At 31.1% G+C, this 72,089-nt stretch overlaps 5 protein-coding genes and 1 non-coding gene across 10 annotated transcripts in view; 5 read left to right on the plus strand and 1 right to left on the minus strand.

Moving 5' to 3' along the window:
- Positions 1-4,486: 4,486 nt before the first annotated feature.
- On the minus strand, positions 4,487-6,387 carry LOC118062668 (rac-like GTP-binding protein RAC13). 2 transcript variants are annotated; one of them, XM_035076507.2, is made up of 8 exons: positions 6,241-6,387; positions 6,002-6,151; positions 5,815-5,902; positions 5,540-5,649; positions 5,355-5,418; positions 5,073-5,137; positions 4,935-5,000; positions 4,487-4,780 (listed from the first exon to the last, which is right to left on the minus strand). In XM_035076507.2, the coding sequence occupies exons 2-8, from the start codon at positions 6,098-6,100 to the stop codon at positions 4,682-4,684; spliced, it is 591 nt and encodes a 196-aa protein (XP_034932398.1). In that variant the 5' UTR covers positions 6,101-6,151; positions 6,241-6,387; the 3' UTR covers positions 4,487-4,681. The 2 variants fall into 2 exon arrangements, with proteins under 2 accessions (XP_034932398.1, XP_034932397.1); XM_035076506.2 differs by having other exon boundaries at positions 6,002-6,327.
- Positions 6,388-22,981: 16,594 nt separating this feature from the next.
- LOC118062667 (pathogenesis-related genes transcriptional activator PTI5-like) lies at positions 22,982-24,061 on the plus strand. Its single transcript, XM_035076505.2, has one exon. It carries the CDS (start codon positions 23,096-23,098, stop codon positions 23,645-23,647), a length of 552 nt encoding a protein of 183 aa, XP_034932396.1. The 5' UTR covers positions 22,982-23,095; the 3' UTR covers positions 23,648-24,061.
- A 19,228-nt stretch (positions 24,062-43,289) lies between these two features.
- On the plus strand, positions 43,290-45,623 carry LOC118062662 (GDSL esterase/lipase At5g45960-like). 2 transcript variants are annotated; one of them, XM_035076499.2, is made up of 5 exons: positions 43,290-43,662; positions 43,767-43,897; positions 43,987-44,220; positions 44,825-45,095; positions 45,225-45,623. In XM_035076499.2, the coding sequence occupies exons 1-5, from the start codon at positions 43,377-43,379 to the stop codon at positions 45,416-45,418; spliced, it is 1,116 nt and encodes a 371-aa protein (XP_034932390.1). In that variant the 5' UTR covers positions 43,290-43,376; the 3' UTR covers positions 45,419-45,623. The 2 variants fall into 2 exon arrangements, with proteins under 2 accessions (XP_034932390.1, XP_034932391.1); XM_035076500.2 differs by having other exon boundaries at positions 44,825-45,090; positions 45,225-45,359.
- An 18,383-nt stretch (positions 45,624-64,006) lies between these two features.
- On the plus strand, positions 64,007-67,517 carry LOC118062658 (GDSL esterase/lipase At5g45960-like). The gene is made up of 5 exons (XM_035076492.2): positions 64,007-64,372; positions 64,456-64,586; positions 65,670-65,903; positions 66,780-67,050; positions 67,148-67,517. The coding sequence occupies exons 1-5, from the start codon at positions 64,087-64,089 to the stop codon at positions 67,339-67,341; spliced, it is 1,116 nt and encodes a 371-aa protein (XP_034932383.1). The 5' UTR covers positions 64,007-64,086; the 3' UTR covers positions 67,342-67,517.
- A 2,770-nt stretch (positions 67,518-70,287) lies between these two features.
- The window catches only part of LOC118062659 (negative regulator of systemic acquired resistance SNI1), a 5,141-nt gene continuing 3,339 nt past the window's right edge, over positions 70,288-72,089 (plus strand). Inside the window, exons 1-6 of one of the 3 annotated variants that reach the window (XR_012171266.1) lie at positions 70,288-70,939; positions 71,016-71,076; positions 71,175-71,268; positions 71,402-71,470; positions 71,579-71,668; positions 71,873-71,944. Coding sequence is in view for 2 of the 3 variants with exons in the window: in XM_073412710.1 (XP_073268811.1) it covers positions 70,852-70,939; positions 71,016-71,076; positions 71,175-71,268; positions 71,402-71,470; positions 71,579-71,668; positions 71,873-71,944 (474 nt within the window). In the remaining variant the exon portion in view is untranslated. The remainder of the gene's footprint in view (positions 70,940-71,015; positions 71,077-71,174; positions 71,269-71,401; positions 71,471-71,578; positions 71,669-71,872; positions 71,945-72,089) is intronic. The other 2 variants (XM_073412710.1, XM_035076493.2) reach the window with 2 other exon arrangements.
- Positions 70,596-70,668, plus strand: TRNAE-CUC (transfer RNA glutamic acid (anticodon CUC)). The gene has a single exon. It is a non-coding gene; the product is annotated as a tRNA-Glu (tRNA).

Genomic DNA, 72,089 nt, shown 5'->3' on the forward strand with positions numbered 1-72,089 from the left:
TGTCTTCACCTCTAAAATGATGAGGATTAGATTAGATTAATCCTGAGGTTTATGTACTACCAAGATATCCTAGGTCTAGACCCTTTTGTTTTCCTTGTAAATAGGTAGGTAAGCTATAGGTTTTGAAAAAAAAAAAAAGTAAAAGAAAAGGATGTAATAAAAAAAAAAGTGAGAGAAAAGATATAAAAACTGAAATATTAGAAAGCTATATTAGTTTTCATTTTTTATTAGCTCAAAAGTAAGTAAGAGAAAGTGGATTTTCAGAAAATCTAGGAGCTCAACCAGCTACCCAACAAACTTAAGTTCTTGCCTTTTTAATGTAGGCATACCTTTCCATTTTATTTTTTAATTTTTTTAATTATATTTAATTACTGTTCATTTATAGGTATAGCATAATGGTGTTGTGGTGTATGTTTCCTATTATTTTTCAGGTTTATTGGTTATGTTTATGCATATGGTTATTGTAGTATGCAATTGAAATCTTTTATTGTGATGCACATTTCTTCCTATGATATACTTTTACCTCGCATTGTTTCTGTTCATAAATGAGATATTTTATGGTGTATGTGATTTTGAATTAGTTCTGCAATGCTAAAGTTGTTACTCCTCGTCCTTGATAAAGATACTTGATTCATAGAAGTCTATGTTAACATTCATATTTGTGAACAATACTAAAAATTTTATGGCTTTTATTCATTGAAGACTTGAAACTAAATCTTTATTGTTAATATGTAAGTGCCATGAGATATCTTGTTTAAACTTGTCATCTTTGAATTATGTCTCCTCTTGGTTGTTGCATTATAATATCCTTGTAGTTATTTGTTCTATATTATTCATGAGCTTGTCAATGTCTCTAATATTTTTTTTTTGTGCTTGTTGGATTTGTGTGGGGGACTATTAAAGAAAAAATTATAATGTATCTTTTAGGTTTTTTCAAGTCATCCAAGTCTAAACTCCAACCAAAGCATCTTGTTTGAGACAAATTTATGTTCATGTCACACTATTAAACGATATTTGACATATTAGGACTTTTTGCCAATTAAAGATATGAGCTTTGGACCTCCAAAATCTTTTTATTTAGGGATTGCAAAACAAATAGTCTAAGCATGCTATCCTTGATTATTTTTCCCTCATTGATGCTATATTACAATACTTGTGCTATTGTCTTTTTTATAATGTTGTAACTTTTTTTCCTTGTTATGATTGTTGTGTTTTGCTTCCAGGAATTGCATTACAACTTAGGCTAAATTTAGTTTTATTTTGGGTTGGTTGAGTTAGAAAATCCAACCAAAGTAGGTCTTTCAAAGCATCAAAGTTGGTTTATGAAATTGTTATCTTTGAAATTGTAACTTTAAAAGCCTCAAAGTTGGTTTATGAATTTATTGTTAGATGATTAATATAAAATTAATTTTAATTTTATTTAATAAATCTAGTTGTTTTTAATTTATTTTTATTCAATTATTTTCTATGTATTTAATGGCCAAGACCTTTGTCACAATGTGGTATTGACCAGGACTTTCCAAAATTAAGGGGGAAAGGTATGTTATCAATGAAAATTAGAAGTTGCCACCTAGTAATTTAAGAAAACTAGGGATCCTAAAATTTGTGTCAGATCCAAAGATTCAGGTAAAGAGTTAGTTATGTGTAAAGAAAGAACAATGTCACCCTTTACAACATCTTTTTTTTTTTTTTTTTATGAAAAGTTACCTTTGCTATGTGTTTTTCTTTTAAATTCATCTTTTTTATTGCCTTTAATTATGTTAATTGTTTTAGCTTATCTTTTTTTAATTAATTTCTAATTATTTTATGAAAAAATTGATGTCATTCCGAAAAACAAGAGACTAGTTCGATTTGGTTATTTGAAATTTTTTTGGCATCGATCCCTTTTAGAAGGAGATTTAGCTTGTTGAAAAAAACCTTCGATGGTGGTCCTAAACAAAAAGACTTATAAAATAGGTTAAATTAAAGTTCTAGTTTTTTATTTTAAATTAATGCCTAAAACTTCTCAAATTTTATTTATAAGATTTGCTTAAAACATTGAAAGTAAATAACAAAATGTATTTTTTTTTGTATTTTGAGAAACAATCAGGGTTAAGTTTTTTACTTTCTTTGGTATGTCAGTCTGATAGGCATTTAGATTTTGATTAAGTTTTAATGGGTTTAATAAACTTGTTATTAAAATCAAATATGCATGCAACAAATAACTTTTTTTTTAGAAAAAAGAATATTTTTTAAGATGCCAAGACAAAATAAAAACTTTTTTTTCAATTTTCATGCTAAGATAAGTATTTTTTAATTGGATACCAAAAATATGAAAATATTTTTGGTTTCTTTTCTTTTCTTTTTTCTTGTAAACAAACACACTTAATAGAAATTTATTTTTATGAAAATATGGAATATACAAGAATTGGTTCTTTTGAAAGTCTGACCGTAATGCACATGAAGGATACACTCACATAAATTTGATGTTATTTTTTTGTATTTCTTTTTAATTGGATACCAAAAATATGAAAATATTTTTGGTTTCTTTTCCTTTCTTTTTTCTTGTAAACAAACACACTTATTAGAAATTTATTTTTATGAAAATATGGAATATACAAGAATTGGTTATTTTGAAAGTCTGACCGTAATGCACACGAAAAGTACACTCACATAAATTTGATGTTATTTTTTTGTATTTCTTTATCTTTTTTATTAAACTTAATCCAAACCCATGCATATAACCCAACAGATGGATTTTTTTTTATTGTTTCACTTCTTTTTTTTTCAACTAGAAAACTTCTTGAATTATCTTTTAAAAATGGATTGTTCTTCTTTAGTTTTATTTTAAGCTTGTTTGCTTTTGTGTTTAAAAATTTTTTTTTTTATTTTTTTATTTGCTTCAAATTTTAATTTTTTTTTTATTTTCATATTGTTTTGATATATTGATGATAAAAATAGATTTTGAAAAATAAAAAAATAATAATTTTAATGCATTTTCAAACAAAAAATATTTTAAAAAGTAATCTTTACTATAATACTAAACGAATTTTATTTTATTTTCAAAATCTATTTTTATTTTATTTCATTTTTTATAGTTGGTTTTTATATTTTTTAAAATCTTTTCTCATTAAACTCAATGGGATCATTTTTTTATGTGTCATTAAAATAATGGTCACATTAGAGTATGATAGATCAAAGTAACTAATTAAGCGCAACATTTATCACTTAAATATTTAAAACTGAAGGTTGTGCATTGAAATATAAAATTAATAGAAGGTTGGACATTAAAATTGCTTCTTATGACCTAATTTACCTGAGAAAATCTGGTAAAAATTAATTAAAAAAAATCATCCCTATGTTTCATTTAGTATGATTTATACTTCTAAAATAGATAATGCATCAAGCACTTAAGTTGGCATTGGCCTCTATAATTATGAAACATTTTTGTTATTTCTTGGAAAGCATTAGGGACGAGATTCGTCAGCAAACTTCACTTAATATTCATACCTATTATGAGTTGAACAAACTGCTTGAAAGCAATCGATTTTCAATTTAATTCATACCTAATGGAGAGTATTATGGCATTTTGAGTGTGATGTTACCAAGTCAGAGGCATTGGATTTAAGAATTTTTGCAACTACTCCTCGCATTGATTATAGAAGCAAATACAGCAAACCCCAGGCACTGTACTTACTATCCTTTTATCTTCTTTGGCAATTCAATTTAGAGGAGTTGAGACTCTTTTGTTGTCGTAGATCAATAAACCAATTTATTGCATTGAACTTCGAGGATGGTTTATTATGTTCAGACCAGTGTTGTGTGCTTTATTTCAAGGTTAGTGTTCCAATGAGAAGAACTCAAATTTGATTCCTTCTATACCCAAATTTTGAGAGACGCCGAGTCTAGCTATGAGACACTTGGATAAAACATGGCTAGAATTCAAAAGTGTTTTGGAAGTATGGTAATAATTGTTTTTCAAAGTATTTTTTTATTTAAAAATACATCAAAGTCAAAGTCAATTAGCTAGATCAATAAGCCAGAACTCAGAACCCCACATTGGCTTTTCTTTTTAATTGTTATTAAATATAAGCATTGGATTCAGGTAATTGACTGTATATTTACCCTCTTAAAGGAAAATGCCAAAGGTACTCGAGAGGTAATAATCTCTAACATCCCCTGAGCCTGGAGACTTGGCACCGTTGCCCAAGCAGGCCGACTCAGGATATGAGCTGCTATCTCGTTAGAACACGGATGCCGTTTGACTTGGGTTTAAAATTCTTTGGGTATTGTCGCTTTATTGCCACCAAAACCAGAACCTTTGGTTGAGGGCCAACTCCAAAACTACGGGAACAAGCAGCCTTGCTGGTTTCACTAATTGTTCTTATATCATCGTTTATACCTGATGCTCTCATATGAATCATATCAACCCTTTCTCATGACAAGGCATGAGCAATGGATTTATAGCTTAATGCAGAAGAATCTAGCCAATGGTTACAGGGAAAAAAAAAAAAAAAGGGAACAAAATTGAACTGATGTACAAAACTCATATTACAACTTTAGGCATCGAAGTCCTCCCTGTGGATGTTACATAGCTCCAAAGGGAACTCGCTTATAAAATAAGTAATTCAATAAAAATGGACTGTATTCCTTGCTTTGAAAAATTTAGTAAAGCAAATTCATGGCAAGAAATTGAAAGGGACTAGAGGAAAGCACATGTTCTTTGCTTGCGGGGTTTCTTTTTTGGTTTTGGTGGCCGCAAAGCAACCTTTATTGCAGCATCAAACACGGTCTTCACATTCTGAAAAGCAAGGATCAAGAAAGAATTACAATCTTGAACACTTTAAGAGGGTTTTTTTTTTTTTTTTTTTTTCCTTTAATGATAGGCTGTAGATGATTTAAGATAATGCTCGCCTCTTGAATTGAGTTTTAATATATCAAGTATATCTATTTACCTGTTGTGTTTTGGAACTGCATTCTATGTAAATTACAGCACCGATCATTTTCTTCAATTCTTCACCCTGCACATCAATCTCATATTTAGGAAGTCAACAGTTAAAGGAATTTCATAACTCTTAAGTTGGATGACATGCCTGAGCTGTTGTTATTGGTGCTGCTCCAGGATGATCAATTAAGTATTGCTTGTCTTCTCGCAAATCTGCAAGTGGATGGAAAACTATAAGATCAGACGTGACAGAAACATTGGTGAAAGATCAGTTATAAACAAGAAGTGACCGAGGAAACAACAAATACAGACGCAGATGCAAGACAAATTTACATTCTCTTCTGTCTTTTGAACATATATGCAGATGAATTGTCATTTACAAGAAGGTTTTCCAACCAAGATTGTTCAGGTTTATGATGATATTGCTTACCAAGCTTGGTTCCTACAAGCACAATTGGCACATTTGGAGCATAATGCCTTAGCTCAGGTATCCACTGTTAGTGATGAATACAATGATATCAGTCAAATTTCTATTTAGATGAAGGTGTTAAACTGAGAAAAGTTTTTAAAACAATTATGAGAACAAAAAAGATTTTAGACCAGAAAGGAAATAACCTTTTTATAGATGTTCTCATAACTGGCCTTGCTAATGAGAGAGAAGGCCAGTAAAAACACATCAGCTCCTCTGTAACTCAGTGGCCTTAGCCTGTTATAGTCTTCTTGCCCTGCAAAATGGCACAATTCATCACCCAAAGAATTCAAAAGGTACAACTTAAGAAAACTTCCATGGCATTCTTAACACAATTGAAGTCAAATCTATCCAGAAACTACTCCAGATTGGCTATATGGATCCAATTCGCATCTCAATCAAGAAAATACAAGGAACTTACCTGCGGTATCCCACAATCCAATATTCACTGTACTACCATCTACCACCACGTTAGCACTGAAGTTGTCAAACACTGTAGGAACGTAGTCCTACACAGAAAAAAAGAAAAAGAGCACAATATAACTTTGGAATTAATTCCATGCCTTCATATTGAAATAATCCATCACAGGGAAGAGTAAAAAATGTACCGTTGGAAAGGTGTTGCTAGTATAGGAAATGAGCATGCATGTCTTTCCTACAGCCCCATCTCCCACAGTCACACACTTGATAAATCTTGCTGTACTCATTTTCTTGATCCCTAAGCCAAGCTGCTGCTACTCTTCATATGTTCTATTTCTCTGCTCTTACACATATATAACAAAATGTATAATAAGAAAAGAAGTAGCTTAAATACGAATATTTAAAGTGAGAGGATGGCTTGTACAACCTCTGAGCCTAACATCACCCACTAGAGCAGTAACTCATCCAATTTAAAATGATTGTTGCAAAGCTTTTCTTTTCTTTAAGTGCAAGGCCAGAGCTAAGAAGATGTGGGTAACAAATTAAGTAGGTTTGGTGCTGGTTGTTGGTTAAGTGTAAGAGAAGGGAAGCAACAAATGATAACGACAAGGAAAGAATTGCTTGATTAACTAATGCAACAATGATGGAAATTAACAGGAAATAAAAAAGAGTTAGCCAAAAGAGGTCAAAAAGTTGTAACCTATAAGTGTTTTATGGCTGTCGCCATCATTATTGGTGGTCTGTGCATATCTGAGCATAGAGCTTAGATCAGATTAGCTTGCCTGATCCCACTGATGTCTTCTGCTTAGGTCCAAAGTAGAAAAAACAGAGTTTAGGTTACCTGTCCGGTGTCTACTGTAATCTTTGTTATAGAGTCTATTAAACTGAAAACAACAATTGATGGGCCAAAACCTCCAGACATAAAGGGCTCTGGAGTTTACTATGTAGGCTACTACAGTGCAGAAATAGGCATTTGAAGGCCAACGTCCCTAGGTTAAACCTCACAACCACCTATCTAGCACGTGCATATATTGCCTGAAACTAGCACTTCCAGTTGATTTTTTTTTTACTTAAAATAACTTTTTATATATTTTTCAGATTGTTTTGATTTATTAATATTAGAAATGATTTTTTTAAATAAATAAAAACTTTATTTTAATATATTTATAAGTAAAAAATATTTTAAATTGCAATCACTATCACAATTCCAAACAGGCTATTAATCTTTCTTGATAAATGGAAAGCTTCTTTTCATAATCATCGCCTCTGTTAACCATAAAACTCAATGCTTCAAGCATTCACTGTATTTCTTGCTTGAAAAAGTGGGCGAGGTGTTAATGACTAAAGGAAAATGCCATGAGTTAATTCCATTGAGAAAGGTAGTATTGCATTAATTCACAAAGGGCTAAAGCCAGTAGCAATTCCAGCAAGCATCGCTCAAAAACAGGGGACCTCAAACTTAATTCATTCCTGGTCCAGTTGGCCCAGCGAAGAATCACACACCAAAGACACACTACTCCGAATAAAGTAGCTTACTCAAATTCAAAGCTAGATTTATGTTTCCCTGTCGCCCCTGAATACGACGCATCCGGTAACGAAAAATAATGGAGTTCATTTTAATTTATAAGTGAAAACCCTTAAATATTAAGAAATTTTAAAAGTACTTAATTTTATATTATATTGTCTCCAATTTTATATAGAAAAAACTAGAAACTCCTAATTGTGCTGAATAAGAAAAATAAAAAAAAAAAAAAAACTAAAATCAAATCAAATCAAATTAACTAAAAAATATATTTATTTTTCAAAAATAACTCATGCATTAATCCTCCTGGATTAGAAGAAACTTGTCCTCGAGTTTAGAAATCAGTTAAAAACAATCCTTACCTTTGCTTAGGCTACCTCGTCATTGGTTGTACTAACATGATTTTGCAATAACAATATTTAACGTAGTAAAAATAACATACTAGTTTTTGGATGTCTTTTTTTTTAGAGAGAATTTTCTCATTTTCACCTATATAAGTATGTTTTGTTCTACAAACTCTTTCATTCATGATTATTCAATAACATAAAACAATTAACAATAAGGAATCATTGAGCTTTGATATATGTCTTCTAACCATGGTGATTTGAATACATATAACAACAATAATCAAGAATCGTTGGGCTTTGTTATCAACTAATCTAGTTAAGAACAAAATATAATGAGGTTTTTATAATTCAAAACCCTCAAAAGATCAAAAACACTATCTATAAGGAGACTCCTCAACAACTACCTTACAATTTCTCACATATATTTTCAAAAATCCTTCACTTGATTTTTTATTTAAAATAGATCACTATTTATATAACTAACTTTAGCATAATCATGTTTATAAAACCTTTTATCAAATAATCCCATAATAATCACTTTGGCCAACCTTCATGCAGCTAACTAAGGACAATCCATAACCTTAGTCTTGATCTTATAACAACTAAGTAAAAATCTATGACTCGAGTTTTGATCTCTCGATGACTAAGTAAAATTCATAACTTTAATCCTAATCTCCCAACAACTAGGTAAAGTTCTCATTCCAACGGTTAAATATTTATTTTTTTAATTCAATCTTATAATGTATCACTTTATCTAACCTTAATCTCTCTCAAATCTTATTTAAAGTGTTTATCCCCTAACAATTATTCTTATGACAACATAAAACCCTTATTTTGGGGAAAACAAGAAAATGAGAAGAAGAAAGCTTCATTTTCCCTCCCATAGCAACCAACCAACTAGAAATTTATAGTTTTTCCACTAGGCAAAGCTTTCTTGGTTCTTTTAAATAAACCTCTTAGCTACTAATACAATTTACACTAAATTTCATTGATTTTATCTATATTCTCTCATAGTAAAATTTCAATATAATTTTTTTTATTTTTTTCTCTCCTAAAAAAGGGTTTACATATATTATATTTTTTTTTTTTTCTTACATCATGATGTACCACTTTTTGATTGAGGTAAAACCCATCGGAAAATACTTTCCCGGAATTCACTTTATTTACTTTCCCCGGAATTCATTTTCCAAAAGGAATTCACTTTCCTGCAAACAAACGGGGCCTTAATAGCTATTTAAATTCCTTGAATATTTTTCATATTTTTTATGAAATTTTAGTGTACTCCCGACATCCCTTGAAATTTTAAAGGTTAGGGTGTCTTTTATGTCGGTCATACTTATAACCGCATCAAGTCTCAAAGATGAGCAGCCTCTAATAGATGGACCAATGTAGACATAAAAGGTTGGCAAAATGTGTTTGTAACCCTGGTATAAGAAATAGCTCAGAGGGCTGGGGCTCAAAGGTTTTGGTCTTGAACCTGTCAACTGTTGGTGAACTACTGAAACTACCTTTACAATGAGAGCGGGTTGTTACATACCGGTCAATAAATGGACTAGGAATGATCTCTTCAGGGACCTTCTGCATATACATCGAACAATCAACTCAAAACTAGTACAAGCAACACCAAGACTTGTAGCCCAGCGGTAGCAAGGAGTTTCTTTGCCTCTGCATCCTGGGTTCAAGTCTCAGCGTGTATGTCTGTCACCCCCGCGATGCTTTACATGCTCACTGGGTTTGTAGGATGTCCAGTGAGCCGTGGGATTAGTCGTGATGCGCGCAAGCTGGCCCGAACACCCACGTAAATAAAAAAAAAAAAAAAACTAGTACAAGCAAAGGGAATCTAATTGTTAAATTAAGTTGTGAGATCTTTTGGACAACTATGGAGATGTTGGACAAGGATTACAACAAAATTTCTTTTGATTACAACAAAATGTTTTTTTAATTGAATCTTTGAATTAAATAAATGGAATAACAGTATTCAATCATGAAAAAAAAGAATAAATTCAAAAAACATATTACCGATAGAAACTAAAATAGAATTGATATTCAACCAATCCTAAGTGATATTCCATGAAAATCCAGTGGTTTAAAAAAATTTTGTTTAAAAAAAATTATCCGTGACCATTTGTGCTCATGTTATCATGTAATAAAAGATCAAAACTGGAACATATAAAGAAAAATGAAATGATAAAGAGGAAGAAGCTAAGCTTTTAAAAAATTATACCGTGACTAATTCTAAGGTCCTATTTGTTTTTATGTTTTAAAAACGCTTTTAAAAAATTATAATTTTTTTTCTTTACTTTAAATTAATATTTTTTTATTTTTTTAGATTATTTTGATACACTAATATCAAAAATAATTTTTTAAAAAATATATATTATTTTAATATATTTATAAATATAAACATTTTGAAAAAAAAAAACACAACCATATTTTCAGATTAGACTACACGTATCATAATTCCACCATAACTACACCACATTGGCATAAGATATGACGAAAATTATTCACATTTATACAGATTACTTAAACCATATTAAAGATTTCTTAACATTAAGCACTAATGAATCACTTAATTATTATGACTATCACTCTTTCATGTGGAACTACAAATTCTCATCCAATGATCTTAACGTGTAAGCCGTCAAATTAATTTCTTTGGTTCATTTGAAATAATTTAATATATTTTTTGTATGGTAATCTCAAAGTTTAAATTCAAAAGGCTCAAAAAAAAAAAAAAAAGGAGGCAAAAATCTTTGAATCAACCCTTTATAGTTAATAATATATAATGGCTTTAAAGCAAATTAGGAATCTTAAACTAACTAATATTTTAACACCAGACTTAAAATTGGACTAGAAATCCCACATGGATTGGGATTTGGACACCAACAAGGCTAATAGAATTAATTTGAACCGCCACAAGGAAACCTTGTGCTAAAACATTGGTTTTACTTTAAACTTGAACTCCAAACCCTCTTAAAGCAAAATCTAAGAATACAAGATTTGACTTACAAGACTCTATCGGCATAAAATCGCTCTTCATCGAATTCCTGTAAATCTTCCTGAAGATTAATGGAGTCTTACTTCTCAATTTTGTTTTAATTCACATGCGATTAACATAAGGGCTCCTGTATATCCTTCTTCTAGCTAGCTCTTTACCATGTATTACACTCTTATCTATCAATCTCAAATAGGGGTTTTCAAATTGCGTTTTGCTTGTTTTTTTTTTTTCCCCCGAAAAATATCTGCTCAACAATGTCCGCTGGAGGCATTATCGAAGGCAACAGTAGTGATAGTGCAAGCAAGTGTGCATCATGCAGGCATCAAAGAAGACGTTGCCCCAATGATTGTATTTTGCGTCCATACTTCCCATTAAGGAAACAGGAAGAATTTGAATCTGCTAGAAGGGTTTTTGGGGTAAGCAACATGGAAAGGATGTCTTCAAGAGGCGTAGCGTGGTGACAAAAGAACTTGAAATCTACAACAGATCTCAAATTCGAGTAGAACGTGCACCTCTTGTAAAAACCTAAGACATTGAGGTTTTATTTACTCACTTAGGACTCATAAAAAATGTGTTTTTAAAAGTGGAGTTTTTCTCGAATAAAAAAAAAAAAAAAAACATGGAAAGGATGTTCAAAAGCCTTGAAGTTCAAGACATAGCAAAGGCAGCTGAGTCCATGATATGGGAAGCATCATGTTGGAGCAAAGACAGCATTAATGGGCCTCTTGGGTGTCTGAAGAGACTAGTTGATTCAGAAAGACAGGAGAATCAGCTACTGTTGTTCATGCACAACAAATGTTAGGCGAGGGAGTGGATTCTCATAGATCAGCGAATGTTGCACCAGATCCAAGTAGGGTCAGAGGGACAAATGTTCTTCAGGCACCTTATCATGTAGATAATCAAAATAATGTAAAATGATCTTCGAGATCAGGCTTCTTAATTAGAGGATATTTTTAATTTTCAACAACTACAAAGCCCAACCCAAAGCACTCAGGTACATAAAACAATTACCTTTTTTTTCATATTTAATTGCTTATAAAATATTCTACACGATTTTTTGATAAGTCCTATAAATTAGTGTGCGCGCTTGTGAAGCCAGAAATTTTTCCTGCTACCCTAGATTATTAAATAAATATATAATTTTTTTAAAAAATAAATTATTAATTCATGTACTTGAATTTTTAAATTAACAGTAAAGTTTTAATTCAAATACACTACCCAAAATATTAAAAAATAAATTTGAAAGTATATAAAATTAAAGTGAAAGTAAAAATAAATTCAATATTAAAGTTATATTCTTCGATATTTTATGAAATATAATTCATTTATAATCGAATCTGAATCGATATTATAACAACCCCTTCAATCGGGATAAAATAACAATCTCATGTCAACTAAAAAATAAAGTAATTAATTTTTTTCCCTCTCTCAATTCTTCCTTCCTTCACTTGATTCTTCCTTAGATTAATATTTTATAAGTTGAACTTTGTAAGTTTACAAGGTTATTTTCTCTCTTTTTTTTCCTTGGATTTTTTTATGTTTTTCCCTTACTTTTCTCTCTTTCTCTCTCTCTTTTTCTTTTTTTTTTTTCTATTCTGCTTCTGCCCAGTCAACAACATATAAAAGGAAGAAAGAACTAATTTGTTTTATTTTTTAATGGACAAATAATCATTTTACCCTTAATGAAGTCGTTTTGCTTTTATTTGACGTTTTTTTTTTTTTAGCATTACCAAACTCTATTCATCCTAAAAATTTTAACGAGATTTTATTCAATATATTTTAAGATTCCTTGTAAAATTTCAGCTCAATCTAATGGTCGGATTAAAAATTACACTCAATAACGTAAAACTGGTCAAATTGTGATTTTTTATTAAATTTTTGAATTTCTCCAAAAATTCTGAAATTTTAACCTAAGCTAAAATATCATATTAAAAGGCTCCATGTAAATTTTCAGAATTTTTTGATATCTTAATTAAGAATTACAAATTTTTTATATATAAAACTAGTAAAAATATATTGACTTAGACTAGAACCCATCTTAGCACATGCATGCCTCCGTCCTTGTGTGTGTGTATTAAGAACATTACAAGCATGCTTTGAAATTTTTTTACTTTTCATCTCAGTACGGTTTCTGCAATCTAGAAACAAATACTAGTAGAAATTTTTATTCTTTAGCTTATCAAAAAGAAGAAAAAAAGTCGATTGCTTTCTTTTGCATGGCTTATTAAATACTAGAAACCAAGTTTCATGAAAAACTAAAAGAGTAAATTAAAGAATCATGAAAGTCTAAAAGATTTTAATAGATATTTAATATATATAATTATAAATTTTATAAGACTAAGTTGCTTTTTAAGATAATTTCAGGTGATTAATTCGATGTGAATGTTATTTTTTGTCCGTTGTTGTATTTTTAATTTTTAAAATAGAAAATATAAAATAACAATAATTATAAACTTATAGAGGAGCTAACAATGTGGGAGAGTGAAAAAACATGACAAGCAATATCGAAGGAAAAATATCAAAGCAAAAACCCTTGCAGTAGCTCCTGTGTTTTATCAATTTAACAAATTAACTCTTTTAAAAAAGATTTATGAAATATCAATGAAATAAAAATAATCAAGCTTTTTCAAGAAAAAAAAATTGAAAACGTTTTCTTGAAAAAAAAAATATTTTAAAAAAAACTAATTGCAAAAATTTTAGTAAATAAAAAAATTGAAGACACTTAATCATAAACCTTTTAAATATATAATGTTTAATAAAAAAACATTAAAAAGGAAAAAAATTATTTTTTATAATATTCTTGAAATTAAATATTTTTATTTTTCAAAATAAATTTTAAAAAAATTGCAAAATGCTCAACCATTAAAATATTTGAGAATGCCTGGGAATGTTTTTTTCAAAAGTATCATGTAATCACTGACAAGGAAATTTTTTTAATATTATCAAATATAACAGTTTTATCTGATATTCGTTATATTAATTTTATCTGTGCATTTCAAATGTTTTTATTCCTTAGTATTTTATTTCTTCAACATTTTAAAATATTTAATTATTGAGTATTATTTATAATTGTTTTTTAAAATGTTTATTCAAAAAAATATATTAATGTTCTTACTCCTCAAACATTTCCTAAACTTTTTTAAAAAAAATAATTTTTTTTATTTCTTAATAATTTTCCAAATGTTAATTGACATAATTGGTCTTGTAATTAAATGCAATGCAATCCAAATAGATTGAATTAGCTACATTTCTCAAATATAGGACAAAGTTTAATCAAAATTCCGAGTCCTAAGAACTAATTGAATCCCTGCGTCCTTTTTTATTTAATATTTTTTATTTATTTTCTATCAATATCCAACATGTTTGCCCCATGAGGAGACCATTCAACCTTGCTGTCGGTAGTTAATTAGGCAATAAAGGAATTAGTGTTGGTGGTTCGTAACCAGTAATGGGGTTTGAATGGAGAATCTTGAAAATTAATTTAAAATTGGGCCTTTGCACAATTCACATGCCGAAGTCATTAGTTTGAAAAATAAAATCAACTGGGGGATTAATGGATTTTCCTTTCTATGGTCGTATATATATATATATGTAGGTCCAAAACATAATGGGAAAATGAAGAGCCGGCCCGACGGGCGACCATGCCTCAAAAACCAAACAATAAATAGCTCTCTCATTTGCAATGTTAGCTCCTAGCCTTCATTTGTTGTAGAATTCTTCAATATCATCTTTGATTTGTTATTATCAATTTCTTGGATCTCTTCGAAATGAAAAGGAGATTATGGTTAGTGTTTCCTTCTCCCTGAACCCAATGAGTTAGCATATTCTTTTCTTCAATATGTGTGCGTGTGTGTCTATAGTGCATGTTGTTGTTGTTATTTATCTTTCATAATTTCTTCTACTTTTTGTTTTTCTTTTCTTTTCTTTTGGTTTGGTTAGGTTAGGTTTTTTGCATCTATACTTGTATAGGATTATGTCCAATCAGTTTAAAATTAGAATATTATATATGAGAAGGGATCGAGGTGAACCTCCCAACATTATTAATTTGTTTTCTTTTGAAAATTATAGAGCTTTTTTGGAAATTTTATTTTTAAAAAATATTTATTTATTCATTAAAGATTTTCGAGATTTTCTTCTGAAAAAATAATTTATTAAACATTTCCAAAAACTTTAATTGATAGTCATCTTACTCAATAAGTTTAATCTTATTGGATAAATCTTGCAAACATAATATAAAAGTTGACACTATTTTTATTCTTTTTTACAGACCTTTATTTGCCAAATCGACAGAAACACAAGGGCTAGTTTGGTGGGATCAAAACGTTCTGTAGGGTAGCAAGCAAGAGGCAAGAGGCAAGAGGCAAGAGGCAAGAGGCAATTAACAACTTCCTTTTGTTTTCTTTTCTACAGTTTTTTGAAAATATATTTTGTATATTTACAAAATAGTCCTTATCATGGCCTTTCTTGAAAATCAATTCTTGAATAATTAATAATTATAAGAGAAGGGATCGAGTTGAACCTCCCAAAATCAGCCTCCACTAGAGATGGATTACCCCTCAAAAATCACCCGAAGGAGGATTGGTGAATCGGTGAGTGAAGGCTGGATACGAATAATAATAATGTTAGCTTTTAAAATCTTGAATTCTTTTTCAATTTATTTTGTTTTTCGTTTTGTGAAATAAGAAAAAGAAAAGAATTGCAGGTGAGATGAGAAGAATTAAATAGGAAACAAGGTATTTCTGGAATGAAAGCTACTTAACGAAGGAAGGTTAATAACTTGATGCTAGGCCTAGCCATGGGGTCTTCCGATTATTTTTCATACTACAAGTACTAATTAACCAACTTCAATTAAGTACAGGGACTAAGTTATAATTAACCTTTCATAATTTCCATCTTACCTTTGTCTCTTAATTAATATATAAAAGCTCTTGTCATTTGCTGTGAAAATAAACAGTAAAATACTAAGGTTTTCTTATTTTAGTCCTCAAAAGTTTTAAAGATTTTTTATTTAATTTTATCTTTCAATATTAGGTTTATTAGGCATTGTAATTTATAATTTATTTTGATTTATTTTTTATATAATTATCTTGATCTTATAACCCGGGTCACTAGTTTTATAGGTTAGCGTGTTGACTCGAGTCATTTTCTTGTCATCTTTTAAATTAATGTTTTTCTTAACTTTATCCTTCAATATTGAATTAATTGGGAATTGAGTATCATAATTTTTTTTTAATTTGTTTTTTATAAGATTATCATGATCTCATGACTTAGGTAGCGCGTTTTGTGGCTTAACCTGGTTAACTCAGGTTTTTTTATCCTTTATATGTGTGTGTGTATTTTTCTTTAATTTTATTTTTCAATATTTGGTTAGTTGAGAACTAGAATTTATAATTTTTTTACTTGTTTTTTATGGAGTTATCTCAGCCTCTTGATCTATGTTTGATAAATGAACCCGGATTGACCTGGGTTATTTTTTTTCTTTTAATTTTATCCTTCAACATTAAGTTTATTGGTAATTATGCTTCACAATTTATTTTGGTTTGTGTTTTATAAGGTTATCCCGATCTCATGACCTAAATTGTATATTTGGTTGTATTCAGGTTGACTCGGGTGATTTTTTGTATTTTTTTTAATTTCATTCTTTAATATTGAATTGAATAAGAATTAAGTTTCATAATTTATTTTGATTTACTTTATATGGGATTATCTTAGTTTTATAATCTAGGTTTGACAGGTTAATTTGAGTTGACTCAACTTATTTTTTTAGTTAAATATATTTTTATTTTCATTCTTCAACATTACATTAATCGAGAATTAAGATTAATATTTTTTATATATAATTATCAGAGTTTCATGATTTGAATAACGGATTTAGCAAATTAACTTAAATTGATTTAAATTAATCTAATATACTGTTATTTTAATATTTAAAAAAATATATTGTTTTGATTTTTTCTTAGTCAAATTATTTTTTTTATCAATTATTCAAATTCTTTTTTAATCTTTTACCAAATTATATAAAATCAATTCTTATATTATTTTAAAAAAAAATATTAAAAAAACACATTAACACCATCTATTTATTTTTACTTAAAAGCAAAATATAGGCAATGATGTACATGTACCTGCTGGTGGATAGATAGTCAGGTGTCATATGCTACTTTTATTCTAACCACGTGCACGTTTGGTCTTTGATTAAAGCCATCTTTTCTTTCGTCAAATAATTTGTCTTGTGTTTCTTCCATGAATTATCTTTATTTATTTATTATTTTCTTCTCTTAAAATCCACGTGATTCATCCAAGGGACCCATAGTATTTACGATTGCGATGAGCTCACAAGGATTGTCAAGTCATCATCTAGAAGGGTCCCTCGTGATCCCTTTCACTGGTCATCCTGATGATGTCACCGATGATGCAACCACTGGAATCTAAGCTTAATTACGATTTACAAGCCAGCTAAGAGAACCATCATGCATTCAATAGTTTCTTTTTGGCTTTTAGCACAGTAAACTAAATAGTAAAATATTACACTTCAGAAAATATTAAAAAATAATAATATAAATTGATAAGTCACAAGTTTCACACGTGGCTTGTGAGTCTCATGCTAAGCATTTTTCATAGGCCACTCTTGTTGTGACCTACCGTGCACCACTGCTATCTCTCTCTTCTTTCATTGCGAACACCCATCTATAAAGCACAACACCATCTCATCTCACCAACGTCTCTCTACTGAATTTTGGATATCACAACTACCACCCATGTTCAACACTTGAGATATATTGCACACTTTCCCTCTATTAATTTTATAAAATTTGTGCTAATTGTTGATTTTGATATTAAGGTTTAGAATTATGGGTTTTTTTTTTTGGGAAAATAAGGTTTTTTTTTTAATTAGATTAATTAGCTATAAAATATGTTGACTTAAGATGTTATTTTTGTTATTTTTAAAGAAAATCAATGATTTTAGGTTGTTGTTGATTATGAATTAGGATTATGGTAAGGGTTTTTTAGGTTAAATTAGAGATTTTGTTAAATTATGTATGAAATATGTTAATTAGTTATGAAATACATCAATTGGATTTATAATCTTGTTATTTATGGCAAAAATTAAAGAATTTCATTTTTTTTTTCCAATTATGTTATCATTAGGATTTTATTGGTAAATTATGTACCTTAATTAGCCTCATAGTATTTATAAATTAGACTTAGATTTTGTTGTGCTGTTTGACATAATATCTCATAGTATTGGAATACTATGCTTTTATGATGTTATTATTATCAATACCGACAATAATGCAAGTCACAATGAAGGAAGTAATGAGTTCATAATTTTTACATTAGATATGTCTCTTAACAAGCTATTCAAAATGTTATATGATTGACTTGACTAGAATAAATTTGAAATTAAAGTTGAAATTACTTAGAAGATTATGCAAACTAGGGTTAGTGTTGCTCATTATTTCAATGTATCCATTTTTAGTGACAAAAGTGTTCATTCAGTGATTGGTTTTTCAACATTAATATGATGAATATTCAAGAGCTCTACTTGAATAGTAAACCTGTACAAGGAAGCTCTTCTAGTATGGAGTTTACTTGGATGTCAAATAACACTTAAAGGACCACACGAGTATCACGAATAGGTAGTTCATCTAGTTTAGGTGGTAATGTAAGGAACCAGATTTTGGTATAAGAAGTTATTAACATAAAAGCTCGATTGGGTATGTTTGCTTAGTTTGTGTAAGGAATATTTAGAAAAATAATTCAACTAAAATAGTGATACTAACACTACTGAGTGTTGGAGTGACTGAATTTATAAGGATGAGAGCTAGATTTGTGATAAAATATGAGATGGGGTTGTTATTTTTTTTAGTGAAAGAAAAAAATGAAAAAATAAAAGTTGTTGTTGGTTATAACACTTTTAAATTTACCAACAAAACTTTTGTTAGAAACTAATGACGAAATACTTCCCTCGGTAGTTACATAAAAAAATAATGATGTGTTATTTTACTAGTTGAATCATCGACAAATATTTATTGATTTTTTAATTATTTTTATTTTTTAGAAGTTCCATTGTTAATTAGCGATGAAAAATTTTCATCAATAATTATATAATTGATATTTTTCATTGCTATTGTTATTAGAAATGACAAACGATAAACTTTTTATCTTTAATTTTGTTGCTACTCAATCATTTTCAGGGTAGTGTCTTAAATAAGATTAGAATTTTTGTGATACTAATTGTCATTTTTTAATGCTCATGTATGAAAGTATATTAACAATTTCTAGAAAAAAAAAGCATATATAAATGCATGAACACAAAGAAAAATAATTTTAACTGAAAAAATGTAATTTTTTTATCAAGAATTTAAATTATTTAAACTCTTAGAAATATTTATTCTTATTACTATAAAATAAAATAAAATCTAGACTTTAAGTTAATCAATAACAAGATTCACCAAAAATTTATAGCTTAATTATACTAAAGAAATAAAAAGATTATTTAAATCCATTATCAATTCCATTATATTCCTTTTAGAATGGCCTATATACTTTGTACCATGCCTAAAACAAAATAGAATAAAGTAAAATAAATGTCATTCTGCTTAAAATTTTGAATCATTCCGGATTTTTCACTCAAATTCCAGCAAAATGTTGAGGGTTTCCTCCATTAATTTTGTTTTGGACTTAAAATAATCATGCAATGATCCAAAGGTACAAGACTCATACGACTTTGTGTGGAGAAGGCATAAAAAACAAGGAAACAATAGCATATCCAGTGTGTATAATAAAACAAGTGCTACGATGAATACATAAATATCATCATGATACAAAAATAAAATATAGGCCATAGTATTAAATTAAGCATCTAGTGCACCAGCCATGACAGACATTTGGTTAATAATATTATACTCATTGATAAAGGTGTCAATGACACAAATCTATGATCCTAGTGTTGGGAAATTTAAATTATTTAAATAACATGGTTAGTTGATATATTATTTTTGTTGTAATTAGGTAGATTGAGGGGGGAAATGATATTTTTTATAAATAATAAATATTGATAAAACAAGTGGCAGGCACCTGTGTGGCACATGTTTACACGTGGGTGTTGGCTATGTTGTTTGGATAGCACGTGAGACGTTTATTGATGCTTAAATGGTGGTTTCTAGAACTATGTATGAATCATTTTAGTAGATTTCTAGCTGGTGTGTGGTGAATATAACTCAAATTTTGCAACGATAAATTCATCTTGAAGAATCACTTGAATTTAGATTATGATCTTTTTATATAAAATTATTTATAGAATTGATTTTTTTTAATTTTATCTTTATTTAATTTTTTATATATTAAATTGAATTTATTTTTAAATTTCACCCCTTATCATCTAATTTTATTTTATTTTTTCAATTAAATATGGTCTTTATTCTTTTTATTTCTATTTGTTTTACTTTGAAAAAAAATTAGATTTAAATATTATTTTTTCAATATAATCCTTCAACATTAGATTAATTTTTTTTTTTCAATTTTAGCTTTCAGCATTTGAATTATTAAAAACTTAAATATTGATAAGTAAGAACGTAGTTTGACTTAAAATAATTTCAAGATAACATGTTTTTTTAAATATTAAAATAATAACATATTAGATCAATTCAAGTCGACTCACTAATAAAAAAAAATGAACTTATTAAATCCACATTGGTCATGGATCGATGTAGATTTAATAATTTTTTTAAAATAATTTTTTTTTTATTTACATGATAAAAAAAAATAGATGTTAGTAGTAAACAACCAAATTAAATTTAAAAAATGATTACAATGGATTGTAAAAAACACTTGCTAATATTACAACAAACATTTCTATTGTTTTATTCAAGAACAAAGTAAAAATGAAATGAAATTTTATAAAATAATATAAAAAATATATTAATTAACTTAATGTTTTTTTTAAGAAAATATATAATATATTTTATATAAATTAATTTTAACAAATTAATTCTATTTATTTGAAGAAAAATAAAACAAAATAGGCTAAGCACGAGGGCTTGCCAAACCAGGCTATCACTTGGGCTTTTTTTTTTCTTCTCTAAACAAGACAGATAATACATCATTTACGGAGAAGAATGATGTGTCATCTGTAAAGGTAGATAACTTGTCATATGCAAATCTAATTTCTAACCTCTAAAAAATGCTGTGAAATTTAGTTGGGTATTAGCTGACCCAAAAACTTAATTTTAGCCTATTTTGATTTAAAGACACCTAGAAAAAACCCTTATAAACTCAAAAAACTAATTCATCAACAAAAAAAAAAACAAATACAAAATGGATTAAAAATATAAAATCAATTTGGAAAAAAAAATCTTTCTCCAACTAGATCTAAACTTTCTAGCAATATGAATACTCGAAAACACGTTGATAACACTTTTATCGTCAAGAAAAACATATTAATGCTAAACTGAACCATTATTTTCAATAAAATTCTACCAATCAATCTCTTTTTCATCCTTCATTTGTTTTTTATGATTCTCTCTCTCTTTCTCAAACTCCCACTATGAAATGCAAATAAAATTATATGATATGCTAGAAAGGAAATTTGAAAAAATCTAAAGGAAAAATTAACTTAAAAGGTGCTGACATTTTTTATTTAAAAAAAATCACTTTTTTTTTCTTTAATTTTGACATTCATTCTTTTTTTTTTCAAATAATAAAATTAGATTTGTTTCATAAAATTTAATGAACTTTTAGGCAATAATGATGTACAAAGTCAATAATGACGTGCTACAATCGTATGCCACGACAAAAGGACGACATGAACACCATCCAATGGTATTCATGTGGCTTTTATCCTTGTAAAATAACAGTAGAAAGATATAATTAGTACATTAAAAATATAAAAACATTAAAAATAAATATTAATTTAATAATTTTTCAACCAAATAAACTATTAAAACACTGTAAAAACCTATCCAAGTACATTTAATATTTTTTTAAAATATTTTTTTTATTGAATTACATGATAAAATATACACAATCGTAATTAAACAACCAAATTAAATTTAAAAAATAATTACAATGGATTGTAAAAAACACTTGCTAATATTACAACATATATTTCTATTATTTTATTCAAAAACAAAGTAAAAATGAAATGAAATTTGATAAAATAATATCAAAAATATATTACTCAACTTAATACTTTTTAAGAAAATATATAATATATTTAATATTCATTAATTTTAACAAATTAATTATATTTATTTTTTTTAAAAAAAAAATAGACCAAACACGAGGGTTTGCCAACCCAGACTAGCACTTAAGCTATTTTTTTCTTCTCTAAACAAGAAAGCTAATGCATCATCTACGAAGGAGAATGATGTTTTATCTATAGAGATAAATAACTTGTCATATGCAAACTTAATTTCTGACATCTAAAGAGTATTGGAAGACTTTTCAGATATTATTTGATTTAAAAACTTAATTTTAACATATTTTTATTTAAAAACACTTAGAGAAAATCCTTATGATCTCAAAAAACTAATTCATCAACTTCAAAAAAAAAAAAAAAAATACAAAATGGATTAAAAACATAAAATTAATTTTTAAAAAAAAATCTCTTTTTATCTAAACTTTTCATTAATATAAATGCTCGAAAACACTTTGATAATCAAAAACATTTTAATAACACTTTTATCATCAAGAAAAACATATTGATGCTAAACCTAACCATTATTTTCAATAAAATTCAACCAACCAATCTCTCTTTCATCCTTCATTTGTTTTTTATGATTCTCTCTCTTTCTCAAACTCCCACTATAAAATGCAAATAAAATTATATGATGTGCTAGAAAGGAAATTTGAAAAAATCTAATGGACAAATTAACTTAAAAGGTGCTGACATTTTTTATTAAAAAAATCACTTTTTTTTTCTTTAATTTTAACTTTCATTCTATTTTTTTTTCAAATAATAAAATTAGATTTGTTTTCATAAAATTTAATGAACTGTAAGGCAATAATGTTGTACAAAGTCAATAACGACGTGCTACAATCGTATGTCACGATGAAAGGACGACATGAACACCATCCAATGGTAATCATGTGCCTGTTCTCATTGTAAAATAACAGTAGAAAGATATAATTAGTACATTAAAAATATAAAAACATTAAAAATAAATATTAATTTAATAATTTTTCAACCAAATAAACTATTAAAACACTGTAAAAACCTATCCAAGAACTGTTCGGGTGGTTCCGTGAACTTTCCTGAGTAATAAAAGTTCGGAAGACCCCACACAACCTATCGAAGTTTAAATACAAGTCTAGAGCCCCGTTTTCCACTCTTCAAGCTTCTTCCCGAAACCCCAAAATCCCACGAAATCAACTGCAGCCAAATCCCCTTCCGAGCAATAAGCGAACCATGGTATTAAGCTCCCAGAGCCATGAGCTCCCCCTTAATGAGAATGACTCACAAGACATGGTCATATATCAGATGATCAACGAGGCCGGTGCCCCGAACAGCAGTACATATAATATACTTCCGAGAAGCCAAATCAACGCCTCAGGCATGCTCCAACCAGCGAGGACAGTCATAGCAAAGAAGCATTACCGGGGCGTGAGGCGTCGGCCATGGGGCAAATATGCCGCAGAAATTCGTGACTCCACAAGACACGGGGCTCGTATATGGCTAGGCACATTCGAAACGGCGGAGGCGGCTGCCCTGGCTTATGATAGGGCTGCTTTTAACATGCGTGGCTCTAAGGCCCTCCTTAATTTTCCGGCTGAAGTGGTGGCTGCTATATCAACTCAAAACTGTCAGCCAATTTTTAGTTCAACAAGGACGTCAGGTAAAAAAGCTATGGATTCATGTGGTAGCTCTAGCACAATAACTATTGCAACATCACAATCTGAATCGGAGAGCAGCACGAGTGGGGAGTCACGCCGTCAGGGGTCGGATAACCTCGAGAATTAATTACTCGCTTTTGCTTAATTTTGTTGAGATAGCGAGGGAAATCTCTACCTGGAACGTTTTGAATCGTTCTTCTTTCTTTCTTTCTTTTTTGTCTTGTTTTTTTTTTTTTTTTTTATTGTTTTTTGGGTTTGTATATAAGAAGATGCCAGTTTGTATGGTTTTAGAGTGCATCAATGCACAAATATAATTGCATCTTTAGAGTGTTATTTCGTAATAAGAAAAGTGCCAGAAAGGCCAGGAGCAAATAAGAGTTATAGGGAACTAAATTAATTCAACCTGTCCTAAGATTTAAAGCTGTGATTAAAAATTGAAGTTCATACGCAGTGTATAAAAATCCTAAAATCCTGTGGTTCAAATGTTAATTAACGTGGATGACCGCCGAAAATGTCATTGGATCCAAGAATTATTAATTAATGTCATTTGTGTTTAGCAAGTCTAATATAAAATCCCTTACGTCATGTATTATTTTATATAATTTTTATTTAAAAACATATCGAAATAATATTTTTAAAATTTTATTTTTAATATTAACATATTAAAATATTTAAAAACATTAAAAAAATTAATTTTTTCATAAAAAACCTTTCATAAAATTTTTTTCTAATGGCAAAAACAAACACAAACAATAACAATAACGTAATCTATCTATTCTCCCTCACATAACTGTGCAGGACTTTGATACATAAAATCACCGAAACAAATTATCGAATTGATATTGGATTTGTCAAAAAAGCATGCATTTCTTATGTAATTGGGATATGGGATGTGGTGACTGAGGTGGGCACATGATTTGGTGGCGTAAATGGAGGTGCTGAGGGTGGTCCAAGAGACCAGCGTTGGTGGCAAAAGTCTTGCTGGTGCAAGAATTTGTTTGTTTTTTTCCCTTTCTTTTATCATATTCATACAGGGGCATGCCATTGACTGGTTCAATTCAATATTCCAATATCATGTGCATGGTATATATATAGTATATTGGGACATTGAACTTTTAAGGTTTTGAATAGTCATCTATAAAACATCCCGATTTCTTAAATTCCATGCTTGCAAATTTATTAGGTTCACGTCAAAATGGTTCAAGAATTGGTCGGCTAATTGTAGAGATCAAATTTGACCAAAATTGCTATAATCAATTATCGAAATCGAATTTGAATCTTCCCTCAATACTATTTCCCACCAGCCCTCCAATTTAGATTAAAGATCAGAATCAAGACGTCACCGTCAGCGTATGAGTGTTTCATTTTGTTTCCCTTATTTGACTTCTTTTGGCCTGTAAGCCTTCCAGCTGCCACCCGCACCCAATAAGCCTTGAAGAGGTCACGTGTAATTAATGGGGATATAATATTTTTTTTGTCTCCACAATTACCATGGCATTATACTTTAGTTCCCGAGCTTTAAGAACCAATCCTCCAGTCCTTAAAGTTTACCTCGAGGGATGGAATATTGACGAGTAACTTGTCTGTGTTTGGTACTGCAGTTGAATCTGTTTTTCAAAAAATTTCAATTTTTATTTTTGTTAAAATTAAGTGTGATTTGTATTTTTGGATCGTTTTGATGTGCTGATATCAAAAATGATTTTAAAAAACTAAAAAAAAATAATTAGCATATTTTTCGACACAAAAAACTATTTAAAAAACAATCGTTACCACACTTCCAAACACCCTCGCTAGGAGCTAACATTTTGAAATGGGACGCTAGCTAGAGAGTTTAGGGAGCAGATCGATAGACGAAACTTCGAGGAGACAACTTCGAAGTGCAAACTTAAACTGTTGCTTTATCGATAACTTTAGATCCAAAGTATCTGGTCTGTGAAAATCTTATCAATTTAAAAAGCTGATTCAGTGGCCTAAAGTGTGGCAATGACTATAAAGCCATCATAGGCCTTATCGAAGTTAGGATCCATTTCGAAGTTCTACTTCCAGACCTTTTAGTGATCCAAACCCCTAGATCGAGACCGTATTGCTCTTAATTGGAAATTATAGCTTTGCATCTATATATCCTTTTTTATTTTAGTATTAATTCCAAAATTTATGCTATTTATATTTCATGTTAGGCCCCTGGTCATCGAGAACAAATTTTATATCTCAGATTTCAAACCTGTAAGTTATCTTCAACAATTTTAACTATTTTTTTTAGGGTTTTGAGGGCAATATACCCTGTTCTATTTTTATATGTCGTGTCACATCTGATTTCACTCAAAATCAATTCTCCAAGAAAGTGTACAAAAGTTTTTATCTTAAATTTGACAGAGGAGGCCTTCAGCTTAATTTGTTGTTGGTGTACGACTCTACAACTTCTAGTCTCTGCTAGATGCCATGCTTGGGCACTGTTATAGATTTGTGACATACTTATATGTTATTATGGATTTATAAAAAAACTTAAATAACAAAAAACATATGGAAAAAGATTATTGGAATTTATAATGTTTTCAAGAAAAAATTAAACTATAAAATTAAGTTCTCAATCAACTTAATACTAAAAAAATAAAATCGACAAAAATATTTTTGAAAAAAATCATAAAAAAAGGAAGAAAAATTATTTAGAAAAATACTGTAGCAATCTATAATGTTTTGTGAGGAAATATACAGTTGTAATTCTCAACCAACTCAATATTTAAAAAATAAAATCAACAAAGATAATTTTAAAAAATATCACAACAAAAAAAAAACAAAAGAAAAAAAACATATAGGGAAACACTATAGCAATCTATAGTGTTTCATGAAAAAATCTACAGTTGTAATTTTCAACCAGCTCAATATCAAAAACAATAAAATCAATAAAGATAATTTAAAAAAAATCACGTGAGGAAATATTATAGCAATCAACAGTGTTTTAAAGAAAAAAATTGCAAAACTAAATTTTCAACCAGCTCAGTATGAAAAAAAAAATTCAACAAAAAAAATTTGAAAAAAATTCGATAAAAAAAAATATATAGGGAAACATTGTAGTGAGGCAAAAATCATATGAGGAAACACTGTAGCAATTCATAGTGTTTTAAAGAACTACAAAGCTAAATTCTTAATCGGTTCAATATGAAAAAAAAAATCGACAAAGACAATTCTGAAAAAAAAAATCATTAAAAAAAATCATGTGGAGAAACATTATAGTAATCTACAATGTTTTAAAGAAAAGAACTATAAAAATAAATGTTCAACCAGTTCAATATTAAAAAAATAAAATTGACAAAAAAAAATTCTAAAAAAACACAAAAAAAGAAGAAAATTTTGGAAAAAAAAAAACATGTGGAGAAATGCTGCAACAAAGCAAAAACCATATGGGGGAAAATACTATAGAAATCAACAGTGTTATATATATATATATAAACTATGAAGCTAAATTCTTAACCAGTTTAATATGAAAAAAAATAAAATCGACAATGATAACTTTGAAAAGAAAAAAAAGAAAAAAAAATCATGTAGGGAAATATTGTAGCAATCCTGAATCCACAATGTTTTAAAGAAAAAAACTATATATATAAATTCTCAACCAGTTTAATATTAAAAAAAAATTAGTAAAGATAATTTTGAAAACAAAACATACAAAAAAAGAAGTAATTTTGGGGAAAAAAAAAAAAAATAAACATGTAAAATGAAAAAAAAAGAAACAAAAATGAAATAAAAAAAAAACATGTAAAGAAAATTACATTATTTTCTCCACACGTTTTAGAGTATTGATAAATACAAAACTTGTTGGCCCTCTTTTCCTCATCGACAAAATGTTATATTCCTTGCTTCATATACATCCATTAGTCATTTCTTTTATCTTATTCAATCTTTTCATAATCCTCAAATATGGTATATCATTACATTGTCACAACTAGTTTTTTACCCTCATTTTCCAAAACCTTTTCAAAAAATAAAATAAACTAATAGAAATAATAAATCTAAATTTTTCAAAAATAATATATATCTTTTTGGTGTAATTTCGTCAATCTACTACTATTTTATGATGCCTTCATGTATTTTATTTTTAGTGAAAAATTTTTAGAAAAGAGAAAATAAAGTACTAAAATTTTTAAAAAAGAAATTAAAATAATAAAAATGAAATGAAACGAAAAGATTGGTGAGTAAAATAAAAAATAAAAAAAAGGGAACAAAATGACCTTAAAATTATAACCCTCTCCCCAAGTAACTGAAAATAAGATATAAGAAAGGAGAATATTATAAGAGAAGAAAGGAAAGGATAAAAACAAATATAAATAAAAGAGAAAGGAAAGAAAGAAAAACCAGTCATTCTCTCTAAAAAGAAATGACTGGTTCAGAATACAAAAAACTAAAAAGACAAAACAAAGAGGAAAAATCACAATAGTTATCTCTGCTTTCACCTTGACAAAGTCCGGCAGCCATCATTCTCTCTTTGTTTTCTCTTTTTTTCTAGCCACTCCATTACTGACCGCCGTATCCTCCAACCAAAACAAAGCACGTACGCTAATCCGAAACATCTACAAATCAAATATACTTTCCCTTCTCTCATCAAGCGACCACCACCATCACTAATCATCCACTGTTCATCCTTTTCATTGCCATTTTCCAAACCCTCACGCTGTTAAAACACTCAACACAACCCAAATCGTTGTCCTCTCTCTAACCGAGCCAGTTCAACCCACCCTTGAACCTTTCTTGAACCGACCTCCACCTGAATCACACCACCAAATCATTGAGCAACACCAAACAGACCTGAACCACATCACCAACGATAGTAGTAAAAACCTAACACATAAAAAACTTGTTTGAAATGGAAGTAGAAAAAAGGCTTAAACCTCTGATCATATGAGGAAAAGTGTGAATCACTGTTAGTGGTAACCAGTGGAAAGGGATTGAAAGCTTAAATTTCTAGCATTTGTATGCAGGTTTGATGCCCGCGTATGAAGTACATTCACCGCCATCCCACATGCGGCAAACATGCCAGCGCGTCCAGCACATGTGCCACCACTATGTACCAGTTCCTGTTGTTCCAGCAGTGTTCCAGGTAAAACAGCTTTCCCTCCTGTAACTCATTTTTATCTTTTCTTAGTTTACTCTTATCCATTTCCAAGTCCACAGTTTATCGAAATGTCCCATGCCACACACATTATAGGAAGATTAAAAAAGATAAAACGTATATATGACTAATGAACCTATAAGCAACAAGCTGTTCATTTGTGCATCAAGCTCCTTCCTCAGGTATAGGGCATTATAAATGGTATCAAAACCATCCCTAGTTTACTGTGGCAACTAAGAGCTATGCGAGACAAAGTGCTACATCTTTGTACAGAGTGGAAGACACCTCTTGAACCCATAGGAGCCGCCTCTAGAATCCTACAGTGTTCAAGGCTCGATCATGGACTATGATTGTAGTGCGATGGGGACACGACAAACTCAAGAAGGTAGAATGTCATGTCCTTCATCTCACATCTAAGGATTATTGGGAGATTGAGTAGATAAAAGGTATGGTTAAATATGTTCAACAAGGAATATTTTTTTTTTTGGGTTATGAGGATAGGAGGCCTTATTAGTGCTATACTTGTAGACATAGAAGCTATTCATTTAAGCACCAAACCTCTCCCTCGAGTTTGGGTGCATTATAAATGATATTAAAGCTGAGCCTAGCCATGTGTGGGAACCATGTCCCTTACGGAACAAAATGCTCTACCTTTGTAAAGGATGAGAGCTACCTCTTGAATTACCCGTAGGAGCCGCCTCTAAATATTCCTACACTTTCTGGGGATCAATCCAAGACTATGGTTGTGGTATAACGGGGACATTAATTACACACTTAAGAGGGAAAGAATGCGATGCCACATATTCCATATCTAAGAATTCTGTCGAGATTTAATAAAACAAAAGAAATGGCTATGTTATACATCTAGAAAGAGGAAAACAAACTGTCCAGGTAGTCACTCCCCAGGTCCTGAAATTCTACCACGTCGAAATCATCCACAGACAATTCTTCTACGCAAGCCATTCTATGAAGTCCAGGTTGTTCCATAATGATTAAATCATTGTTCACTTCCCAATCTCTTGATACCCTTCTTCCAGGGATCACTGAAACTTTGTCACCGCTTCCCAGAATTGTGCAAGACGTGTCATACCCTTGTGAAGTTGTGGTAGATGAAACACTGTAGTCATTTTTGGAGCAGTCAATGACCATTGCCTTGGCTACTGCTTCAAGTGGGAAGTTGAGGTATGTCTTGGGGCCTCTAATTCTCAAAGCAGCCTTATCATAAGCCAAAGCTGCTTCCTCAGCTGTTTTAAAAGTTCCGAGCCAAACTCGAGCTCCTTTTCTCGAAGAGTCCCTTATCTCTGCTGCATACTTGCCCCAAGGCCGCCTCCTTACTCCCCGGTAGTGTCTGGTGGTCACTTTCTCTGTTTTCACAGTATTCTCTTCGGAGCTTAGGCTGCTGGGGCCTTTGTTTTCTGCTCTATCATTGGAAGTAAGTTCTTTATAGTTAATTTCAGGAATGATTCCATCAAGAAGTCCCTCCCAGGACTCAGTACCCATCGATATCCATCTGCCTAGACTTGGTAGCCTTTCTAGAACCTCCATTGACCCATCTCTACTATCAAGACTAGGCAATTCCTGCGATGATTTAAACTCTTCTTGGTCGTCATTGCTTTCTACTTTGTCTCCTTTATGTTCTCCAATGTAGCTTGCCCAAACATTCTCTAGGATTCCTTCAGATGTTGCCCGATGATCACTTTGTATAGCCATGTTGTCATTTACATAACAAAAAAAAGCTAGCTAATTTAACACAAACAAAAGAAAGGGAGGATGATTGGAAAATGTTAAGAAATATATAAAAAAAGGTCACGCATAATCTGTTAATTAACAGCTAACGTATCCTAATCCCATTACATTGATGTGATTCTAATCCACTGGGAAACTTGTGCTTTAATCCACTGAACAGCTAAAGTTTTGGAGGATAATAGAATTTGAACACTAAGAAAGATGTGGATTTGTGTATTTTAAGGCTTCTCTGTTGACTTGTGTGCATGCATGTCCTAATCATTTGCTAGGATTTATCTGTGTACGCCTTGTGTGCCCTACATATTTTATTGGAAAGCCTTCCAGTAGTTCATGATCAATTACATGAGAGACGGAATTAAGGGATTTGAAAGCTGGCAGGAGAATCTGCTGAGTTTTATATTGCTCTCGCTTTGCTGCATCTTATATATGGAATACAAGGAACAAAAAAAAATTAAATAAGGAAATTTGTAAATAAAAATAAAATATCGGGACAATAATCATCTCATTACATTACACATTTGATTACATTACATTACAAGTTACCAAACATAAAAGTTTGTCTTAGATCTAAAAATTGTTGAAACACCTATACTGGCCATTTCTTATCCCCAGATGCGGACTGAATCATTTCTTACATTACATTACACATTTGTTTTTGTTCAAGCATTATTTGGAGATAGTTGCTATATTATTACACCAACTTTGCACCGCTTTTGTCCTTCTATTAATTTTTCTATTATCTAATGACGTGTTATTTTCCCTTAAAATGCTCCAACTTTCATTTTATTTCATTCAATTACTTTAAAAAATCATGTTCCCGTTGAGATTCCTAGTTTGAAGGTCCTTTCCAGGCATTCCTTTTCGTCTCAAATCTTACCACTCGGAGGCCACATTAAAGCATTCTTTATCTCTTGATTATTTACCAGCACTATTGAATACACAAAGAAGTAACTCCACGAGCCAGATGCTAGCTTTTTAATTATTGAACTGAAGGCTTCTGTATAGAGAGCGTTCTGCTGCAAACTTTTCGAACTGTTATAAAGTTTCTGTATAGAAAGGTTCCTCCAAACTAATTGTGAGAGGAAACTGCATATCATATGCTCATATGCTTGCAACAGTATGGATCTTGAATACAGTGATTGTCAAATAGCCTAAGCTATTAGGTTATGGGGCCATCCTTATTTAGAAACACTGAAGCTTTTTTTTTTTTTAATCTTTAATTCAGAGTAAATATTAAAGTTCTATGTGCTGGTCTACTCATTGGCTTTGAAAAACAGGCCTCCCATCTAAATTACACTACAGGACCAACAGTTTCAGAATTCTGGTGATCATTTCTTGGCTGGTGATCAAGAATGTCACCTCGATTAAGATAGAGAGAGAGCAATTGCTGGGCATAAAAGAAAGAAAGAAGAATAGAATCACACGCTCGGGACATCAACATTCGAACCCAGAAAGAAGGTATGTACATGCTTGTAACCGAAGCAGCAGTAGATTTTACACGGATTCAATGCATTGGAGTGAGAAAACTTATAATATTAACTGCAATGCCAAAGGGGTACGTCATAATCAGCCGCCCCAGGAATATTTTAGTGCCTAGTATGCTTAATCAATTTATCAACTCTTTTGCTTTTTTCATACGTTATGAAATGATCTCATATCCTTGCAAATGAGGCGCTTTTATAAGAGAGGGGGGTTTTAGTGTGGTTGTAATTATATTTTAAAATATATTTTTATTTAAAAATATATTAAAATAATACTATTTTAATTTTAAAAATTTATTTTTGATATAATATATCAAAATAAATATGAAAAGATTAAACAAATATTAATTTTAAACAAAGACAAAAAAAAATTAAAATACTTTTAAAACATAAAAATAAATAATATCACCATCTTAGCTAGTAGGTACACATGTTTATTGGATTCCATTTTTAGTATATATCTTAATTTAGGACCTGGTTCAAAAAAAATAAAGTAAAAAGGAAAAGGAAAATGAAAATAAAAAGTCATCAAAAAAATTAAATATGGATTTTTCTCGTGAGAAAAGATAAAAATAAAAACAAGAATATGAATTAGTTTATTTTTTAAAATGATATATTTTTATTTATTTATTACATATTAACTATTTTTACCATTATTACCCCCTTACTACACTACCATCACCATGATGGTTAAAACATTAATTTTTTTTTTATATATAAATATTATTATTATTATTATTATTATTATATCATATTCTACCATCATTTTCCCACCACCTCCTATAATGGTGACATAACTTTTAAAATATATTATTATTATTACTGTAATATTATCACTATCTCACAATCTACATCTCCTTCTCAACCATATAATATTATTGTATCAAATTTTACCATCATTTTCCCACCACCTTCTATAATGATTACATATATTTTAAAATATATTATTGTTATTACTGTAATATTATCACTATCTCACAATCTACTTCTCCTTCTCAACCATATAATATTATTGTATCAAATTCTACCATCATTTTCCCACCACCTTCTATAATGATGACATATATTTTAAAATATATTATCGTTATTACTGTAATATTATCACTATCTTACAATCTACTTTTCCTTCTCAACCATCTTTACTAATATTACAACAATCACCTTTATTATTTGTATTGCCATCAATATTTCTAAGATTATTTATTAATCTTTAATTATTTTATTTTAACCTGATAACACTTTCCTCCTTACATTTAAAAAATTACTTTGATTAAAAGATAAAAATATTGCCCCTATATATTCACAACCTATATCTCAAAAATATAATTCTTATTTTCTCTCTCTTCAATTAAAATCTCATCTCCTCCTCTCTCTCAAAATCTATCAAAATTTACATAAAATCTCCACGTTATAATTAAATTTATCGTCAATTTCGTACTAGAAATAGGAAATAAAAATCAAACACTATAATTATCTATTAGCATACAAATCCGTGTTTTATTACACACAATCACAGCAAAATGAACCCATCAATAAATAAATAAAAACCGTAAATAATTAACAAATTTCTATATAAAAAAAAAGGAGCCTAGGGAAAAAGTAAATCCCTAATTAAATATGCTATAAATAAAATCAGGCGTTGTGGTTGTATGTGCACATCTGGTTGGTGGCGAGGAGATGGACTAGCTAGTTCGGGTTTGGATAGTGGCTATTGATGGCTGAAGAATGGTGGTTATTGTGAAGGGTTACTAGTGGTTTGAGTTTGTTGATTTTTCTGCTATGGTGGTGGAAACGAAGGCCTATATGCTATACTAGATTTGATGGTTGGGTTGTGTTAGTCTCAGTTTTGTCACAGCTTAGATGGTGATTTTGACGGTGGAGAAAATGGCTAGGTTTGGTGGTGGGGAAGAAGATGCGGCTGAGCTGGTTCTATTGGTACTCTTATGACGCCTTTTATAGTCACTAGACATTCTTTGTTGAATCATAGATCGATAATATATGTATAAAAGAAATATGGGATTAAGGTTGAATTATATCCTATTCTATTGTGTTTTTTTATATTTTCTGAGCTAATTTGAATTTGTTTTTCTATTTTCTTCTTCCACTTATAAAGGCACTTTGGGTAAATATTCTTGCAAATAAAACTAATTTCATTCTTTATGAAATTCTATTTGAAAGAAAATTTAGGAATTGCAGGTTCAAATTTATAAGACTTGGATCTTGATTAAAAGGACAAAAAATATATATATACAGTAAGAGGATCAGATACATATATGATAAGGGCACTTTGAATAATAAATCAATTATATGGAAAACATATAATAATTCAGAAAATTTTCGTTAATTGAGTGTTATCAATTTTATAAATAGTAGTATGTAAAAAATTAATATTTTTTTTTAAATATAGAAGGAAAAATATTACTTAAACCTTAGGAGGTTTACATTAATTTTTCCTAAATTTTATTTTGATTCTTTATTATTATTACAAAAATAGTATTGGAATTAAAATGTCGATTCCTTCACCATGGGCCGGCTTGTAATAAGTTCACCTTCGTGATGGACATGCTGAGCCTTATTCGTCCAACATTTTATATTTTCATGATATATTCTTCTTTGCGGAGAAATCATTCTCTTTAGCAAAACAAAATCACCTTTAGTCATGTTTGTTTTTTGAAAAAGTAGTTTTTGAAAAATTATTTTTTAAATTTTTTTATATTTGTTTGTCATTAGAAAAGTTGGTTAACGAAAAATATTTTTTAATTAACGGAAAACACTTTCTAATCAATGAAAAATATTTTTTGGTTAATGAAAAACACTTTCTAGCCAGTTTTAGTTAAAGAAAAATTTGGTTTAGTTTTCAGGAAAGTGTTTTCCCTTTAACCGTGTTTGTTTTCTGGAAAGTGGTTTCCGGAAAATCACTTTTCAAACTTTCTTGTGTTTGTTTGCCATTAGAAAAGTTGGTCAATGGAAAAACACTTTCCAGTAAAAGAAAAATTTGGCTTGGTTTTCAGGAAAGTGTTTTCCTGAAAAATTTGGGGGAAAAACACTTTCCAGGAGTTGTGAAAAATTTAGAAATGTCATTGTTTGCTGATTATATCAAATTTGATCTTCAAACTTTTGATTACTATATATATTTTGTTTTGAATATTTATTTTTTAATTTCATCTCTTAAAATTTTATTTTTATATTAACTCTGATCCTTATTTTTATAATTGCTATTTTCTTTTTCTTTATCATTTTTTTATTGAAATTTTTTATCTATCAAATTTGGTCCCCATTCTTTTGATTGTTACTTATTTTATTTGAAATAATTTATGAAATGTTAATTATTATTATTTTAATTTCTTCGTCTTTCATTTTTTTTTTAATTTTTTAGATTTGATCTCTATTACTTCGATTATTATTTATTTTATTTGAGATAATTTATGAAATTATATTTTTTTTCAATTTCATTCTCATTCAACTTTTTTATTTATAAGATTTGTTCTTTATTATTTTAATAAACTTGAGAAAAATAAAATATTAATAAGTTATTTTCCAACTCATTTTCCATTACATAACCAAACACTGGAAAATATTTTCCAATTTATTTTTCATTGCACTATCAAACATCAAAAAATACTTTTTCGGAATTTCATTTTCCCGAAATTCACTTTTTCCGGAATTCACTTTAAAAAAAAAAACTACTTTTCAGCAAACAAACGGGGGCTTATTATAAAAATTCTTTGTGAGTTGGACTAAAATGAAAAAAAAAACTTGAACAAACTCTCGAGTCGAATCTAAAAATAAAAAATCAAATACAGCAAATTGAATTAGACTAACCTCGACTTAAAATTAGATGAGATGACCAATATCCTTATCTTGAAATTAAAATTAATTGACCAACTTCATCAGGTCAAATAAAAAACAACAAACCTCAACTTGAAATTAAAATTAAGTTAAATTAGAGGTGACCAAGGTCAAATCAAATAAAAGCAATTTCAATTTAAAATTAAAACCAAGTCAAATCTAAAATCACCAACCTTATCAAGTCAAATCATCAAAAGCGACCAACTAACTTCATTGTGGAATTTTGAAATTTTAAAAGGATTCAAATTTGTATGAGAAATGTTTTTGTTTTTTCTTAGAAAACTTGTTGGAGTTTTCTGAGAGTCAAAAGTACAAAACAACATTTGTAAGAGTCTTTTGAGAAGGAAAATATATTTACGCACAAGTTTTTCAAGATTCAAGTGCGGAGAATTTTGCAAGAGTGGTGTGTAACAATAATATACAATAGATATTAGATAGCGAGTCGGATGCTCACTTGATAGAAATATGAATATTTCTTTCGAGGTTTAACTTCCCTATTGACAATTATATAAAATCTACTACTTTCATCTTAATATGTCTTCACACCACTAAGCTCACTCGCCTGCCCAAGTGCGCATATATATAATAAAAAAAAATCTAAAAATAATGCCTTTTCTATAAATTTATTTATTTATTTTTATTTAATTTTTGTGTGCAAGAAATCTTGAAAATATAAAAAATACAAAAAATGGGTGTAGCTGGGGTTGCAATTAGACCAATATTTGAATACCACGAGTAAAAATAAAGTTTGAAAATTTTTAAGTCATAATTGACATCTGAATTGAAGAGAAATGGGCTTGAATTGGTTTTATTTGACTAAAATTGAGAGAAATTAAGGTTCAAGATGAGTCTGGAACAATTAGCTCAGTTATAATATTAATTAAGGGCTTGATTGAAAGAGAAATTTGAAATTTGAAGTCAATTTAACTTAAAAATGAAATATTGGAGGACCGATCAAAATAAGTAAAGCAGAGAATTCAGAGGTAGATTTTATTTCGGTCAAGGGCTGAATTGAAAGAAATTAGGAAAAAAGATGGAAATTGACCAAAAATAAGATATTGAAAGACCAGGAATCAAGGAGCAAAATGCGCCGAAATGGAGGGACTATGATGGAGTTTGGCGAAATTAAATCAGAGATGAAACCTAATTCTGTTGGGGAAAACATGACGTCGTTTCACTCTTAGTGAAATAGTGAGTTTTACTTGAATTAGAGAAGAACAGACTGTTGAAGTTTTGAAGGAAACCACGCTGTTTTGTTCATGATCTTTGCAGAGTTCAAGGAAAAATGGTAGAAACGGTTACTTCTCAAGCCAATTAAAGACTTGATATTGTTCCAAATTGAATCTATTGGTTGCATAAAAATGAAAGAAACGTGTTTTCTAACGTGTTAGCTACAATCTTGGTGCAAGAAATCAGAGTTTGACTTCTGGGCAAAAAGGTAGAAACAACTACTTCTCACACCAATTAAGGACTTGATGTTGGTCCAAATTGAATCTATTGGTGGCATAAAAAAGAAAGAGACGTGTTTTCTAACATGTTAGCTACAATCTTGGTGTAAGAAATCAGAGTTGAACTTCCAAGATTCACTCCAGATTCTGAGCCAAACATGCCCACTCAATCAGCCTCCCTCCAAGACCAGAAACCATCCTTTCCCTTTTGATGTAAGATTTAGCTTTTAAAATCTGATCCTATCTCTATGAATCAAGCAAAGAGCATGTTCTTTTATATGTTGGCTACAACAATGATACAAGAAATCAGGTTTTAATTCTCAGAATCAGCTACATATTTCATGTCAAAACATACCCCCTCAATCAGCCTCCCTGCAGACCAGCTTAGCCTTCCATTTTGATTCAAGATTCAAATTTCAATCTCAGATTTTCTCTTCATAAATCAAGAAAAGAAGGATTGATGGTCAACGTATAAACAAATTTCCAATGTAGAATCCTAATTAGAGCAGGGATTTGTTTTCTTTCATAAAAGGATTAATATGCACCTATAAAAAGGGAATCCAACAGCTCACAAAGGAAGAAAAGAAAACTGGAGAAGACACTGGAGAGAAGAAACTCGTGAGAAGAAAGCAAAAAAGACAGGTTGGAACAAAATATGCTAGTGACAAGAAGAGGAGAAAAAAGGACAAAGCAGCATCAGTTTCTTTTACTGCTACAGTTTCTCAGCTATGTGTTTGAAAGTAATTATAATTTATGCTAAAATATATTAAAATTATGTTTTTTTTTTTAATTTTTACAAATTATTTTTTAAAAATAACGATTCAAAACATAAAAAAAAATTTAGTAAAATAAAAATTTTAATTTTTAAAAAATATAAATCCAATTATGTTTTTAAACACTCTTATTCATTGTTTTTTTTTTTTTTTTTTGGTTTTTGTTAGCAACTTGTAAAAATCATGACAAATTACTTTGTATTCTTCTTTATATTTGTTAGATGAATAGGGAAGTGAGATGGTAGTCCCATATCATCACCATCATGAATGTTTTGAGTATATTGTAGGCCTTGTTTGTTTCCCGGAAAGTAGTTTCCGGGAAACCATTTTCCAAACTTTCCTGTGTTTGTTTGTCATTAGAAAAGTTGGTCAACGGAAAACAATTTCCGGTCAACGGAAAACACTTTACAGTCAACGGAAAACACTTTCCAGTCAATTTTAGTCAAACAAAAAAAATTGACTTGGTTTTCAGGAAAGTGTTTTCCTTTTCTGTGTTTGTTTTCCGGAAAGTGATTTCCGGGAAAGCACTTTCCAAACTTTCTTGTGTTTGTTTGCCAGTAGGAAAGTTGGTCAATGGAAAACACTTTCCAATAAAAGGAAAATTTGGCTTGGTTTTCAGGAAAGTGTTTTCCTGAAAAATTTGAGGGGAAAACACTTTCCGGAAGTTGTGAAAAATTTAGAAATGTCATTATTTGCTGATTATATTAAATTTGATCCTCAAACTTTTGATTGCTATATATATTTTGTTTTGAATATTTATTTTTCAATTTCATCTCTTAAAATTTTATTTTTATATTAATTTTGGTCCTTATTTTTATAATTGCTATTTGCTTTTTTCTTATCATTTTTTTATTGAAATTTTTTATTTATCAAATTTGATCCTCATTCTTTTGATTGTTACTTATTTTATTTGAAATAATTTATGAAATGTTGATTATTATTATTTTAATTTCTTCATTTTTCATTTTTTTTTCATTTTTTAGATTTGATCCCTATTATTTTGATTATTATTTGTTTTATTTGAGATAATTTATGAAATTATTTTTTTTTCAATTTCATTCTCATTCAACTTTTAAATTTGTAAGATTTGTTCCTCATTATTTTAATAAACTTGAGAAAAATAAAATATTAATAAGTTATTTTCCAGCTCATTTTCCATGACATAACCAAACACTAGAAAGTGTTTTCCAGTTTATTTTCCATAACACTACCAAACATCGAAAAATACTTTCCCGGAATTCACTTTCCAGGAATTCACTTTCCCCGGAATTCACTTTCCAAAAGGAATTCACTTTCCTGCAAACAAACGGAGCCGTAATCTTTCAAATCAATGCAAGAACATGATACACGGGTTTTGCTCACTCATTGAAGTTTTTTTTTTTTTTTTTTTTTTTTACTGTTGATTGCCACATAACTTGTAAGGAGTACTTTGAAAATTTAAGATTGTAAGAACCCCTCACTTGCGGTATGCTAAAGTAATTTGAACTTTTGTCACCTTTTATTTCTTTCCTCTTAAATCTAATGCTGACATCTGCAACATTCAAAAGTAAAAAAGAAAGCAGTTCTCGTACTTTGGTCATAATATATTTTGGATGGAAAGGACTAGTTAAAGATTTCTAGGATAATAATTTTCTAGAAAGGACTAGGCGGCACCTAAGGAGGATTTGTTGGATATATATATATATATATATATCCGCAGTTTTACCTTTACAAAAAAATATTTTTGCGACAAGCTTCATTTCAAATAATAATTTTTTTTTAAAAAAGAACTTCTAAATAAAATAAAAAAAGAATATTTTGTCTGTTTTTTAAAGTTTTTGGTTTTTATAACCTGTCATGTCATTTTATTTTGTATTTAAATAATATGAAAAAAATAAAGGGTCTAGGATAGAAGAAAAAACACATTTGAAAAAAAATATTTTTTCCAAATTTTTACCGGATCGCCTGAGTTTTGAGTTAACTCCATAGGTTGACTAATTTACTCTAGATAAATTACAAGCTCAGATTTTGAATAAAATAGGCCCACTCAACACTGCCTATCCTGACCTTCTAACAGGACCCAAAGTGTTGGGTGCTGCTTTGTGCATGGCCCTAGTTGTTGGGTCCTGGTTAGAAAAAGGGTCCAAAGATGTTAGGTCCAACAACCCCTTGGGTTTAGTACCGACAAGATCTAATGTTATGTTTGGTCATGTATACGTCAGGATTTAAAGCAATTTTAAATCCTATGTCAATAGGACCTAGAGTTATTTAGGGTCATATACTCGACATGACCCAAAACCCAACTGAGTCCTGGATCAAGTAGGACTCAAAGCTATTTTGGGTTCTACACACGTTAGAATCCAAATCAATTGTAGGATTTGCACCCAGCAGGACCAAAGGTATATTGGATCTTGCACCCATTAAGACCCAAAGCTATGTATATAAAAAATGGAATTCTTCTTCGAGATAATCTACTGAAAAAGGGAGGTCTATAATACAGTTTTTTCTAGTGCAATAAAGCTATAGTGTCTATCTTTCGTTAATAAGGGGTATTTCATGGGTTTGCCTTGGTATCATGTTTCCAAAAAAAAAAAAATCTCTTTATATAATACCAAAAATTTATAAAGTATATGATGTGAATTAAAAATTTATTGAGAGCTCCATCAATTTTAATATGATAATATTATAGAATTATTTACTCAACCAAACAAAATCTCATATTTTAAAAAAAATAGAAAAACATGAAAAAATATATTATTTTGAAACAAAGAAAGAAATTCAAATTTTAAAATTTCTTGGATTTGGCATCTTAGCCAAACACAATGCCAATATATTTTTTAAAATACAAAAAAAAAAAAATTGAAGTAAAGAAAAAAAATATAAAACGAATATTAATTTGAAGTAAAGCAAAAAATGAAAAAAAAATTTCAATTTCTTGAGTCTTGCCTCTCAACCAGACACAATTTCAAAATATGTTTTGTTTATAAAATATTTAAAAAATTAATACAAAAACATGAAGAAAATATTATTTGAAGTAAAGAAAAAAATTAAAATTTTTAAAATTTCTTAGGATTGGTGTTGAAACCAGACACAATCTCAACATTTTTTTTTAAATAATACAAAAACATAAAAAAAATATTAATTTGAAGCAAATAAAAAAACTTAAAAATTATCAAATTTTTTTAAAGAAATGAAACACAAAATCAAACATGATTTAATTAGAAAATTCAACCTAACTTGAAACGTAAAAAAAAAATTATCATCACCCAACTTTTATATGATATAAAAAGAACCTTATCAAATTATTTTAAAAAATAAATTTAAATCAGAGAAGGCAACGATAAAAAAATTTAATTGGATATGGCTACTAAATTTGGAAGGTAGTCGTCGTTATTGATCAATTCTATTCCATTCATATTCAATGGTGGTGTTATACTGTAATTAAGAAGATATATGACAGAGGCGAAATTGAATTCTCACATACGTGATAATAGGGATTCCCAATCCGTCCATTAAAGAAAATCATTTTTTTTTTTTACATTCTTTCTACACCGATGTTTTTGGGATGGATTGCTTTGAATAGCCCTACCTGGCGTTTTTTCTTTGAAGATAACTAATTTTTTATCTGAACTTTCAAAATCAATATATATTTTAGTATCTTTAATTTTCTTTAATTACCACTTAGCTACTCCTAAATTTTTTAATATATATATTTTACTCTTTTTCGTGATGTTGGTGCGACAAGTATTATGATATTTTATTATGCTGCTTAAGCCTTATACAATAATTATTGCCATATGTGTTTACCATCCTAAGAGACTTTGTGCCATCTATTATCGTTTAAAGAGTGACAAATTGCCCCTATGATTTTGCCTCCAGTTTGCGATCTCGCCTCCCAGTTTATTATGTTTTAGGGGCTCGACACCATCTACTGCTGCATGGAGAGTTACAATTTCCACCCAACCTCCGATCTTATCGATCGGTTCTTCTTCCTTGGTTGTGATGAAACTCCTTTCATTGTGATGTCTCAATTTTACAATAAACTCCCTGCTTTAAATGAATTCCTGGCACATTGTAAACTTGGATTGACATTCATGTTGTTAAAGAAACTATCTCGATGTAAGTTTAAAGACATTTTGTTTTTGTTTTTTGTTTTTTTAAATACATGATCATGTGCGAATAGAACATGACTTGCGACCTCCCTAAGGCATTTTCAAGAGAGTGGTAGTCTAGACATTTTATGTAAAAAGGGTTAGTGACAAACCTCTCTTTGGGGTTTACATGATGGTCTTTTATTTTTTTTAAAACGGGTTTGATATATTTCTTTAGGTGATTTGGACTTATTATATATTGGCTTAGGAAAAATATACATGCATAGAGTTTGTCAAATATATGCTTGCCTCAAGTGCTTAAAATTCACTCTAGCATCATCAATAATAATAAATAAAAAAAACAGGGATTCATTGACTCAAAAAATATTTAAAAAATTTAAAAGACTACGATCACTTTTGATATTGATATCTTGTTTTTCGTTGTATACTCCTTGTTGCCCAACTTTCCTTATCACCTTTTTTTTTTTTTAAAAAAAGTTTATTTTGCCTTTACTATAAGCTAACGAGGGACACCTTTTGCTTTGTTGCAACCTTTTTTTTTTCGTACCCTTTAGCATTTTGCTTTATGATGTTAAGGCTGGCTTTTCTATACTACAATTTCTTTGGAGTTTTTCTTAGAGCATCATTAGTCTTTTGTGATTTTTTTTTTATCCTTGGTATGGGTGTGATTCTAATTAAAATTTATTATTAAAAAAAATTAGATTGCAAAAAAAACAACAAAGGATATATTTTATTTTGATCATAATTTTAAAGCAACGTATGATATGCAAAGTGAGGATGGGTTTGGGAGAGCAAATAAGAGGTTAACATGAAAAGGATCAACCCGATATGAAGTGTAGCTAATGCCACAATTTTCGTAAAAGACTAGTTAGTTGTTGTGATATCTGCAAAAGATGTCAGAAACAGCCCACCAATTATTTTTACACAATCACGAAACTTCCAAATATCATTGTCCAGGTCGTCTTTTTAATAGTTTACTCCGAAGTCTTAACATTGGATATCATAGTACAGTGGTTTGTCTAACTATGATACTGTCTAATTCTGCACAGAAAGCTTTTATTTGGTAATGGTGGTTTAGAACTTCCAACAAATCAGGTAATTTTTATTTCCAAACCAACGCAACTGCAGAACCGACCAGCCAACGGTCAGATCAATTCTTTTTTTTCTTTGTTTCTTTTTTTAAAAAAGGCATTTCTGTCAGCATATTCAACTGGTACGTGACCCACCACTGGAACCCGAATTTATGGGAGGCCTATAAAAGGAGAGGAAATGGGTCTTTTTCTGACCTATCCATTCGAGACTGATCGATAGCAAGCCACTAAGCTCGCCAGTCCTTTAATAAAATCTGCAGCTAACTAACATTAATGGAGAAGGGTTGTTCTAAACAGTATCTCCTTCAACATCTTCTTCGTCTCCTTTTCTATCTGTTAATCTTCATTCCTAGTACTTCCAAGGCCCTTGCAAATCCAAGAGCTTCCAATAATTCAGCTCCGGCAGTCATAGTGTTCGGAGACTCCACTGTCGATCCTGGAAATAACAACTACGTGAAAACAGTTTTTAAGGCTGATTTTGCACCCTATGGAAAGGATTTTGCAAACCACGTCCCAACAGGAAGGTTCAGTAATGGGCGGCTAACCCCTGATTTTATCGGTAAGTTATCAAGTATTGATTTTAATGGTGAAAGTGAAAATGTTGCTAATTATATATATATAGGAACAGAATATATAATTAATTATTTGAGTTCGTACAATCAGTTTCATATATCGGTATCAAAGAGTCTATACCTCCGTATTTAGACCCTACTCTTAGTATCAAGGAGCTTATGACTGGAGTTAGTTTTGCTTCGGCTGGCTCCGGATTTGATCCTCTTACAGCAAAAGTGTCCGTACGTATCTCTCTCTCTCTCTCATAACACACACACAAAAAAACACAAACACAAAGCGGAGCTAAATTAAGCTTATGTTCAATCCACAGAATGTGATCGGCATACCAAAGCAACTGGAGAACTTTAAAGAGTATAAAAAGAGACTGGAGTCTGCAATTGGAACGAAAAGGACCGAAAATCTTATCAACAAGGCACTGTTTATCGTCAGTGCTGGCACAAATGACTTCGTTATCAATTATTTTACTCTGCCAATCCGACGAAAAATCTACTCCGTCTCAGGTTACCAGCAATTCATCCTGCAAAAAGCCACACAATTCCTTCAGGTTTTGTATTGTGTTTACGTTCACTTTAGAATTATATTAAATTATTTTTCACCTTAAGAATTTATTTGCACTTGAAAATCACTCTACACAAAAATTTATTTAGTGTGATGATTTTATGAATTTCCAAACGAAAAATATACATTTTACATTACAGTATCAAATATGTAAGAAAATTGTCTTAAAACTTTTGACAGCATCACAGGATCCTTCCCATCCATTCATCCCTTTACTTTCAGTAACAGATAGGTGCCGGAGCTACAAAACCCGGCCTAATTTATACTTAACTCTTGTTTTTACTGTCAACAATGATCGAAAGACTATTCAATTATTTCAATACTATAAAACTAGTTAATTAATTTCAATTAATCACTAGGACTAATTTGTAATTAACTATTGTTCTTAACATTATCCTTAATTTCTAAAGATTTGACGGCTCCTCCTCTCAAACCAAGAAAACAAGACTTAAGACTAGTATTATTAATTATGGGGCATTTATCCCAGATTATCTAACCAAATTATAAGTTTTGAAATCACTGTGCTTGACATGCTATAATAATTAAGCCATGAAAAATATAACTGACACTACATTATGCGACGATTTTAGGATTTGTTTGAGCAAGGAGCAAGAAGAATCTTATTTAGTTCACTGCCTCCAATGGGTTGCCTGCCAGTCGTTATCACCATGTTCTCCAAGCATGCCATCTCAGAGCGTGGCTGTCTTGATAATTATTCCTCCGTTGGACTACAGTTCAATCAGTTGCTACAAAAGGAGTTAAATCTCATGCAATTTCGATTAGCAAATCATGGTGTTAGTATCTATTTAACTGATTCGTACGTAGCTCTGACCGACATGATTCAAGGGCATGGAAGGTCTGGTGAGTCTGTATAAAATCTCTAAAATTAAACTGAGAAATATATATATATATATATATATATATATATATATATATATATATATATATTCTGATCATGTTATTTATTTATTTTCCCTCCTCCCTTTCCAGCATTTGATGGAGTAAGCCTTGGCTGCTGTGAAACCGGTTACTTGGAAACAGCACTCTTGTGCAATCCAAAATCATTCTTGTGTCCTGATGCATCAAAGTACGTATTTTGGGATTCAATACATCCAACTGAGCGGGTATACGAAAATGTTTTTAAGTCCATTCGTCCTATAATTGATGCTATCATCAGGGACTAAAGTTCATTTATTTTCCACCCCGGAGAATGTTGTGGTGGGCAATTTCCTATTTTTTCCCGTTCCTTTATGGAAATTGTATACAATCAGAAATCATCGTGTATGGCCATTAATATTTAATAGAGAAATAACTATGCATGTGATATGAAGAGAAATAATATTCTTCTTATTATTTCAATCAATGAAAAGATTACAATATATGCTGATAGTTTTGCATCAGGCTCCTGCACTATTGCCTATAATCAAGCCTAATTATTTACAAACAAGGAAACAAATAATTAATGATCCTGCACTAGTGCTGATTTGGTTTATTGTCTATTCAGTGCTGATTTGGTTTGTTGCCTAATCAGTGCTTGATTTCCTTAACACTCCCTCTCAAGTTGGAGTGTATATTAATTATACCCAACTTGCTAAGTAAATTCTCAAACTGTGTGGAGCTTAATGGCTTAGTAAATAAGTCTGCTGGTTGCTGTGTAGTTTGAATGTAGGATGTCTGAATCATTCTTGCTTGAATCTTCTCACGTATCAAGTGACAATCTATTTCAATATGCTTTGTTTGCTCATGAAATACTGGATTTGATGCGATGTGCATTGCTGCTTGATTATATCACAAAACAGAGTCACTGGTTGTGTGTGATTTATCTTCAAGTCCTTTAAAACATTTTTCAGCCATGTAATCTCGCAACATGTAGTAGCCATAGATTGATATTCTGCCTCTGCACTTGAACACGATACCGTCGTCTGTTTCTTGGTCCTTCAAGAAATAGGTGGTCCTCCAAGTAAAATGCAATAACTGGTAACTGATCTCCTTGTGTCCTTACAACAAGCCCAATCAGCATCACAAAATGCTTGTAACTGAAGGTTACTTGTGGATGGTAACATGATGTCTTGTCCAGGTGTTTACTTGATATATTTGAGGACTTGATGAGTTGCTGCTAGATGGGGTTGCCGAGGTTTATCCATAAACTGACTTAAGATGTGCACAACATAAGTCAAGTTGGGTCTAGTTATAGTCAGATATATCAACCTTCCAACTAACCTTCAGTATGTTGATCTATCCTCCAAGAGCTTTTCATCAGATTGTGTTAATGATACATTTTGGTCCAAAGGAAACCGAGATGACTTGGCACCTAAAAATCCTATATCATTCAAAATGTATAGGGCGTATTTTCTCTATGACAAACTGATCCCATTCCGCAATCTTGCAACTTCTATGCCAAGGAAGTACTTAAGTTGTCCCAAGTCTTTCAGCTTGAATTGTCTGGACTAGAAAAGCTTGGTGTTCTCTATGTCCTGCAAATTGTTTTCAACCAATATCACATCATCCACATATATCAGTAATGCTAGAAAGTTACCCTGATAGCTGCAGATGAACAAAGAATAATCAGATAACGATTGGTGGAATCCTGCAGCCTTGAGTGCCTTGGATAGCTTGGTAAACCACTGTCTAGAGGCTTGTTTCAAGCTATATAGGGATTTATGGAGTTTACAAACTCATGTCTCCCCCTTTCGTTGGAAACCAGGAGGCAATGACATGTAAACATCCTCATCCAAGTCGCCATTCAAGAATGCATTGTTGACATCTAATTGGTGGAGATGTCTACCATGCAAAGCTACCACACTGAGTAAGACACGGACAGTGACCATTTTTGCGACAGGGGTGAAGGTTTCCTGGTAATCAACACCTTCAATTTGGTTGTATCCCTTAGCCACCAGCCGGGCCTTATACCATTCAACTGTCCCATTAGCTTTCAGCTTGATCTTGTAGACCCATTTATAGCCGATTGGTCGTTTATGAGAAGGCAAGGGAACCAAGCTCCAAGTGCCAGTAGCTTGTAAAGCAATGATTTCAAGATGGATGGCCTTACGCCACTGTGGATGCTGAACAGCCTGGGAAAAACTGGTAGGTTCTTTGAGAAGGGTGAGTTGAGTGGTATAAGCTTTATGATTGGGAGAAAGATGAGCATAGGATAAGTAAGAATAGAGAGGATAAGCAGTACCTGAAGTGTGAACCAAGTTCGTGGAGGATGATGGTTCAGTCCTTGAAGGAAGGGTCATGCCAAGGTGAAAGTCCTGCAGATAAGGAGTGGTAATCGATTGATGGCCACAACGAAGAGGTTGAGTGGGAATAAGAGAGGAGTCGGGTTGAGTGATCTGTGAGGAATCAAGTATGTGTGGGGTAGGGGTAGCTGGAGAGGGAAGATCATTGAGTGTTTGATGGGTAATAGGAGGAGGGGGTGCAAAATGTTGCAACTAAGTCAGTTAATAAATGTCCTAGTCTTTAGGATTAAGAGATAAGATTTGATTTATTCCTTGTTTACTAAACCACGTTTGTAGGAGTGCTAAACGTGGGTTGCATATTTTTCTATTTTATGTTGTAATAGCTGCTATATATATATATATACATCTCTGTTTCATTGAATAATATACTTATTCATTCTCTTCATTTGTGTGTTTAAAGGATCCTGACTCCAACAAGTGGTATCAGAGCATGTTACCATCAGGGCCTGATTGAGAAATATAAGAATCTGCAGTGTTCTTGTGAAGAGAGAGTGCAGAGAAGGAACAAAGTGAGAGTAGGATGGCATTCGAAGGAAATTTTTTTCAACCAACTATTCCCAGGTTTGATGGTCACTACGATCATTGGGCCATGCTGATGGAAAATTTCCTACGATCCAAAGAGTATTGGAGTTTGATCGAGGCAGGAATTCCAACAGTTGCAACTAGAACAGAACAGACGGAGGCACAACAAAAGACTGTTGAAGACATGAGGCTGAAAGATTTGAAGGTAAAAAATTATCTCTTTCAAGCCATTGATCGTACCATTATGGAGACAATCTTAAATAGAGATTCAGCAAAAGGAATATGGGATTCCATGCGTCAAAAGTATCAAGGATCTACTAAAGTGAAACGGGCTCAACTACAAGCATTACAGAGAGAATTTGAGCTTCTTGGAATGAAAGCAAGAGAGAGTGTTGATGACTATTTCTATAGAACTCTTACCATTGCCAATAAGATGAAATTTCAAAGTGAATGCATGGAACAAACTGTTATCATTGAGAAGATTCTGCGATCCATGACAACAAATTTTGATTATGTCGTGTGCTCCATCGAAGAATCAAATAATCTTGCTATTATGACCATTGATGAACTTTAAAGCAGCTTGCTTGTGCACGAGCAAAAAATGAAGGGCCACAAAAAGGAAGAGCAAGCTCTAAAAGTTACTGGTGGGGAGAGGTTTGAAGCAAGGGAGGATGATAGATTTAGGAGCAGAAACAGAAGTCGTGGAGGATTCAGAGGCAGAGGCAAAGGTCGAGGAAGGCAATCTTTCAACAAAGCTCTCATTGAGTGCTATCGTTGTCATAAACTAGGACATTTTTCTTATGAATGTCCTAGTTGGGAAAAGGCAGCAAATTATGTGGAACTAGAAGAAGAAGATGATATGTTGCTCATGTCATACGTGGAACCTAACAATTCCACCAAAGAAGAGGTATGGTTTTTAGACTCCGGTTGTAGCAGTTATATGAGTGGGAACAAACTGTGGTTTACATAGTTAGATGAAGGGTTCAGACACTCAGTTAAGCTAGGCAACAATTCTAAAATGGCAGTGATGGGAAAGGGATGTGTGAAGCTTAACATAGCTGGAGTGATACAAAAGATTGATGGGGTTTACTATATCCCTGAATTAAAAAACAATTTGTTAAGTATGGGTCAACTATAAGAGAAAGGCTTATCTATACTTATTCAAAACAATACGTGCAAATTGTTCCATCCAACTAGAGGTCTCATCATGGATACAACCATGACTTCTAATAGAATGTTTGTCATAGATACAGTAATGCCTTCAAAGGAACCTATGTCTTTCTTTCAAGCTACTAAGAAAGAAAAAACACAACTATGGCACAACAGGTTTGCTCATCTTAATTTCAAAGGTTTAAGAATATTACATTCCAAGAAGATGGTTGAAGGGTTGCCATTACTTTCAGCTCCAATGAAAGTGTGTACTGATTGTTTAGCGGGAAAACAACACAGGAGCAGCATTCCACAGAAAAGCTACTGGAGAGCAACATGCAAACTGCAACTTGTGCATTCCGATATTTGTGGACCTGTAACTCCAGAATCCAACAGTGGAAAAAGGTACCTAATCACTTTCATCGATGATTTTAGTAGAAAGTGTTGGGTTTATTTCATTTCAGCAAAGTCAGAAGCTTTTACTATGTTCAAAAAATTCAAAAGCTTAGTAGAAAAGGAGGCTAGTTCTTTAATGGGGTGCTTAAAAACCGACAGAGGTGGGGAATTTACTTCTAAAGAATTCAATGAGTACTGTCTTTTGAATGGGATCAAAAGACAACTAACTGCAACATACATGCCTCAGCAAAATGGTGTTGCTGAGAGGAAGAACCGGACAATCATGAATCTAGTTAGAAGCATGCTGTCAGAAAAACATATTCCTAGAGAGTTCTGGCCAGAGGCAGTGAACTGGTGTGTACATGTACTAAATAGGAGCCCTACTTTGGCAGTCAAAGATCTCACACCTGAAGAAGCATGGAGTTGTGTTAAACCTTCAGTGGCTTACTTTCGTGTATTTGGTTGTATTGGTCACGTTCATATTCCAAATGTGAAAAGAACAAAGCTAGATTCAAGGAGTTCAAAGTGTGTATTACTGGGAGTAAGTGAAGAAACAAAAGGCTACAAAATGTATAATCCAACCACAAAGAAAATTGTGATTAGCCGTGATGTGATCTTTGAAGAAAATGAAGTTTGAAACTGGACAGAAGGCGATATCAATGTATTGCTGAAATGGGGAGATGCTGAGATCGATGTAACTGAAGAATTTGATGCTGAAATTGAAGAGCAGGATCAAGAGCAGTTTGGAGAGCAAGAACAAGAGCAGCATGAAGTAAATAATTCTTCAGTTAGAGTAATTAGTTCGTCTTCATCAAATTCATCTTCAACAAACTCAACTGAAGAAAATGAGCCTAATCAACCTGCTGTTGCTGAACACAATCCTCTTACTGATGCTATTCAACCTACTCCCAGAATTCGAAGACCACCATACTGGATGCAGGATTATGTCACAGATACCACTGCTGCTCATCAACCTGCTGAACACAATCAACCTGCTGCTGATGTCACAGGTACCACTACTGCTGATCAACCTGCTGCAAGAATTCGAAGAACACCATACTGGATGCAGGATTATGACACAGGTTTAAATTTTTCTGAAGAAGAAGAAACTCAAAACATGGTATTTTATACCACTGCTGGAGATCCATACACCTATGAAGAAGCCTCAAAAAGTCAGAAATGGAGAGCAGCCATGGATACTGAAATTTCAGCAATAGAGAGGAATGATACATGGGACTTAATTGTGCTTCCGAAGCATGCAAGGAAGATTGGTGTAAAATGGATTTACAAGACAAAGCTCAATGAAAAAGGATAAATGGACAAATACAAAGCAAGGCTTGTAGCAAAGGGGTATGCACAACAACATGGAATTGACTACACTGAAGTGTTTGCACTAGTAGCACGATGAGATACAATCTGAATGGTTCTCGCCATAACAGCACAGAGAGATTGGACAGTGTATCAGCTGGATGTAAAGAGTGTATTCCTCTATGGAGAATTAGATGAAGATGTGTATGTAGAGTAGCCCCTAGGCTATGAGAAGAAGGGAGAGGAATACAAAGTTTACAAATTAAAGAAAGCATTATACAGATTGAAGCAGACATCGAGAGCCTGGTTTAGTAGAATTGAATCATATTTTCTGAAGGAAGGGTTTGTTCGATGTCCAAGTGAGCATACTTTATTTGTAAAAACTCATCAAGAATGTCAAGGAGAAGGAAAGATTCTGGTGGTAAGCTTATATGTGGATGATCTGGTATTCACTGGAAATGACGAGGAAATGTTTGCAGATTTTAAAGCTTCAATGCAACGGGAATTTGCTATGACAGATTTAGGTAAGATGAAGTTCTTTCTTGGAGTAGAAGTTGTGCAAAACGATGAAGGAATTTTCTTGAGTCAAAAGAAATATGCATTGGAGATCTTGGAGAGGTTTGGCTTGGAGAATGCAAATTCTGTTCGTAATCCAATAGTACCAGGTGTTAAACTAATAAAGAATGAAGATGAACAGCAGGTGCATATGACTCAATATAAGCAGATGGTCGGTAGCCTTATGTATCTATCAGTCACAAGGCCAGACCTTATGTTTGTAGTGAGTTTAGCTAGTAGATATATGGAGCGACCAATAAATATACACATGCAGGCTATCAAAAGAATTTTGAGGTATGTAAAGGGCATAGTGGACTTGGGAATTTGCTACAAACGGGGAGCTGCAATTGATGAAATGTTGGTGGCCTTTTCTGATAGTGAATATGACGACGATCAAGATGATCAAAGGAGCACTTCTGGATATGTGTTTATGTTCAGTGGGGGAGCAGTTGCATGGAGTTCTAAGAAACAGCCAGTGATTTCTCTTTCAACAACTGAGGCAGAATTCATATTTGCAGCTCATTGTGCTTGCCATGTAGTGTGGATGAGAAGAGTGCTTGAAAGATTAAATTGCAAACAAGTTACACCTACTGTCATATACTGTGATAACATGTCTACGATTAAACTAGCAAAAAATCTGGTTATGCATGGCAGAAGTAAGCATATAGATGTCAGGTTCCACTTTCTGCATGAGTTGTGCAAAGAGGGTGTTATTGAGTTGAAGCACTGCAATACAAGAGATCAAGTTGTTGACATCATGACAAAAGCATTGAAGATGGATACATTTGAGAAGCTGAGAAATTTGATGGGCATATGTGTGGTCTCAAATGAATAAACCGTTACTTTTATTACTGCTGCTAAACTGCTTGCTGGAAAACAATGCAGTTTAAGGGAGGATTTGTTGCAACTAAGTCAGTTAATAAATGTCCTAGTCTTTAGGATTAAGAGATAAGATTTGATTTATTCCTTGTTTACTAAACCACGTTTGTAGGAGTGCTAAACGTGGGTTGCATATTTTTCTATTTTCTGTTGTAATAGCTGATATATATATATATATATATATATATATATATATATTATATATATATATATATATATAACAACTCTGTTTCATTGAATAATATACTTTTACATTCTCTTCATTTGTGTGTTTAAAGGATCCTGACTCCAACACAAAGTCTATGTCAAAAGGTAAAAATGAATTGGGAGTGGGAGAAGTACCAGCACTTGGTGTGAGGGAAGGAAATATATTTTCAAAGAAAATGACATCCCTTGATACTATGACCCGTTTTGTAGCTAGATCAAAGATTTGATATCCCTTTTTCCCATAAAGATACCCAAGAAAAATACATTTAAATGCTTGAGGATCAAATTTGGAGCGACTCTATGCATGGGTGGAAATAAAACATAAGCAACCAAATACTCGTAAGTGTGAATAACTGGGAATTATGTTAAATAATTTTTCATATGGTGTCTTTCCGTGGAGAATGGGGGTTGGTGTGCGATTGATGAGGTAAACGGAAGCAAGACTAGCATCACCTAAAAATTGATGAGAAAGACCGGCCTGAATAAGGCACGTGCCATATTTAACAAATGTCTATGTTTATGTTCGGCAACACCATTTTGTTGTGGAGTATTAATGCAACTAGTTTGGTGAATGATACCCTTATTAGCATAAAAGCTTTTGAGTTTGAATTCAAGACCATTGTCACTACAAATAATTTTGACCTTAAAATCAAATTAATTTTCAACCATGTTGATGAAGTTGACTAGAAGATCCTTAGTGTCTGATTTGTGTTTCATAAGATAAATCCATGTGCATCTAGTGTGACCATCAACGATATTGAGAAAATATTTTGCACTGAAATAGAAGCAACTTTATAACCACCCCAAATGTCAACATGGATTAAATCAAATGGAGATGTACTGGTAATGGAACTTGAAGAAAATGGAAGTCTTGTTTGTTTTGCTAACGGACAAATTAAATATTTGTCATGAGAACAAGAATTAACTTTAGGAAATAACTAGGATACTTTGGTTGAGGGATGTCCAAGACGTTGATGCCAAAGGTTCAGATGAAGAGTTTAGCCATGGTTGCATGTTCCTTTCTTGGCTTGGTCGAGAAAATATAAACCCTCCCTTTCAATTCCCGTCCCAATCATCTTCCCCGAACGTAGGTCATGAATCACACAAAACTGGCTTAGAAAGATTGTAATACAAGAGGAATCGGATGCAAGCTTGCTAATTAAAATTAAGTTCAATCGAAAATATGGATCACACAAAACATTGTCAAGAATTAAGTCAGAGGATATGTGAACTCTGCCAATATGAGTTGTGTTATTGACCCATTCGGTAATTCAACAGTGTGGCCATTGACAAGTCTTGAGTATGTGAATAGGTTTTGATCAGAAATCATATGTTCTGTGCATCCACTGTCCAAAATCCATGTACTTCTGTTGCCATTAGAAATGAGTGAAAAAGCCTTACCCGAGAGTTCATCATGAGTTGGGCAATTAATAACATGATTGGCAGAAGTTGTTTTATTCTTTAACATGCTGAGTATCTGTTTGCATTCTTCAGCTGTGAAGGGAAAACTCATCTCCTTTATTTCATTCTTGTGTGATGCCACTTGGTTGCCTTGGGAAATTGTCGCCTTAAACTCAGCTTCAGTCACTGCTTTCTTTTTGCGACAATATTCTGCTGTATGTCACTTCCAGCGGCAAAAGGTGCATCTAAGATACGCACAACAATCCTTGGCAGTGTGGTTTGTTCTGTTACACTTGAAGCATCTTAGTTCAGCTTTAATCTCGTGGTTTGAATTCCTTACAGCGAAGACAGCAGCCACATGCTAAGCATGGCTTTTCCCAGTTGTCACCTTTGATTGTTTCTCATGGCGAATGACCAGTGAATATGCTTTGTTTACTGTGGGTAGTGGATCTTGTAACAGAGTGTTGCTGCGAACACCTACGTATGAATCATTAAGACCCATGAGGAATTTCATGGTTTTTTGTGTCTCCATATACACAACTACTTCTTTGATTGCCCCACAAGTGCATGTTGGAAAAGTGCAAAGTGCATCATGTTCATCCCATAGGCCCTTTAGCTTTATGAAGTAAGACCCTACAGACATGTTTCCCTGCACACAGTCATGAATTTTTTTCTCGACATTAAATAGTTGAACCACATTTACATGCGAGAATCGTTCCTATAAGTCAAGCCATATATGTCTGGCATCTTTGCAGTTGATGACACTTGTGGCAATTTCTTTGGACATGGACCCTAATAGCCAAGTTTTCACCTGACAATTGCATTGGTTCCATTGTTGATGTTCATCGAATTTCTTCTCATTAGGCTCCTTCATTGAGCCATCTATAAACCCAATCTTATTTTTAATTGTCAGAGCCATAGTCATGGATTGGCTCCATGTACTATAGTTGTCTTCAACCAGGGATTGTGGCACAAGAACAACGTCATGTTGGTTTGAATGGTGAAGATAAAATTGATGATTGGGATGATCCCATCTTGCGCCTGTTGTTGTGCTTCCTTGGTCTACCATAGAGCTGGCTGAAGGCTTTGTGATTTATTTTGATAAAGAGAAATAATATTCTTCTTATTATTTCAATCAACTACAAGATTACAATATATATTGATAGTTGTGCATCAGGCTCCTGCACTATTACCTATAATCAAGCCTAATTATTTACAAACAAGAAAACAAATAATTAACGATCCTGCACTAGCGCTGATTTGGTTTATTGCCTATTCAGTGTTGATTTGATTTGTTGCCTAATTAGTGCTTGATTTCCTTAACATGATATGTCGCACCCACCACAACGAGTAAGGCTTCCTAAGATAAAATGATGATGGAAATAATTAAGAAAATCAGATTTGTCATTAAAATTACTAGAAAAAACTAGCACCGATTGTAAAAGTCCAAGAAATAAAATTTATTATATCATTTCAAAAATGGAATTTAAAAGAACTTTTCACACATCACAAATGCATCATTTGGAAACTTCTAATTTTTAAACAAAACATACCTAAGAAAAAATAAACCTGCCTTCAGTTTTGTACAGTAAATTGAATTGAACATTAAACAAAATGAGAACTTCTAAAAAAAAATAGTATAAAAACAATGATGCCTTGATTCAATTGATTTCTATGGTTTTTTAGTCCTCAAACTCTTAGTTTCTACTTGATTATTATAAAATCCTTAAAATTAATAAGGTTTTGTAGACTTTGGTGTTTTAAAAAAATGTAAATAATTTTTTTTTTTTTTTATTGAATAATTGACTAAAATCCTTCAAAGTGTTTTGTCGTCATGATGACCTCAAAAAAAACTAATTGGGTTGAGCTGCAAGCATGAGGCTCATTGTAGAACATAGCCAAAAAGACAGGCCAAAAACCCAATTTATTAACCATTATCATTTTAGATCGATACTTTTATTCAAAAAGTGAGAAATGGACCTTATTATTAAAAAATTACTATTTTAGATTTTAGTAATTATTTACCATAAACATGCAATTTATACCTTTTAAGGCACGTTCTTAGAAAGAGCACAAGAGTTACTTGTATTATAAAACAAGTAATAATATAATTTATTTTAGATATATTATTTTAAAATGATCAAAATCTTCATTTTAAAATAGTCTGACTCATAGAGCACGGGCATCTAAATAATATTTACATATATGGTATTCACACTCCCACACCTTAGAACACCACTACAACTAATTTTAAAATTTATCCTAGGAAAATTAAAATAAATAAAAAGTCAATTGAAATTAAAAATAAATTAAAGAAGAAAAATACAAATCGATCATATTCAAATATTTCCATAACTAAAATCTATCTCCTTGATCCATCTCTCTTATTGATTACTTATAATAAAAAAATATGCAATTAATAAGATTTAACTTTTATTTTTAGTTATTAATTACTTCATTTCTTTTACTTCTTTTAGAATTGTATTCAACATTATAAATTTTAAATGTATTTTACTTTTTTTTTTTTTTATGTTTCCAATTTCAATTTAATGTATAGTGCGAAGTCAAGTGAACATGAGCCATCATAATAGTAGCTACTTTCAACTAATTAAGAGATCATGGTCAATATAATAGAAATATGGATGGAAGATTTAAAATAATAAAAATTTGAAACGAAAAGGTTTCATTTGACCAAATTGTAAATAGAGAGGATTCGATAAATTGACATAATAGTGGGGTATCATGTTAATTTAACCTATTTTTAATGGGAATATGACACACAACAATAACATTTTTTTTGGCTAATAATTAATTAACTGATGTTATTTCATCGAACTATGTTTTGTATGTATTTGGGTCGGTTTCAACAAAAAAAAAAATGTAACGTGTAATATATTTATCAAAGAATCATTTCAACCTAAAAACTTAAGCTATTAGGTGAGGTCGCATGATATGATTTATATTATTCTTTAACACACCTCTTCAAGTAAAAGCGCTTTGAACTTGAAACTTGCACTGACCCATATTACCTTGTGCTTAATTTTTTTTTATCAAATAAATGAGGATAGTGAGATTCGAACTCATGACCGCTTGGTCATCAAGACTCTGATACCATGTCAAATAATTATCTCAATCCAAAAACTTAAGGTATTATGTGAGGTCTCAGGATATGATTTATATTATTCTTTAACAATATTTAACTTGAAAAAAAATATTAAATTGAATTTATTTTAGTATTTTCTTATAGTTTTAATGTGATGATATTAAAAAATAAAAAACATATATAAAAAATATTATTTTAATATACTTAAAAAAAAAATACTTTTAAAAAACACTAAACATGCATTAAGTTACAAATACAAATGAATGGTTTAAAATAGTATAATTGGGTTAGTTGATGAGTTAATTATAACCCATCATGTGGAGATGTTGATCTTACTAATTTAATAAAATAGTAAAATATAAAAATATGTGTGTCTCGTTGCATTTGTCGGGTTCTAACCTAATATCTATTACCTAAGTTTTGGCCTAATGAACAACAAGGTAGTCCTAAGTTCAAAGATCACTACTGCTTTGCAAAAAGCATTTGATTTCATCAAAATAATTCCACGTTTCTTGTCTAGCTTAATTTGGGAGATGAAGTTGCTTGTGGTGGTGGGTTTTTAGGCAGTGAGCAGACAAGGAGATGGATGAAAAGAAGTTCATTAAAAGGATATATCTGCCAGTTTGTTTGTTTGTTTGTTATAAAATAAATAAAGCATCCCTCAATCTCAACGTGCCAAAGAGTTGGCCAATTGGGTGCGGTGTGATGGTAAGTGAGAAAATGGAAAGTCAACAAGGAACCATGGTTTGATTTCCACTATAAATAGTTGGCCAATTGGGTGCGGTGTGATGGTAAGTGAGAAAATGGAAAGTCAACAAGGAACCATGGTTTGATTTCCACTATAAATCTAATATTTTATACTCCTATGGAGGAGGATATCTTGATCGAGCTCAGAGTTATAAAAAAAAAATCATTATGTAATTTTATAAGAATTAAAAATCCTAATAATTTCAAGGATTTACCCTCACATTAGACCATTGCATTCAAATGAATTTTAATAATTTTTTATTATTTTTATACTATGATTTGAACCTAAAAGTTAATAAATTGAACAAACCTCCTTAATCACAATTCAATTTTCTTAAATCTTTCAATATATATTTGAATGATGTCATATCTTAACTAACCAAACTGTCAAATATACACAAAAACAAAGTTAGGTAAGAAAAAAAAAAATTTATTAGGATGAGGATTTGCCTGACGTTAAGGATGGAAGGAGAGGAGAAGAAGAGAATGAGTGGGATGACAGATCAAGATAGGTTGTTAGGGAGGAGAAGAAGAAGAAGAAAATGAGCATGAGAAGAGAGGAGAAGAAATTGTTGTGATGAAATGAAATTCAAGATTCTAGTATTTTAAATGAGAGTTTTAAACTCCGTTGGTAATTCTATAAATAATTAAAACTTTAATTTTTTGATTAAACCTGAAATTTTCCAAACTCCTATAAAATTATCAGATGAAATTTTGCTTCATTGATTATGCCTTCTTTAATTAACAATGGCAATGCATGTGATTTTTTTTCAACTCTCTAAAACTCTTCAAAAAACTTAATCAGTCAATGATTTCATTTGTAATTCTTAGTGACAATACAACTATTTTTTTTCCCAACTCTCTAGAATTTTCTAAGGGACTTAGCTTGTTGATGATTCCATCTATAATTTTCAGTGGCAATATCCTGTAATTTTTCCCAACTTTCTAGAACTTTTCAAGGGAATTTGTCCACCAAAGATGCTATTGGTATTTTTCAATCCATCGATATAAAATAGTTTATTTTTCTAGATTATTTTTGTATTTTTTATCTTTCCAACATGCAGATACAATAAAATCACAACACTGTAACACCATTAATGTTCATAATAATAAAATCACAATAATAAATATTTCATCAGTGTTAACAACAGTTCATTATAATGAAACAACCACAAAGATTACATTGAAGTCAATTTCATTATATATTGATATTTTACTATTTAATCAAAATTTTCGTATTATTCTTTTTTAATTTCATCATCGTTATATCCATCATAATTTTCTTCATTGAACTGATGATCATCGATATCATCATCTTCATTGACTTTTGTATATCCATGAGTTCTCAATACATCATTTAACTCCTTAACGTCAACATCAACAAAAACATTCTTAGCAGCATGAAAATTTGAATTTTCTACGAAGTCGATAGATAGAGCAACTCGCTATGCATAAACTAGCTTATCAATTTGAAAAACATCATTTTCCACAGTCACTTCATTGTTACCTTCCTAAACAACTTGGACACGACCTCTAGATTTGGTTTTCACTATGGATAATCAATCAACCCTAGAACAATCTTTTTTAAACGAAGGATTGTATGATATTGCAATTCAATTACGTTTTATAACTTCCCATAATAATCAACTGCAAACTTATTAGAAGTTGATTCCTTAACACAAACTCCACTATTGTAGGTCTTTTTACCATGATCATACTCTTTAGTATGAAAGAAATATCTATTGATGAAATACCTATTATAGCACTTGACCTTTCTTTCAGGACCTAAACATAGTAAATTCAAACTACCACTAGCATCCCCTCCCAATTAATAAATCATGTACCTGATAATAACTATTAACAGTTAAAGAGAAAGGTTTAATAAAATTAACTATTACGAGAGATAAGAATTATTAAATAATGCTTACATGTATTTTGAACCACGTGGCAAATTATTCATCATGTAATTGAAAAGTTTGATATTCAATCATATGTGAATTTTTGAGTTAGTAAACATCGATGATGTTGTCTACGATGAATTTTTCAATCTATTAGTTTGTGAGAATATAAGAGAAAAATTATTTAAAAATAACATGTTAATATTTTACTTACTGGAAAAAAATATCTCAATTCATCGTAATTAAATAGCACAAAATTATATGCATGTCTGAATTCAATTTATGTCAAGTATCTTCCCATCACTGTATTTGTTTTTATAAAGGTCATCCAAGATGGGAAAATATTGGTAAATTCTCACTTGAAGGCAATTCCCCACCATCATCGTGTCTTGGAACGTGGTTGATTCTTCTTCTCAAGTAAGGCTCAAAATAGTACGAGATAAATATTAAGATCTCTTCAACAATATAAGCCTTACATATCAAAGCCTCAACATGTGTCTTATTTTTAAGTTTTTTTAGGTTGAACAAGTATGTACATGTATTAAATAAATGTTTTAAATTAAAAAAAAAGTCAATAAAAATATAATTAAAATGAATGTTCATTCCATAACCTCTCGAATGGATAAATACATCAATATTGGACATAACCTCCAACTTTTGCCTCAAATAGTAAATGTATGAGGTAGATGCTTCATTGAGTCAATGAAAGATGAAGGGAATATCATCTCAATTTTGTAGATTATCTATAAGATATTCATTTCAAGCTTGTCCAAAATGACTAATTTTCGTGAGTGCATCTTATATCATTTTTAGCATTAAATCACGGTAAGTTATTGGAATGAGTGTTTGCATAAACATATGGCATTTATGAATCCTTATTCCATATAATTTATCATCCTTTAAATTCACCAATCTAGATATATGCAAATAATATCTATCATGAAAACACAAACTCTTAAGTCATTGGTAAATAAGTAACTATACATTCTTATTCAAGGTGAAATTGGCTTAGGACTTTGCAACTTGTGACTCATCATAAACCAATTCTATATTTTTATAGTAATAAAATAAAAGTATATCCATTATAGCCTTTATGATGTCCTTTGTCTTTCATTTCATGTCCATTACTGTGTTAAAAATATTTTCAAACATATTATTTTTTATATGCATGACATCTAGATTATAGCAAAGGAAATTAGTCTTCCAATAAGGAAGCTCTTAAAAAATACTTCACTTAACTCAATTATGGGTCATACCAAAATCAGGAAAATTCTATTTTTAGATTGAAAAGCAAATACAATGCTCTCGTATTGTGAGACTATATCATACAATTCTTCACCCAACTGTATCGATGGTGCAACATCCCTTTTAACTATACCTACAAAAAAGTCATTTATGTTCTTTTTGTATTTGTGATCAGTTGGCAAGAACCTTTTATGACAATTAAAAAATATATTTTACTACAATTTGTTAAGGTGAAGGTCTTGTTATTTTCTATACAGTATGAACATGTTAATTTTTCATGCATGCTCCAACTAGAAACCATTTCATACATAGGAAAATCATTAATAGTCTACATCAAAGTTCCATTCATATGAAAATTTTGTTTCCTTGAGCATCATATGTCAAAGTCCTGGATGACCACAACTGCTTCAACTTATCAGTAAACATTTGAAGACAAACATTTATATTTCTACTTGGACTATTAGGATGGGGTTTGATGATAGATAAAAACATAAATTCCAACCTTATACACATCCCCAATAACAAGTTGTAAACCGTGAGCATCACCAACTAACAAGAATATGGTGTTGCAAATGACCTTAATTGATTGAATTCATCTATACATAACTCATCATATATGTGTTTATGGTCTTATTAAAAACTAAGAATGCATCTTATTAAACTATTTCTAGGTTTAACCATCGAAATGGTGTACAATACCTTCATCCACTACTTCATGTGAATGTTGTCATGTCATGTGCTTAATAGTCTTAGGAGACATGGATAACATTTGAATTCTAGAAGTTATGGGGAAGTATCTCATTTTTTTTTTTTTATGTTTAACAAGAGTCCTTCGCTTGCTAGTTATGGGCTTATATCAAGCATGTCCACAAGTTCTACACTCGGTCAAATTTGTATTTTCTAGGTAGTACAACATGCAAAAGTTTGGACACATGATAATTTTTTGGTATCCTAGGCCAAAGGTTTCCTTATAGATTTAGCAATATAAAATTTCTCTTCTAGCTAAATCCTTTCAAGTAAAATCCTTCTCGCTCATTCGATGATTTTATTATAATCGGCCTTACTCAGCCTATGATTTGACTTGATAGTGAACACCTGTGTAATGGCCGATAATTACTATGATTTGTGCACCTATCCTACAATGGTTTGTTGGAAGCTTTCAAAAGATTTTTTTTAAAAAAAAAAACTGGTTATGTTTGCATTTGGTTCTTCATCTATAATTGAACATTCACTTGCATCACTTTGATTTGTTCTCATTACATCTATAATCGTACTCCTATAACAATTACTATTATCATCTACAATTTTATGCACGTTGTTAGAATTAGAACTTGACCTAACCATCCTTTCTACTAAAGTCTAGTAAGGAACACATGGTTCTTTATATGCAAACTAATATAAGTATTTCTCTTTGAACTCTTGTTAGAAGATGCATCATAACAATATCTAGATTAAAAAACTTTTTATTTTTACACATTTTACATGGACATCTAATACCACCTCTACTAATATTTTTCGGGTTAGGTACTGCGTAATTAATAAAACCCTCAACCCCATTACAATAATCCATCATGCACAATTCTTCAGGTGAAACTTGACACATCAAAGAGCGATCATTTATTACTTATATGAAACTTATATAGAATATTGATGACAACATGTATTAATTAATAATGTAAACTAAACAATTTATTATTACCCAACTAATTAGTTATCATTGATTTAACTCAAACTTATTCAATTTATTTTTAAATCATTATCAGTTTTCTACAAAAAATCATATTCCTCTAAATTTATCAAAATTTTCAACTTAAATATAAAATCGACAAAATGTGAAACGTACCTATTAAATAAGTCATTATTTATTTCATTATAAAATACTTAAGTTATAAAATTAAACTCAATTTCATCAAATAAAAAACAAAAACACATTAAAATCTCAAACAAACCATAACATGTACAAATCATACATTCATACAATAAATTTCTATGGAAAAAAAAAAAAAACTATAATGCAAATAAACACACACATAAACTACATATACTTAAAACATTAACATTTAAAAAATGAGTTACCATAAAAATAAGTAGTTTTGCTTACTTGATATGGTGAATCTTTTATATATATAAAAAAAAAACATAAAGCAAAACAAGGATGTTGATAAACTGAGTGTTAGAGTGGCCGAATTTATGATGATAAGAGCTTAATTTGTAATAAAATGTTGGAGTGTTATGTGTTGTTTTATGCAGAATAAAAAGAAAGAAGAAGAAATTAGGAAGGGGGTGTTTGTCATATCATAACTTAAATATTATTGACATATTCATCGACGAGCATTAACGTCATGAATATTACCAAAGTAATTTCATCTATAATAATGACATGTCATTTTTCTTTTTCTTTTTTCATTCCTTAATTTCCAACTATAATTCCCATAGTGTACACCGCCATAAATTTTTTGTTAGTTAATACCAAGAGAAATAAAGAGTAAATATTTCATCAGAAGTAATTGTTATTTACCCGCTGGTTTTATTCTATCAATACTTCCATTTGAATTTGAAAAAAAAAATTATAGTATCTTTTTAACATTTATTAAAACATATAATTCTCAATTTATTTTATTATATATAAATAAAGCACATTTATTTTATTGTGTTAAAACAAATTCAATAAAGATACTATAACTAAAATTCACTTATTCATCATTGTCCTGTGTCATCTTAAAATCATGTAATTTCTATTTCCAAACCAATGCAATTGTAGAACCATCCAGTTAATGAACATGTTATTTAAAGGTTGATGAACATGTTATTTAGAGGTAATTAAGAGTGTGATAATGATTATTTTTAAAGTGTTATTTGCTTTAAAATGTATCCAAATCATATTTTATTATTATATTTTTAAAATTATTTTTGATATCAGTATATCAAAATAATTTAAAAATATTAAAACAAAAATAAATTTAAACTCTTATGAAGCATGGTTTGAATCTCGTTACCAAAAAAAATCACTTACAAAAATACAAGGACGTTTCTGTCGGCTAATTCAACAGGTACGTGACCCACCACTGGAACCCATATTTATGGGAGGCCTATAAAAGGAGAGGAAAATGGTCTTATGCTTATCTATCCATTCGAGACTGTTTATAGCAAGCCACTAAGCTCATCAGTCCTTTAATAAAATCTACAGCTAACTAACATTTATGGAGAAGGGTTGCTCTAAACAGTATCTCCTTCAACATCTTCTTCGTCTCCTTTTCTATCTGTTAATCTTCTTTCCTAATACATCCAACGCCCTTGCAAATCCAAGAGCTTCCAATAATTCAGCTCCGGCAGTCATAGTGTTTGGAGACTCCACTGTCGATCCTGGAAATAACAACTACGTGAAAACAGTTTTTAAGGCTAATTTTGCACCCTATGGAAAGGATTTTGCAAACCATGTCCCAACAGGAAGGTTCAGTAATGGTCGGCTAACCCCTGATTTTATCGGTAAGCTGTCAAGTATTGATTTTGACGGTGAAAGTGAATATGTTGCTAATTATATATATAATTAATTATTTGAGTTTGTTCAGCTTCATATATCGGTATCAAACAGTCTATACCTCCGTATTTAGACCCTACTCTTAGCATCGAGGAGCTTATGACTGGAGTTAGTTTTGCTTCGGCTGGCTCCGGATTTGATCCTCTTACACCAAAAGTGACCGTACGTCTCTCTCTCTCTCTCTTAAACACAGACACAAACACAAACACTCAGATGCATATTATCGTTGTTATTTACTTAATGTCTTGTAAGAATTTTAATGGTATAAGACTAGGAGGTACACATACTGATAATTAGGATATTTAAAATCTGTAATGGCTAACGCATAAATAATCTGGTTTTCATTTGATAGATGGATCATTGTTAGGTAGCTATAGATACTATCTTTGTGTGGATGAATTTTGTTCTCTTAGTTTACGAAAACACTTAGGAATTTGGAATGATTTTGATTTTTGACGTTGCTGGTATGTTTCTTTCTTTGCTGGTATGAAAGTTCACTAGGGCTCCTATAATTAAGCATCATTAAAGAGTGCAAATATACTTGGAAACATCAGAAGAATTAAGCAACCAATAGGCATTACCTTGATCCCTTACAAAGCATGGAAATGAGGTAGGATCAGATTCAATCTTTGTGTCTTAGATGCATGATTTGGTTTGATTCTTATAATTTTATAAATATATCAAAAAATAATCTCAACCCGATAGCTTAAAGTGTTAGATGAGATTTCAGGATATGATTTATATTATCCTCTAACATATCTCTTCAAATGAAAGTCTTATGAACTTAAAATTTACACAAATTTATATTTAATTTTTATTAAATAAATGAGGATAGTAAGTATTAGTGAAATTCAAACTCTTATTTGGTAATCAAGATTTTTATACTATATAAAAAAATTATCTAAAACAAAATTATATAAAAAAAATTATATATATAAGTTATATTATTTTCTATAGATAAGACAACATTATAACGAAGTAGTGGGCCAACAGACAAGGAAAGAACTTGAAAAAAAAACGTGTGTGTGTGTGAGAGAGAGAGAGAGAGAGAGACATTGATAATTGATTAATAAAAGGAAGTATTGGTGGGTGAGAAATTAAAATGAAACAGCTGCCGTGATATAGATAGATCATGTTGTCTAGATTTTAATAATAATAATAAAAAAAAAAATTTACACTGCCTCTAGTTTATATGTTATCCACCTGGGAGCTAAATTAAGTTTATTTTCTTATGTTTTACCACAGAATGTGATCGGCATACCAAAGCAACTGGAATACTTTAAAGAGTATAAAAGGAGACTGGAGTCTGCAATTGGAACGAAAAGAACCGAAAATCATATGAACAAGGCACTGTTTATCGTCAGTGCTGGCACAAATGACTTCGTTATCAATTATTTTACTCTGCCAATCCGACGAAAAACCTACTCCGTCTCAGGTTACCAGCAATTCATCCTGCAAAAAGCCACACAATTCCTTCAGGTTTGGCTCCATTCTTATATAGTTCAACTTATTGTTATTTCTGATATTTTAGTTTATTATGATCCAAAAGCAAAAATAAAAGAGCTGCACCTGTTTGTATTTATTGTCATTAAACACCGTGCTTGTTCATCCCTTTTTATGGTACTAAAGCAAAAAGCAAAAAGCCACGTTTCTTTTGAAGGCAATAAATTACATGTTTTTCTGCGTAAAAAACATTTTAAAATCAACAGCAACTATATTTATAAACACACTCTAAAATTTGCGTTAGGGGAATATAAGAGCTTGTTCATCCCTTTTTATTTATATCATGGAACATTATTAACGTTTTAATATGGGTTTTCAAATTTATTCAAGTCAATGTTTAGCTTTCTAACTTGTAAAAAAACTATAAATACACTTGATTTAAAATAATTCTTGACTTAAGTTTAAAGTTTATCATAGAATTGAGTCAAATTTTTTATTTTGATTTAATCAAAATTAAGATAGTTTTTTTTTTTTTTTGAACTTCTAAATTCTAATTTATATTATATTTATTGTTTGAAAATTGATTTGAACAATTCTTACTAAATATACTCCTAACTTAAAATTATTTTTAACTTTTTAAAAATTATTTATGATCTAGCCCGTAGCCAAGCTATCATCTAGCCCCTTCTCCATGAACCACAACATTAATTAATCAATTCATTACGCTATCTACCTATCCCCTTCGCAAAGCTATCATCTGTCAACTTTAAATTGGCCTAAATATGGGGCATTTATGGCAGATCATTAATTACCCAAATTTCAAGTTTTGAAATTATTGTGCTTGTATGCTATAATATTTTAGAGTTAAGACATGAAAAATATAACCGATACTACATTATGCGACGATTTTAGGACTTGTTTGAGCAAGGAGCAAGAAGAATCTTATTTAGTTCGCTAACTCCAATGGGTTGCCTGCCGGTCGTTATCACCCTTTTCTCGAACCATGCCATCTCAGAACGTGGTTGTCTTGATTATTTTTCCTCCGTCGGACGACAGTTCAATCAGTTGCTCCACAATGAGTTAAATCTCTTGCAAATTCGATTAGCAAATCATGGTGCGAGGATCTATTTAACTGATACGTATAGTGCTGTGACCGACATGATTCAAGGGCAAGGAAGGTCTGGTGAGTCTATATAAAATCTCTAAAATTAAACTGAGAAATATATTTATATATTCTGATCATGTTATTTCTTTATCCCCCCCACCCCCTCCCTTTCAAGCATTTGATGAAGCAAGCCGTGGCTGCTGTGGAACCGGTTACTTGGAAGCATCTCTCTTGTGCAACCCAAAATCATTCGTGTGTCCTGATGCATCAAAGTACGTGTTTTGGGATTCAATCCATCCAACTGAGCAGGCATACGACAATGTTTTTAAGTCCATTCGTCCTATAATTGATGCTATCATCAGGGACTAAAGTTCATTTATTTTGCACCCCAGAGAATGCTACGGTGAGCAATTTCCTATTTTTTACCGTTCCTTTATGGAAATTGTACACTCAGAAGCCATCATGTATGACCGATAATATTTAATAGTGAAATAAACGTGCATGTGATATCCGTCTATCAATAAAATAAATACAAATTATTCAAATCTCCATGAACATACGTAAATTTTACTTTCCTCGGTTGCACGGGTTGCTAGAATCTTGTAATGTCATGCTACTTGAAAGAAGATTTCATATTAATGTCAAGAGAATGCTATGGTGGTTCAATCTATGTTCGGGTCTCTGTGTTAATTTCCATAAGAGTGGCTTGGTGGGTGTAAATGTGGATGAGATCTTCATAGTAGGGATCTCGGGTGTTCTCAGATGCAGATGCAACACGCTATCAATTATTTACCTGGGCCTTCCTCTTGGCTCCAACCCTAATAGGATTTCCACATGGAAACTTGTGCTCTCCAAAATTCATGGGAGACTTAGCTATTGGAATAACAAGTTGTTATCTCTGGCTGGAAGAGCTTGCTTAATCAAAAGTGTGCTAGCTGCTATACCACTTTTCTACATGTTCATATTTTGTATCACAAAGGCAGGAGCTCATCAGATTACAGCAATGTAGTCTCGATTCCTATAGGGTGGAGGCATTGACAAAAGAAAGATCCATAAATTGACTTGGAAAACTGTGGTCAAGGAAAAAAATAAGGGAGGGCTTGGTATTGAGTCTGTCTTGGCAAAAAATAAAGCTCTCATTTTTAAGTGGATTTGGAAACTTGGTTGCGATGACAAGGCTAGCTGGGCTGATTTGATTAGGGAAAAATACAAGCCAAGTTTCAGCAACGAGCTGCCTCAATTTTGTAAAAGACTCTCGGTGACTTGGAGAGGTATTTACACGACTATTACTAGCAATGGCCAGGATCACACTCTGATGAGAAATAGTTACAAACTTCAAATGGGAAAGGGTAACCAGGTAAACTTTTAGAAAGCTACTTGGCTGACTAGTTTCTGTTTAACTGACTCTTATCATGTTCTATTTTGGCTCTTTTTTTGGTACGTAGGCCTTGTTTGTCAGATGGGGATGTGTGGCAATGGAATCTAAATTGGATAAGACCCTTTAGAGCTAGAGAGAGTTTGATGGTTTATGGACTAATGTCTAATCCAAACCTAGCAAGAATCCATTGAAAGAATAAAGATAAGCTGGTTCGGGAATGGAGAAAGGATGGAGAATATACTATGAACTCTTGTATGCTTGCCCTCGACAAGAGAAGGCTTGTTGGAACCAAACCATATGACATTCACTACACTATTAAATAGGTTTACCAATGGATTAGGTCTGTCAGTGTGACACATGAATTGTCGGTAAAAAAATTACTGACAGTCTCACCGATAGAATCTGTTTGTCAGAATTTGGATCATCGATAATTTTTTATTTTGTCGCCAATTTTGTCGATAATAAAAAAAAACACCGACAGACCACCGATGGCGAAGTGCGCCAAAAAACATTACCCACGAGAATTTTACCAACGGAATAAGCCCATCTGTGTTTCCAACGGTATTTACCGACGGACCATCCGTCGATGATTGTGGCATGGGCAGTAAATAATTCAAAACTCCCTGTCAAATACCGACAAAATATATCTGTCGTAATAGCAATGGAAATTACCGACGGAATATACTCGTCGGTGATTGTGGCATGGGTGATAATTTTTTTACAACTTTCGGTAAAATACCGACGGCATGTTTCGGTTTGGAAATCTGTCGGTATTTATTTAAAATACAAAAAAAAATATTCCGCGTGATTCTCTCATACCCTCCTGACAACATTGTTGTCCGCACTATCCCAATCAAAGTTATTCTGTGTATATAAATAATTCATTTAAAATAAAAATATTACAAGATATAAAATTATAAAATTATTTATTAAAAATAAACTGAAAATTAAAAATTTACATTTACCTGAAATCACCAAAACCAGACATCGATATTAGGTTTCCACTCAGGATGTCTATAGACATGACTCCATTGAAATAATGGAATCTCCATCGACAATTTAAACGCCAATGTTATTGTCCTGACAGCCTCAATGTTTGTGAACCTGAAATTAGATACAATTAATAAAATACTAATTAGTTGTTCATAAATTATGTTATAAGTATATCTATATAAAAAAACTAAAACCTAAACAAACTTATATTGAGAGGTCATCATTCCACTGTGCTGGGTACTTGCGGGTGAATTGACCTTGCTGTGAAGGCACACTGCCTTTGCACTATGAAACCGCGCTAGAAGAGCCAGCATCACAAGTTGGCGCAGATGCCTCGTTGTGATCAGCACGTAAGGAGATGTCCTCCTCACTGCTAGAAGAGCTAGCTACATCCATCTATTGACAGCGTGCTGTAGATTTCGTTCGACGCATCTACACAAATATATATGAATTGTTACATAATTTAACTTTGATTATTTAAAAAAAAAATCAGTAGCACCTCCCCTATACTGGAAACTACTCACAGTTTTCAAACTTGCATTCGTTACAATAACCACAATCCAATTGACTCAAGTAACATCATATACAACCTAATATCTATAGAAATTCATCATTTATATACGTGTTTTGTAAAAATTATGGTTGAGGTTTATGTACAGCAAAAAAACATGTATAAAATATTTGGTAATTGTGTGGTTATGGTTACTTTTCAAAGTGCTTTTTACTTGGAAATGCCTTAAAATAATGTGTTTTTATTTTTTAAAAAAATTATTTTTTAATATTACCGCATTAAAATGATCTAAAAACACCAAAAAAATATTAATTTGAAGTAAAGAAAAAATTATCAATTTTTTTCAAAACCGCTTTTGATATGCAAAAACAAACAGTATTTTACGAAACTCAGTTAAAAAAATATAAAAAATTTATTTTATAAAAACAGCGTTTCAAACTCAATTTTTTTAGTGAACCCCATAATATAAAATATAGTTTTATAATTATCAAATACCTTATTATATTTTTTATACCACAAACATAAAATCCAGGTGCAAAACAAACACACCGGCAATGCTGTAGATAGGATGTTAAGTGGACAATTTTGGTTTGGTCTCCTCAAAAAGAGTTGAAGTGCTACCGTTTTCAAACTATATTTGGCAACGACATTATCTTCTTAGCTTCTGTATGCACAATACAACTAGAACTTTCACTGTTTTATGTTATTAAAATTTAAAACATATTACAACCTTGTCAACAATCCGTTGTAGTCTAGTTGGTTAGGATACTCGGCTCTCACCCGAGAGACCCGGGTTCAAGTCCCGGCAACGGAATTTTTTCTCCCCTCTGGTTTCCTAATTTTATTTCTTATAATATCTATTATTTCCATTTCCTTATAAGAGAAGTTATAGGGAAAAAAAGATTTTAGGCGGGAAATAATAGAAATCTTTTTTTGGCGGCCATACTGAAGCCCAAATTAACAATTCCACCTTCTAGGGTTTCTAGTGGAGAGAAGAATGAAGAGAGCATGCATCGAAGAGAACCTTTTAGCGATCCTCGACTCCGCCTCCGATTCTAAACACACACCAGACGCCAACGATGACAGTAAGCCTTTTCCACACCACTTTTTAATCTAAGCTTATTAATTTTTAATTAATCGCGTTTTCAATTGAAACGCTAGGGCTTGCATTTCTGGAAGCAGTTCGCAGCGCTTGCATTGTTAATGAAAATCCTCCAACAAGGTGATTAATTTCCTTTTTAATTTTCTTCAAATCATAAAAAAAATTATATTTGTAAATTTCCTTTTGGTTAATATTTTGGAAACTGCTCTATGAAGCAGCAAAATGCGTGAGGCGGTGTTTCAAATTTTGAGGGTTGGGAAATCATTGGAATTGATTACCGAAAGTTTTCGCCTTTTAAATGAGTTGGATAAGGTACTTAATTGCTTCTCTTTGGACCTTACTGTTAATTTAATCTTAATTTAGACTTGTTTTCTTTAATACTTTAACTTAAGAGTTTGGACTTGGGATACATGAAGATTTTATTTGTGATTTTTCCTGCGTTTAGCGTTTTCCACGCGTGTATTTGTCAGAGAAAGAAGCATCAGAGTCATCTCACCTAGTCGTGGTTGAGGAGGTATTAAGTTTTGCTTTTATCCAAGTGTGTTTTTGATCAATGTTTCTAATTGCCGTATTTTGATGAGGATGATGATAGATATTACGTTCTTTTGTTGCTGGATATTAGGGCTGGTCGCCATTTCTTTTTAATTTGGAAAATGCATCTAGAGAGAGGGAAGCTGGTGGCAGAAGCATTAGCGGACCACTTGACTCATTGGTGAGTTGGTTGTGATTGAAATCACCGTGGTTGAATTGTGTTATTTTCTTTAAGAGGTGCTTGTTCTTGTGATTTAAAGAGTGCACCACCAGATAGTATTCCTGGTTTTGAATAATTTCTTTGAAGTTGTTTGTTAGTGAAAGCTTATGTTTGTTACCTGCATCCTGCTTTTTTATTCTATTTTGTTGGCTCTGTTGTTCCCAGGGTTTCCTTCAGTTAATGCAAGAACTTGCTGAAGTGGCTAATGAGGGAAACCTTCAAGCATTAGAAATAAAGGTTAGTTTATTTATTCTTTTTTCAAGTAAATAAGAGATAAGACAAGGTGCAGTGTCTTTTAGGTGCTAATAGCACACTTGTTTATAGGTTTTTCAATTTAAATTTTATGAAGGTTGGGATACTCTTCCCTGTTCAGTCACTTGCT

Source organism: Populus alba, chromosome 11 (assembly GCF_005239225.2).
Source record: "Populus alba chromosome 11, ASM523922v2, whole genome shotgun sequence".
NCBI lineage: Eukaryota > Viridiplantae > Streptophyta > Magnoliopsida > Malpighiales > Salicaceae > Populus > Populus alba.

Coding starts and splice junctions, on each gene's coding strand:
- LOC118062667 (XM_035076505.2), top strand. CDS start 23,096: ATGGTATTAAGCTCCCAGAGCCATGAGCTCCCCCTTAATGAGAATGAC.
- LOC118062668 (XM_035076507.2), bottom strand. CDS start 6,100: ATGAGTACAGCAAGATTTATCAAGTGTGTGACTGTGGGAGATGGGGCT. Junction 5,650..5,814: donor TGGATTGTGGGATACCGCAG/GTAAGTTCCTTG, acceptor GCCATTTTGCAG/GGCAAGAAGACTATAACAGG. Junction 5,419..5,539: donor ATGAGAACATCTATAAAAAG/GTTATTTCCTTT, acceptor CATCACTAACAG/TGGATACCTGAGCTAAGGCA.
- LOC118062658 (XM_035076492.2), top strand. CDS start 64,087: ATGGAGAAGGGTTGCTCTAAACAGTATCTCCTTCAACATCTTCTTCGT. Junction 64,587..65,669: donor CTCTTACACCAAAAGTGACC/GTACGTCTCTCT, acceptor GTTTTACCACAG/AATGTGATCGGCATACCAAA. Junction 67,051..67,147: donor TCAAGGGCAAGGAAGGTCTG/GTGAGTCTATAT, acceptor CTCCCTTTCAAG/CATTTGATGAAGCAAGCCGT.
- LOC118062662 (XM_035076499.2), top strand. CDS start 43,377: ATGGAGAAGGGTTGTTCTAAACAGTATCTCCTTCAACATCTTCTTCGT. Junction 43,663..43,766: donor GCTAACCCCTGATTTTATCG/GTAAGTTATCAA, acceptor TCGTACAATCAG/TTTCATATATCGGTATCAAA. Junction 45,096..45,224: donor TCAAGGGCATGGAAGGTCTG/GTGAGTCTGTAT, acceptor CTCCCTTTCCAG/CATTTGATGGAGTAAGCCTT.